This window comes from Bombina bombina, chromosome 12 (assembly GCF_027579735.1).
Source record: "Bombina bombina isolate aBomBom1 chromosome 12, aBomBom1.pri, whole genome shotgun sequence".
Taxonomy (NCBI): domain Eukaryota; kingdom Metazoa; phylum Chordata; class Amphibia; order Anura; family Bombinatoridae; genus Bombina; species Bombina bombina.
The window spans coordinates 144,343,686-144,415,774 of NC_069510.1; the positions used below are offsets into that span (position 1 = coordinate 144,343,686).

Consider the following 72,089-nt stretch of genomic DNA (forward strand, 5'->3'; position numbering starts at 1 on the left):
AAACAGCATACTGGAGACACTGTGGCTGTGAGGGTAGCAGGGGGCACTGTGTTCCGCCTACCTGTTGCCAGGGTACATTTGGATTGGGGAGTGGGCGCTAGACCTGTGAATGTGGGGGTCAAGAAGGACTTACCTGCTGATGTTCTCCTTGGAAATGACTTGGCCCCCCTTGTTTCTGCCTATGCTCCCATGGGTCCCGCTGATGTTAACCCTGTGACTACCCAAGCCCAGTCCCTTCGGGAAGAGGTACATTTTAACCGTGGTGGACTACGCCACTAGGTACCCCGAGGCCATTGCTCTCTCCAACATCCATGAAGAGACGGTAGCTGAAGCCTTAATAAAAATATTTTCCCTGGTAGGGTTCCCCCAGGAGATAATATTGGATAGGGGCACCCAGTTTACCGCAGAGGTGACCCAACAACTAAAGACTGCTCTAACTAATGCGCCTGTACTTGCTACACCTGATCCCACTAAAAGATTTCTTGGTCACACAGACGCTTCGATGTTTGGAGTGGGGGCAGTGCTGAGCCAAGTTGGAGCAGATGGCGGAGAACACCCCGTAGCTTACTTGAGCCGAAAGTTGTTGCCCCGTGAAGTAAGCTACGCCGCCATAGAAAAAGAATGCCTGGCCGTGGTGTGGGCCCTCAAAAAGTTGCAGCTGTACCTGTATGGACAACCTTTTTCCTTACTCACAGATCACAACCCGTTGGTGTGGCTGAACCGTGTGGCCGGGGACAATGCCAGACTGCTGCGCTGGAGTTTGGCGCTGCAGCCCTTCGACTTTACAATCCATTACCGCCCAGGGAAACAAAACGGTAATGCCGACGGGTTGTCCAGACAAACTGAACTTGAAAAGTGATCTGTGAGTACTTCCCCGGACATCCCCAAGCCGATCCGTTGGGATCAGACTGTGTATGCCGGCTTGGTTCTGGGGGAGCATTGTGGCAAACCTAGCCACTTCTGGACTATAATGTAAGAAAGGTTGTCTATAGGCTGTATTGTGTGCTATGTATATGTGACAGACCCTTCGGTCAGAACTAAAGAGTTAACCCTGTTCAGCTTTAAGAAGCTATTCTCTAACGACAAGGTTACTAGCCTCAGCTATTGTGTACTGTCATTAAAGTTAGTGATAAACATTCCATTGTTAAATCATCTCCAGAGAGCAGACACCTAGGTGATAAGAAAAGCAAAGTGTGTCTTGTGTTTAAGTTGTTATCTGCTAAGTAAGGTAATTCTGTTTTAAACCTGAAAACTGGCTGGGTTGTGAGTTGCTGATCCCATATTCAGGACTTTGTTCCCTGGTGTTAACCCTTGGTATCCTGTTGGTACCGTTACAATAAACAAGCATATTCTAGATATGGAGCATATTATATCAACGATAAGTTAATTTAAAAGATGGCGACCAATGCTGATCCTCTCATGAGTGCAATAGAGAGCATGTTGAATAATTCCTATGACCAATTTTGTCCCCAATTGGAGGCAGAGTAAGGAAGTTTACCTGTTGCTCTACCTGTAATATAATCTAAGCAGCAGTATCAGGTGGAAGGCATTTCTAGAGAAGTTATGTCTCCTAAAGTAAATGGTGTCATTTTACTAGAGGAACTTGACTACATGTTAAGCAAACATTCCTCGAACCTAACGTTTCATATCAATGCAACATGGAATAATGCTGCAGAGTATGAGACACAGCAAGATCCTGCACTGACATAGACGGATGAGTCTAGTTTAGAAATGCAGGTGAGGACTGATGATGAGCTTCATAATTCTTTGGTGCCTGCAGTGCCAGTGCGTCATACAAGATCTCTGATGACGAAAGAACAGAGTACACTGATGGACATACATTATATGGTGATATCCCCCAAGCAATCTGGAAGTGGTTATAACCATTATGCATATGTCCGGGTATACTTATTTATGGAAATCAAAGATTTAGGTGTGAATAGTATGTGCTTTATTATGTATATGTGATTGGTACTGAGAGCAGTTAATACTGTATTTCTACAGTTTTACTGTGTTATGTCAGAATGTTCTATGATATATTACAAATCTCCAGAATACAGCAGTTAATTTATTTACTAAGCAAGATTTTAAAGGAGATTTTAACTTTAGGATATTGAATTTAGTAGATTACAGGATTTGATGAGCCATGAGCAAAACAGTGAGGCGTCCCAGAGGTAGAGTTAATAATCCATAAAATTCAACAGGTGAAGCTGTGGGTATGTCACATAAGTTGATGCATTTCGGCTGAATGACGTAGTCTTAGCTCAACCCCATATCATCACACCACTTCATTTAAAACACAAACTTTAATCCTATTGGTTAAAAACAAAGTGACAGAATTTGATATAACTGAATATACACTGTTTGATTCATAATCATCAGTCTATATAGCGCTTTACAGTTAAATTCATTCTGCACAACTCGAGTTTATTAAAAACACAACCCTCATATCATTCCATATCATATTAAATCCCATTCTAGAAAAGTATATGTTTGTCCGCAAAACACCATACACATATTCTATGGATACACACATTCATCTTTATGATGCTCCTAATCAAATCAAATTTATTTATGTATATATGGATCAAAAATATCCAAAATAGTCTTTAGTTTTACATAGCGATAAGGAAGATCTAAATATGTTTGTTATTGTTTGACCTATCCATACTCTCTCTCTGTGTCATCTTAATGTAATATACATAATTATTATATCAATATTATGACTCCCTTAAGGTTAGATGTTAGACATTGCAAATATTATATAGTGAACCATTAATCTTAAGTTTATCCCAACATTAACTATGTTAATCTATAGCTATATACATAAACATATGTATGAATCATTGCCAGAAATGTATATGTTCATATTCAGAGTTTAAACCCTGAGGGGCTCTGGTCTTTAGTCTAAAAATCAAACAGACTTCTTGTTTTGCTAATAAAACGTGCCTGTCACCCCCACAATCACTGATAGCAACATGATTTTATGATAGTCCACCTAAGGCTATCTGCCTGTTTATAATGGCACATTTTAAAGTGTTGTATTAGTGGTGTTGTTAGTGATCCTAACATGATATTAGAAACATGTTTACATATGCGTGACCTGACTTCACGGGTCATCATGCACAAGTATGGAATGTTACACTCCACACAAGTCATTAAATATATTGCATATGTGACTCACATCTTGTGAGAGGTTTCACTTGTTACCACACTGGCAAATGCTTCGCCCGTCCTGACAAACTCGCATGCCTTGCAAGTCAAATTATGACATCTGAATACCCTCTTACAAGTTAACCATGAGCTTTGTCTCTTAGTTATAGGCTTTAAAGGAGTTGAAGACACCATGTTTCCATTGGTTAAACCTCTCTTATAAGCAAACCTACACCCCCTTCTCCACCAAATCAACCAAATCCTCATCAGCTGCAAATACCTTGAAAGGTTTTCTTACAATCTCATATTTGGGAATACTGGTCACTATATGTAGTGATAAAAGTAGCCCTTTTCTGGGGGCATTGTGTGGTACTAGGCTTTTCCTTAGTCAAAAGGTTTTCCCTATTCAACGATGATACTGCATTCTTAATGCCCGTGACCATTGATTTAGAAAACCCTGTGACCTCAATCTCTTTTCCATTAAATCCGCCTGTCTCTCTTAACATGAATTACCTGAGCAATTTGTTTGTATCTTGACAAACTAACTCTTAGCTATGGCTCTAAATACCCATTTGGGATGATTGCTGTTGGCATGTAAGATGGAATTAAGAAGGAGCAAACTTCGCCCCCATTGCTGTTCCACATCTCTGGAGATAAAAGGAGTCACAAAATCTAAAGTAATTGTGAGTTAATAAGAACTCTCTGAATATATTCACAGCTGTCTTTGTCATATAGCAAAGATCTTGTAAGAAAGACCCGTAATGCCTCTAAACCCTTGTCATGTGGGAAAGAAAAATACAAACCGTTGACATCAATCGTAAGCCAAGAGCTATCATCTGACCATTTCTGTTCTTTCAGCAATCCCAATAGCTGTTTAGTGTCCCTTAAGTGGCTGTAATGACATGTGGTTGAGCTAAGACTATGGCACTCAGCTGAAACGCGTCAGCTTGTCATGTGACATACCAACAGCTTCACCTGTTGAATTTTATGTCTGAAGTCAAATAAAGGATTTTTAACTCTACCTAAGGGACATCTCACTGTTTTGCCTTATGGAAGCCACTTACTATAGTCCTGGAGGTGGTTCCTGTTACTAGAGCAGATCGCATTGAAGCTACTACAGCTGACTGCATGTACAGGGAGGGCGTGATTGGGAGGACCCGGCACGGTCATGTGGAATGTCGAGAGTTGGCTTGATGATTAGCAGAGGAAAATGCTCGACACAAGGGAAGGAATGGCCAGCAGAGCTGGGGTGAGCTTATTGTAGCTTGACAGAAACTCAGGTGCGTATACTTTACCCCCTTCGACTGAGCTCTTAACTGGCACATTTTTCTCTTGTAAGGTGTATCCAGTCCACGGATCATCCATTACTTGTGGGATATTCTCATTCCCAACAGGAAGTTGCAAGAGGACACCCACAGCAGAGCTGTAATATAGCTCCTCCCCTAACTGTCATAGCCAGTCATTCTCTTGCAACTCTCAACAAGCTAGGACGTTGTAGGAGAGAGTGGTTAAATATAGCTAGTTTATTTTCTTCAATCAAAAGTTTGTTATTTTTAAATAGTACCGGAGTTGTGCTATTTTATCTCAGGCAGTAAATAGAAGAAGAATCTGCCTGAGGTTTCTATGATCTTAGCAGGTTGTAACTAAGATCCATTGCTGTTCTCACATATGTCTGAGGGGATTACACAGATGAGGTAAAACTTCAGCGAGAGAATGGCGTGCAGTTTATTCTGCTATCAGGTATGTGCAGTTATAATTTTTTCTAGAGATGGAAAACACTAGAAAATGCTGCTGATACCAGATTAATGTAAGTTAAGCCTGAATACAGTGATTTAATAACGACTGGTATCATGCTTACTCCCAGGGGTAATACCTTTATGATATTGCAATATAAAACGTTTGCTGGCATGTTTAATCGTTTGTATATATGCTTTGGTGATAAAACTTTATTGGGGTCTAGTTTTTTCCACATGGCTGGCTTAAATTTAAACTAGAAACAGTTTCCTGAGGCTTTCCACTGTTGTAGTATAAAAGTTACAGTTGATGCAGTTAAAATTACAAACTGTGACATCCAGCTTCCCTCAAAGGCCCTCTGAATGCTATAGGACATCTCTAAAGGGCCCAAAGGCTTTCCAAAGTCGTTTATTGGGGAAGGTAGGGCCACAGCTTGCTGTGGCAGTTGGTTGTGACTGTTAAAAAACGTCTTTAGTTTTTTTGATCCGTTTTTTGAACTAAGGGGTTAATCATCCATTTGCAAGTGGGTGCAATGCTCTGTTAGCCTATTATACACACTGTAAAAATTTCGTTTGATTTACTGCATTTTTTCACTGTTTTTCAAATTCTGACAAAATTTGTTTCTCTTAAAGGCACAGTACCGTTTTTTATATTTGCTTGTTAATTTGATTTAAAGTGTTTTCCAAGCTTGCTAGTCTCATTGCTAGTCTGTATAAACATGTCTGACATAGAAGAAACTCCTTGTTTATTATGTTTAAAAGCCATGGTGGAACCCCCTCTTAGAATGTGTACCAAATGTACTGATTTCATTTTATGCAATAAAGATCATTTTCTGTCTTTAAAATTTTTTATCACCAGAGGAATCTGACGACGGGGAAGTTATGCCGACTAACTTTCCCCACGTGTCAGACCCTTTGACTCCCGCTTAAGGGACTCACGCTCAAATGGCGCCAAGTACATCTAGGGCGCCCATAGCGTTTACTTTACAAGACATGGCGGCAGTCATGGATAATACACTGTCAGCGGTATTAGCCAGACTACCTGAACTTAAAGGTAAGCGAGATAGCTCTGGGGTGAGACAAAATGCAGAGCATACTGACGCTTTAAGAACCATGTCTGATACTGCCTCACAATATGCAGAAGCTGAGGAAAGAGAGCTTCTGTCAGTGGGTGATGTTAATGACTCAGGAAAGATACCTGATTCTAATATTTCTACATTTAAATTTAAGCTTGAACACCTCCGCGTGTTGCTTAGGGAGGTTTTAGCTGCTCTGAATGACTGTGATACCATTGCAGTGCCAGAGAAATTGTGTAGACTGGATAAATACTTTGCAGTGCCGGTGTGTACTGATGTTTTTCCAAATACCTAAAAGGTTTACAGAAATTATTAATAAGGAATGGGATAGACCAGGTGTGCCGTTCTCTTCCCCTCCTATTTTTAGAATTTTTTTTCCAATAGATGCCACCACACGGGACAGACAGTCCCTAAGGTGGAGGGAGCAGTTTCTACTCTAGTAAAGCGTACTACTATCCCTGTCGAGGACAGTTGTGCTTTTTTTTTTAGATCCAATGGATAAAAAATTAGAGGTTACCTTAAGAAAATATTTATTCAACAAGGTTTTATCCTACAGCCCCTTGCATGCATTGCCCCTGTCACTGCTGCTGCGGCGTACTGGTTTGAGTCTCTGGAAGAGGCTTTACAAGTAGCGACTCCATTGGATGACATACTTGGCAAACTTAGAGCACTTAAGCTAGCCAATTCTTTTATTCTGATGCCATTGTTCATTTGACTAAACTAACGGCTAAGAATTCTGGTTTTGCTATACAGGCGCGCAGAGCGCTATGGCTTAGATCATGGTCAGCTGACGTGATTTCAAAATCTAAGCTACTTAACATTCCCTTCAAGGGGCAGACCCTATTCGGGCCTGGTTTGAAGGAGATTATTGCTGATATCACTGGAGGAAAAGGTCATGCCCTTCCTCAGGATAGGTCCAAATCTAGGGCCAAACAGTCTAATTTTCGTGCCTTTCGAAACTTCAAGGCAGGTGCAGCATCATCTTCCTCTAATGCTAAACAAGAGGGAACTTTTGCTCAATCCAAGACGGGCTGGAGACCAATCCAGACCTGGAAAAATAGTAAGCAGGCCAAAAAGCCTGCTGCTGCCTCTAAGACAGCATGAAGGAACGGCCCCCTATCCGGTAACGGATCTAGTAGGGGGCAGACTTTCACTCTTCGCCCAGGCGTGGGCAAGAGATGTTCAGGATCCCTGGGCGTTGGAAATTATATCCCAGGGATATCTCCTGGACTTCAAAGCCCCCCCCCCCCAAAAGGGAGATTTCACCTTTCACAATTATCTGCAAACCAGATAAAGAGAGAGGCATTCTTACACTGTGTACGAGACCTCCTAGTTATGGGAGTGATCCATCCAGTTCCAAAGGAGGAACAGGGACAGGGTTTTTTCTCAAATCTGTCTGTGGTTCCCAAAAAAGAGGGAACCTTCAGACCAATTTTGGATCTAAAGATCTTAAACAAATTCCTCAAAGTTCCATCATTCAAGATGGAAACTATTCGTACCATCCTACCAATGATCCAGGAGGGTCAATATATGACTACAGTGGATCTAAAGGATGCTTATCTTCACATTCCGATACACAAAGATCATCATCGGTTTCTCAGGTTTGCCTTTCTAGACAGGCATTACCAGTTTGTAGCTCTTCCCTTTGGATTAGCTACAGCCCCAAGAATCTTTACAAAGGTTCTAGGGTCGCTTCTGGCGGTCCTAAGGCCGCGGGGCATAGCAGTAGCCCCTTATTTAGACGACATCCTGATACAGGCGTCAAACTTCCAAATTGCCAAGTCTCATACGGACGTAGTACTGGCATTTCTGAGGTCGCATGGGTGGAAAGTGAACGAGGAAAAGAGTTCTCTATCCCCAATCACAAGAGTTTCCTTTCTAGGGACTCTGATAGATTCTGTAGAAATGAAAATTTACCTGACGGAGTCCAGGTTATCAAAGCTTCTAAATTCCTGCCGGGTTCTTCATTCCATTCCGCGCCCTTCGGTGGCTCAGTGTATGGAAGTAATCGGCTTAATGGTAGCGGCAATGGACATAGTGCCGTTTGCACGCTTACATCTCAGACCGCTGCAACTATGCATGCTCAGTCAGTGGAACGGGGATTACACAGATTTGTCCCCTCAACTGAATCTGGACCAAGAGACCAGGGATTCTCTTCTCTGGTATCTATCTCGGGTCCATCTGTCCAAAGGTATGACCTTTCGCAGGCCAGATTGGACAATTGTAACAACAGATGCCAGCCTTCTAGGTTGGGGTGCAGTCTGGAACTCCCTGAAGGCTCAGGGATCGTGGACTCAGGAGGAGTCTCTCCTTCCAATAAATATTCTGGAACTAAGAGCGATATTCAATGCTCTTCAGGCTTGGCCTCAGTTAGCAACTCTGAGGTACATCAGATTTCAGTCAGACAACATCACGACTGTAGCTTACATCAACCATCAAGGGGGTACAAGAAGTTCCCTAGCGATGTTAGAAGTTTCAAAAATAATTCGCTGGGCAGAGATTCACTCTTGCCACCTATCAGCTATCCATATCCCAGGTGTAGAGAACTGGGAGGCGAATTTTCTAAGTCGTCAGACTTTTCATCCGGGAGAGTGGGAACTCCATCCGGAGGTTTTTGCACAACTGATTCATCGTTGGGGCAAACCAGAACTGGATCTCATGGCATCTCGCCAGAACGCCAAGCTTCTGTGTTACGGATCCAGGTCCAGGGATCCCAAGGCGACACTGATAGATGCTCTAGCAGCGCCCTGGTCTTTCAACCTGCCTTATGTGTTTCCACCGTTTCCTCTGCTCCCTCGACTGATTGCCAAGATCAAGCAGGAGAGAGCATCAGTGATTCTGATAGCACCTGCGTGGCCACGCAGGACCTGGTATGCAGATCTAGTGGACATGTCATCCTTTCCACCATGGTCTCTGCCTCTGAGACAGGACCTTCTACTTCAGGGTCTTTTCAACCATCCAAATCTAATTTCTCTGAGGCTGACTGCCTGGAGATTGAACGCTTGATTTTATAAAAGCGTGGCTTCTCCGAGTCAGTTATTGATACCTTAATACAGGCACGAAAGCCTGTCACCAGGAAAATTTAACATAGGATATGGCGTAAATATCTTTATTGGTGTGAATCCAAGGGTTACTCATGGAGTAAGGTCAGGATTCCCAGGATATTATCTTTTCTCCAAGAAGGTTTGGAAAAAGGATTGTCAGCTAGTTCCTTAAAGGGACAGAATTCTGCTCTGTCTATTCTTTTGCACAAGCGTCTGGCAGATGTTCCAGACGTTCAGGCATTTTGTCAGGCTTTAGTTAGAATTAAGCCTGTGTTTAAACCTGTTGCTCCACCATGGAGCTTAAATTTGGTTCTTCAAGGAGTTACGTTTGAACCTCTTCATTCCATAGATATCAAACTTTTATCTTGGAAAGTTCTGTTTTTGGTAGCTATTTCCTCGGCTCGTAGAGTCTCTGAGCTATCTGCCTTATAATGTGATTCTCCTTATCTGATTTTTCATACGGATAAGGTAGTCCTGCGTACCAAACCTGGGTTCTTACCTAAGGTGGTATCTAACAAGAATATCAATCAAGAGATTGTTGTTCCATCCTTGTGTCCTAATCCTTCTTCGAAGAAGGAACGTCTATTACACAATCTGGACGTGGTCCATGCTTTAAAGTTTTACTTACAAGCTACTAAAGATTTTCGTCAAACATCTGCTTTGTTTGTTGTCTACTCTGGACAGAGGAGAGGTCAAAAGGCTTCGGCAACCTCTCTTTCTTTTTGGCTAAGAAGCATAATCCGCTTAGCCTATGAGACTGCTGGACAGCAGCCTCCTGAAAGGATTACAGCTCATTCCACTAGAGCTGTGGCTTTCCACTTGGGCCTTTAAAAATGAGGCTTCTGTTGAACAGATTTGCAAGGCGGCGACTTGGTCTTCGCTTCATACTTTTTCAAAATTTTACAAATTTGATACTTTTGCTTCTTCGGAGGCTATATTTGGGAGAAAGGTTTTACAGGCAGTGGTTCCTTCCATTTAAGTACCTGCCTTGTCCCTCCCTTCATCCGTGTACTTTAGCTTTGGTATTGGTATCCCACAAGTAATGGATTATCCATGGACTGGATACACCTTACAAGAGAAAACACAATTTATGCTTACCTGATAAATTTATTTCTCTTGTGGTGTATCCAGTCCACGGCCCGCCCTGTCATTTTAAGGCAGGTAATTTTTAAATTTAAACTACAGTAACCACTGCACCCTATGGTTCCTCCTTTCTCGGCTTGTTTTCGGTCGAATGACTGGCTATGACAGTTAGGGGAGGAGCTATATTACAGCTCTGCTGTGGGTGTCCTCTTGCAACTTCCTGTTGGGAATGAGAATATCCCACAAGTAATGGATGATCCGTGGACTGGATACACCACAAGAGAAATAAATTTATCAGGTAAGCATAAATTGTGTTTTTATTATTCTAATGGGCACTATTACCCCCTGACAACTGTTTTATATAACAACAGTGGACACAACCGATACAGGACGCTGACTTGTCCTTTCTTTCATCCACTCTTTTGTTAATTATCCCTTGTTTATGGGATTGTTAAACTGACAATTATTTGACTTGACACGGCTTGCACATAATGCTTTCCCCTTTTTTGATGTCGAATATTTTTTATAATCTATGCATTACCTATATATAGCCACATATCAAAAATATAAAGCAGGTGGTGCCGCAATAGTGCAGAATCACTAATGACAAGAGATATCCATACAGTGTTGACAGGGTACTCATCTAGCCAATCACATTGGATTTCTCAGCTGTGCACCATTGGTTACCTGTTGGAATCGCAGACATATTCCCAAGGAGGAACGTAACAGTTTGCCCCTGTGAGCTATCTGAAGGGCTCGGAAGTGTTCAGCAGGCGTGACTTGCACTTTTTAGTGCCTACAAATTTGTGAGTACCCTGTATGTATAGTTCTTGTCATTAGTGATTCTGCATTATTGCGGCGCCTTCTTCTGCTTTATTTTTTTGATACTGTTTCCGTTGCTCATCAGCCTAATTAATCCTGTGGAGTGAGCAGTCGCATCTGTCCCACAATAGGACGTCTTTGATCTTCTGTAAACCGTGACTCTGGTATTTGTTCTTTTTTCAATATTAGCTGTGCTATTTTAGCCTTTATCACACAGAACACTTATATGGTTGTACATTACACGCTGCCTGTAGATCATACGCATTGTTGCACATTATATATATTTTTGGGGCGCTTTATCAATTGTTAGGCGCATCCAGCTCATATATTTATATATAATTTCTAATATAGCCACGTTTGCTTGATATAGCTCTTAGGATTCACATGCGCTTACTCATTTAGATCATTACTGGGCTATATTTTACTGACTGTGTTATTAGTTAACTAGCTTGACTGAAATTTGGTGCCACATTCTCACAACCTAGTGTCTGCGACATCTCACTTGTTATCTACATGAAGCGATTATTCTCATCTCTTTGGATACCTGACTAATGTGCTGATACATCTTACTGGGTGGTATGTTATTCCGCTTAGTCTTATAGTTTATTTGTACTCGCAATATTTCCCACTTAGCATTTCCCAGGGTCCACAAATGGCTCTATAGAGTGTTAAAAGGACACTGAGCCCAAAATTTTTCTTTCGTGATTCAGATAGAGCATGACATTTTAAGCAACTTTCTAATTTACTATTATCAAATTTTCTTCATTCTCTTGGTATCTTTATTTGAAATGCAAGAATGTAAGTTTAGATGCCAGCCCATTTTTGGTGAACAACCTGAGTTGTTTTTGCTGATTGGTGGATAAATTCATCCACCAATAAAAAAAAAAAAAAGTGCTGTCCAGAGTACTGAAACCAAAAAAAAAAGCTTAGATGCCTTCTTTTTCAAATAAAGATAGTTTCCAACCCACTATATCAAGAACAGAAGGCTAGCAGTCCATGAAAAAAGCCCCCCATTCCCCCCCCATTTTTTTTTCTTTATGATTTTTCGAAATCTAGTGTGGCTAAAGAAAAATACCTCAAAATAGATACATGTGCAGTCATCGTGTACCAAATAAAAATATCCATCAGAACAAGCTACCTCTGTGACTGCGGGTACGCAAACATTCACAGAGGCAAAGCTTGAGGAATTTCTCCACCGTCAGAAAAAGCTACCCTATAACTCCACATGCGCTGTCTGAGGTCACAACATTCCAAAGATATTTGTGTTACAGATTTGGAATGTGGTGACATCAAATAGCGCATGCGCTAGGGTAGCTTTTTCTGACAGAGGATAAACATATAGAAATGTATGCAGGTTTTTCATATTTAGGTCTACGTAATCGGGAGAAAATCAATTGGGAAATATTCTTGCACACAAAAGCTCATACCACATGGTAAAGAAAAAGAATAAAGTGCAATACTGAGGAAGACGTCCACACAGCCTATTGCATTTGTTTCTGGAGACTTTGTTAATGTTAGAACATAGACTTTTATTAAGATTTATTTTTTTATGTATATATTACGAAAGACACAAACTACCAAACTTAAGAAAATTTATTTCTAGAAACAGAACAAAAACTGGAGAGGGAAGCAACTTAGCCACTAGAACAGGAAGAGATGCTCTGATTCATAACCAATCACAGGCTTTATTTCCCCTTCACCCATTCCTATCTGATTCTGGGGAAGGCTTCTCTTTCACAAGTATTAACTCTTTCATTCCTAGCGTTACTGACCCATAGCACAAACACACTCCAATTTACTTGTCCTAAAAAACCCTCATCTTAAGTTAAAGAGCTAGTTCTAATTATATTGGAAAACATAAATAATGCATAAGATGAGGGCTAGACTGTTCAGAGCTCATAGCCAGCATTAGCCATTGAATCTGTAGTTGATGTGGATCTCAGGCTTAATTTCACACACGAGGGACAGCACACTCTCCAGGACAGCCTCTCTGTTGTTCTTGTAATTCACCTGGATGATAGACATCTTCTCAAGGGTCTCTTTTTCCACCTCTTCGGAACAACTTCCATGGGATCCCAGTGCCTAAGAAACAAGACAGATCACATGACCCAATGACCTACGCACACAAATAGACACACCTTTAACAGCGTCACAGAGCCACCAGGTCCCTTAGTATGACCTCAGAGTAGACAAGCTAAACATTTACAAAGAACTGGGGGGAAAAGCACAGAAAAATCATTGGTAAAGAAAAGGTTTTTATAATTTAGGAACCACACAGAATACCAAAGACAGGGAAACCTTTATACAATGATTTATGCAAGAACATGAACTCCAGCCCTAAATGATTCTGGACCGATCAAGGGTGAACAAAACAGGACACACAATAGGAGTAGATTTACCATCAACAACCATTAATGGGGAAAGCAGCGGAAAAAAAAAAACAAGAACAAAAAAACAAAAAAACTTTTATGTAGTTATCAGAAGCCGACTCACTGTATAGCCCTCAACAGCCTAATGAATATATATGAGTATAAGGAGCAATTATTATCAACTCTTAAATCACTTATAAAATTGCATGCTCTGAATCTGATAGTAAACTCTGAATCTGATAGTAAACTCTCCCCTATTAAAAAAATAATAATCTGGAATGTTAGTGATATTTTAGTTAAGTTTCATTCATCAGTTGTAATGAAGATGCTAAAATTTACTATTTAATATAGTTATGAAATTCAAATTCCCTGTGCTCCGCCCCCCCCTTCAAATGTCAATTTTTCTGTGAGCTAAAGGTTTGAATTATTATCCAATCATCTCTCTCTCTACAAAATAACAATACACAACCTACTTACCACCGTGCCTTTTAAACTAACCTAAGTGATACAGTTCCAGGTCAACACCTGTGATAGCAATCAGCAGGTGTAGACCCACACTGCCCTCCCAGTGTATGCGACTACCTAATCATACAAACATATTAACTAAACGTGAACACCAAGTGCCCTATCTTAATAAAAGAATCACATAGCAATAATGAATACATAACATTGCTCATAATAGGTTAGAGGAGCAGAAAAGAACATTTTGGGAAACTGTGATATCAGTCCCTGATAAGCCATATGTGCTTTAATCTGTTTACAGCCTATGGGTGGTTGCCATAGCAACCAAAACTAGCAACAATGGCCCCCATTACTGGGAAAGGCTTGATATGGCCAATCAAAGGTACTGCAGCATGAATGAGCGCCTAAAGTGTGCCAATACAGGCTATTTTTGCCAAAGCTCCTAAGTATGTGTCTTAGTAACAAGAACTAACATGAGAACCAAGTGGAAACTTAAAGAAAAAAAAAAAAAGGAGTAAATAAAAAGGATAAGCAGAGAACAAAGACAAAAAAAAAAATCTTTTAGTTCTATGACCCTCCTTATACATGTATTTACACTTAGTATCTGTGTTTGTCTTTGTTCTCTGCTTATCCTGTTTTATTTACTCTTTTTTTTTATTTAAGTTTCCTCTTGGTTCTCGTGTGTATCTCCTGTGAAAGGGCAAATTTCTGGCAACAACAGCCTCTTCTTGGCACTGAGCCTTTGAAAAATGAGTTAAAAGAAGAAAGTACTGCATCACAAGATGTAAAATCATGTATGATAATGGTGTTCGCCTCAGTCTGTATGGCGAAATATAGAACACGCAATTTAAAAGGGACACTGAACCCACATTTTTTCTCTCATGATTCAGATACAGCAGCAATTTTAAGCAACTTTCTAATTTACTCCTATTATCAATTTTTCTTCATTCTCTTGCTATCTTTATTTGAAAAAATAGGCATCTAAGCAAAGGAGCCAGACAATTTTTGGTTCAGGACTCTGGACAGCACTTATTTAAAATTGCATGGTCTATCTTAATAATGAAAGAAAAAATTTGGGTTCAGTGTCCCTTTAAGGATATATTTCAGTTCCCTATCAGCGCAAAGCAATGATAGATAAGAAAGTGTGTATTTGTAGGTCGGGCTGTGAAATTATGCCTACTACTAATGTATATTGGTGCACTCAGGAGCGCGCACGTGCGCCTAGGCGAATGCAGAGTGCGAAAAAGTTTTTCGGATTTGCTCAATTAGGCGCAGATTGCTTTCATAAATATGTGTATGCGTTGTTTAGCCCACAATTACAGGCAAATTGCTTTGATAAATCTACCCCTAAGTGCTCAGGAGAGCACAAAACTAGTCAGGATATTTGCCTGCCACGTACCTTTGTTAAAAAGCAAGTTACAACTGATTCATTATACTCCATTTAAAATATCACTAACATTCGGGATCTGATTTTAAGAAGGGGAGAGTTTACCATCACTTTAACGTTTATTTTCATTTTACTGTCCCTTTAAGGCATGCTATATAATTAATTTTAAAAGGAAATTAATGTATACTGACAAGTTTCGTTAATATTACTTTTCTTTCAAATTAGTTAGTGCAGTGTTTTCACAAAACGAACATCCATGTTCAAAATGTATTGCACCGCTAATTAGACCATTAAGCGAGTACCCCTGCTTGTCTTTCCCACAGTACACTGTGTATATATTGTTTTGCATGTTCCTTTTAATGTATAATAAATGGGCTGCATGCCCCTTAATAAAACAAATGTATATGTCTGATGTTATTCAGCACCTATTTCCAGCTAAATTTAAGATGCAGGCGATTATGTGACCACCAGCCAAGGCAGCATCTGTAGTATGAACGGATTTTTACTTTTTAAACTAATACCTCAAAAACAGTTTTCAAGCAAATTATTAGACAGTCTGACTTTACGAGATAATAAAGTCCCACTTAAGGATCATTATTTTGTCTCAGTCCAGGACCTAAAGGCTCCCTCTCTAACAACCTTTAAAGCACTTTTCCTACTCTATATTATAGCTTCACCCAGATAACAAGTTAAGCGCTAAACCCGGGGGGGGGGGAGATAACGCAAAAAAAATGAGCGGTATCGCACTCTCCATAGCACTGTCATTACAAGTTACAAAAAAAACCTTGTGTTGTGCGATATGGTGCGTTAAGCTCCATGCCACACAAAAGCCAAGTCCTGACTTGACGTGCTCATGCACATTTTCCCCCATAGACATCAATGGAGAAAAAGTGTTTGTTTTTTTCCCTAACACCTGCGATTGCGGAATGGCGATTGCTATAATGCAACCCCCATTGATGTCTATGGAGACAAGAAAGTTATGAAAACACCTAACACCCCAACATAAACCCCTAGTCTAAATACCCCTAATCAGCCACCCCCGACATCACCAACACTAAATAAAGATATTGACCTCTAATCTGCAGCCCTGACATTGCCAAGACTAAATAAACCTATCTATTGGGTTCTTGTAAAGCGGGGCTATTCACCCGTAAGGGTCTCAAGGTGCTGAGGGTTGCAGTTCAGTCGAAGAGCCAGGTCTTGAGGTCCTTTCTGAACTTAGTTAGGGCGGTAGCTTGTCTGAAGTGCAGCGGGAGGGTGTTCCAAGTCTTGGCTGCCAGGTGAGAGAAGGATCTGTCTCCCGCTGTGGTTTTCCTGATGCGGGGGATGACCGCGAGGGCTTGGTTGGCCAATCAAAGTTGTCTGCCGGGGGTGTAGAAGGTAACGCGGTGGTTCAAGTATTCGGGACCGATGTTGTGGAGGGCCTTGAATGCATGGGTGAGAAGCTTGAAGGTTATTCTTTTGTTGATGGGGAGCCAGTGCAGGTCCCGCAGGTGTTTGGTGATGTGGCATTGACGAGGGACGTCAAGGATTAGTTTGGCCGAGGCGTTCTGGATGCGCTGTAGTCTCTTTTGGAGCTTGATGGTGGTGCCGGCGTAGAGTGCATAACCATAGTCCAGTCGGCTGCTGATGAGGGCGTGAGTGACAGTCTTTCTGGTCTCGGTTGGGATCCATTTGAAGATCTTTTGCAGCAGGCGAAGTGTGTGGAAGCATGCAGAAGAGACGGCGTTGATTTGCTGGTCCATGGAGAGCGATGCGTCCAGGATGACGCCTAGATTTTGTGCATGGTCGGTGGGGGTTGGAGGGTGTCCGAGGGCTGTGGGCCACCAGGAGTTATTCCAAGCGGATGTGGTGGGACCGAGGAGGACGACGACTTCGGTCTTGTCTGCGTTCAGCTTTAGGCAGTTGTAGCTCATCCAGGTGGAGACTGCTGTCAGCCCTTCGTGGACGTTTCTCTTGGTGGTGGTGGGGTCACTGGTGAGTGAGATGATTAGCTGGGTGTCGTCGGCGTAGGAGACAATGTTGAGGTTGTGTCGTCGGGCGATGGCGGCGAGAGGGGCCATGTAGATGTTGAATAGGATGGGGCTCAGCGAAGAGCCTTGGGGTACACCGCAGCCGATTTCTGTGGGCTTGGAGGTGAAGGGTGGGAGTCTAACTTTCTGGGTTCTGCCGGTGAGGAAGGAGGTGATCCATTCCAGGGCTTTGTCGCGTATGCCGGCATCGTGTAGTCGGTTGCGGAGGGTGAGGTGGGAGACCGTGTCGAGTGCTGCTGAGAGGTCTAGGAGAATGAGGGCGGCGGTCTCTCCTCGGTCGAGTATGTCATCTGTGGCGGCAAGGAGGGCGGTCTCAGTGCTGTGGTTGCTCCTGAAACCGGATTGGGAGGGGTCCAGGGTGTGGTTGGCTTCAATGTAGTCAACGAGTTGCGCGTTGATGGACTTAGATGACTTTGGCCGCAAAGGGGAGCAAAGAGATTGGGCGGTAGTTCTTCGGATCATTGGGGTCAGCCGTGGGTTTTTTCAGTAGGGGTTTTAATTCTGCGTGCTTCCAATCATCCAGGAAGGTGCCGGTTTCGATGGAGCAGTTGATGGTGCTGCAGAGCTCGGGGACGATGGTGTCACCCGCTTTGTTGAAAGTGTGATGCGGGCATGGGTCTGAGGGTGCTCCGGAGTGGATCGATCTCATGATTCTGATGGTGTCCTCTGTGGTGAGGGGGCTCCAGATGGTCCGTGGGGGGTAGGCGTTGTTGGTTGAGTTCTGGGGCGCGAAGCTGTCAGATGTCGACGATCTTGCGGTGGAAGTACATTGCGAGGTTATCGCAGAGGTCCTGGGAGGGCGGGAAGTCGATGGTGTCGCTGTTGGGATTGGAGAATTCCTTGATGACTGTGAATAGCTCCTTGCTGTTGTGGACATTGGCATTGATTCTATCTTGGATGGCTGTCTTCTTGGTGGTTTTGATGAGGTGGTGGTGGGTAGTGATGGCTTCTTTGTAGGCTGTTTTATTTGAGGGGGTCTTGCTAGATCTCCAGGTCCTTTCCAATCGCCTGCAGTGGTGTTTGGAGTCCTGGAGGGTAGGGGTGAACCAACTAGCCTTGTTGGTGGGTTGGCGGTTGGACGGTTTCTTGAGAGGGGCGAGGGTGTTGGCGCAGTCTGTGAGCCAGTGGTGGAGGTTGCGGGCGGAGGAGTTGGCATCTGTGGAGGAAGCTTAGGGGCACTTGTTCAGGGTGGAGTGCAGTTGGTCTTCGGTGATGTTGTTCCAGTTTCTGGGTGGTGCTGCCGGAGGTGTGTTTGTTGAAGGAAAAGTGTATGCAATGGTGGTCGGTCCAATGGAGTTCGGTGATGTGGTTGACTGAGATGTGGTTGCCTGCAGAGAAGATAGGGTTGAGTGTGTGTCCGGCTAAGTGGGTTGGGGAGTTGACGAGTTGCTTTAGTCCGATGGTTCCAAGGTTTTCTAAGAGGTTGGCAGTGTTGTGGTTGTCTAGGTGGAAGTTGAGGTCACCGAGGAGGATGTAGTCTGTTGAGGGGAGAGCGTGGGGTGCGATGAGGTCGGTGATTGAGTCACAGAAGGCAGGACAAGGTCCGGGAGGTCTGTAGGATGAGGGTGCCACGATATTGACCTCTAATCCGCAGCCCTGACATTGCCAAGACTAAATAAACCTATTAACCCCTAATCCGCCGCTCACCCACATCGCTAACACCTAAATAAAGTTATTAACCCCTAAACCACCACCCCAACACTAAAGTTATTAACCCCTAAACCGCTGCCCCTAAATAAGTTATTAACCCCTAAACCGCCGCCCGGCAGCACAAATACTAAACGAAACCTATTAACCCCTAAACACCCACATTGTGACTACGTAAAATAAACTATTAACCCCTAAACCCAACACCCCCTAACTTTAAATTAAAAACTTACAATATAACTACCTTCAAATAAATTTAAAAAAAAACAAAACAACTTACCTGTGAAATAAAAAAAAATCTAAGCTTAAACTATAAATAAACCTAACACAACTATTTTAACAAAAGAAAAAAAAATTAAAAAAAAAAAAAAGAAAAAACCTAAAATTCCAAAATTTAAAAAATCCTAAAAAAAAAAAAAGAAATTATCTAAAATTACGTAAAATAATTTTTTTTTTTCTAAGATTACAAAAACGAAATTATTCTAAATAAACCTAAATCTAATACCCCTTTAAAAATAAAATAGCCACCCCAAAATAAAAAAAAACCTTACCTAACAAGCTACCAGTAGCCCTCAAAAGGGCCTTTTGTAGGGTATTGCCCTAAAGAAATCAGCTCTTTAAAACCCCCCCAAAATAAAAAAAGATCTAACTAAAATAAACCTAAGCTACCCATTGGCCCTAAAAGGGCATTTGTATGGGCATTGCCCTTAAAGGGACAGTTTACTCATTATTTCTCCTCTTCAATTTGTTCCCAATGATCAACTTTATTTGCTTGCGTTCATTACATTTTGTTTACAAGTATTTCCTTTACCCTTATATTGGCAGTTGAAATAGTTAATTTAGCCTGTGGTATCCTCACCTATTCTGAAAGTTTCTGGCCTAAGGTCCAAGCTATAGATAAGCTGTGTAAATACAGCCAGAAGAAGAAATTACACACCCAGTGGGGTATAGAAGAGATAAGGTAATTAAATGTTAATTTTCCATTGTTCTCTCCAAGTATTGATCTTTGGTTTACGGACAGATAAGATAAAGAAGCAGGTATGTGTACACAATGTGATAAAGTAATGAGATCTGATTATACCTACAGATATAAGATAGACACATGTATATGTACACAGTGCGATACAGTAATGAGATCCGATTATACCTACAGATATGATAGACACATGTATATGTACATAATGTGATACAGTAATGAGATCTGATTATATCTACAGATATAAGATACAGACACATGTATATGTACACAGTGTGATACAGTAATGAGATCTGATTATACCTACATATATAAGATATACACATGTATATGTACACAATGTGATACAGTAATGAGATCTGATTATACCTATAGATATAAGATAGACACATGTATATGTACACAGTGTGATACAGTAATGAGATCTGATTATACCTACAGATATAAGATAGACACATGTATATGTACACAGTGTGATACAGTAATGAGATCTGATTATACCTACCGATATAAGATACAGACACATGTATATGTACACAATGTGATACAGTAATGAGATATGATTATACCTACAGATATAAGATACAGACACATGTATATGTACACAATGTGATACAGTAATGAGATCTGATTATACCTACAGATATGAGATACAGACACATGTATATGTACACAGTGTGATACAGTAATGAGATCTGATTATACCTACAGATATGAGATACAGACACATGTATATGTACACAATGTGATACAGTAATGAGATCTGATTATTCCTACAGATATAATATAAAGACATATGTATACAGTAATGAGATCTGATTATACCTACAGATATAAGATACAGACACATGTATATGTACACAGTGCGATACAGTAATGAGATCCGATTATACCTACAGATATAAGATATAAATACATGTATATGTACACAATGTGATACAGTAATGATATCTGATTATACCTACAGATATAAGATAAAGACATGTATATGTACACAGTGTGATACAGTAATGAGATCTAATTATACCTACAGATATAAGATACAGATACATGTATGTGTACACAATGTGATAAAGTAATGATAAAGTAATAATCTGATCTCATTACTGTATCACATTGTGTACATATACATGTATCTATATCTTATATCTGTAGGTATAATCAGATCTCATTACTGTATCACACTGTGTACATATACATGTGTCTATCTTATATCTGTAGGTATAATCAGATCTCATTACTTTATCACACTGTGTACATATACATGTGTCTTTATCTTATATCTGTAGGTATAATCAGATCTCATTACTGTATCACACTGTGTACATATACATGTGTCTGTATCTTATATCTGTAGGTATAATCAGATCTCATTACTGTATCACACTGTGTACATATACATGTGTCTTTATCTTATATCTGTAGGTATAATCAGATCTCATTACTGTATCACACTGTGTACATATACATGTGTCTGTATCTTATATCTGTAGGTATAATCAGATCTCATTACTGTATCACAGTGTGTACATATACATGTGTCTGTATCTTATATCTGTAGGTATAATCAGATCTCATTACTGTATCACACTGTGTACATATACATGTGTCTGTATCTTATATCTGTAGGTATAATCAGATCTCATTACTGTATCACACTGTGTACATATACATGTGTATTTATCTTATATCTGTAGGTATAATCAGATATCATTACTGTATCACACTGTGTACATATACATGTGTCTGTATCTTATATCTGTAGGTATAATCAGATCTCATTACTGTATCACAATCTGTACATATACATGTGTCTATCTTATATCTGTAGGTATAATCAGATCTCATTACTGTATCACACTGTGTACATATACATGTGTCTGTATCTTATATCTGTAGGTATAATCAGATCTCATTACTGTATCACATTGTGTACATATACATGTGTCTGTATCTTATATCTGTAGGTATAATCAGATCTCATTACTTTATCACATTGTGTACATATACATGTGTCTGTATCTTATATCTGTAGGTATAATCAGATCTCATTACTGTATCACACTGTGTACATATACATGTGTCTTTATCTTATATCTGTAGGTATAATCAGATCTCATTACTGTATCACACTGTGTACATATACATGTGTCTGTATCTTACATCTGTAGGTATAATCAGATCTCATTACTGTATCACACTCTGTACATATACATGTGTCTGTATCTTATATCTGTAGGTATAATCAGATCTCATTACTGTATCACACTGTGTACATATACATGTGTCTTTATCTTATATCTGTAGGTATAATCAGATCTCATTACTGTATCACACTGTGTACATATACATGTGTCTTTATCTTATATCTGTAGGTATAATCAGATCTCATTACTGTATCACACTGTGTACATATACATGTGTCTGTATCTTATATCTGTAGGTATAATCAGATCTCATTACTGTATCACACTGTGTACATATACATGTGTCTTTATCTTATATCTGTAGGTATAATCAGATCTCATTACTGTATCACACTGTGTACATATACATGTGTCTGTATCTTATATCTGTAGGTATAGTCAGATCTCATTACTGTATCATACTGTGTACATATACATGTGTCTTTATCTTATATCTGTAGGTATAATCAGATCTCATTACTGTATCACACTGTGTACATATACATGTGTCTGTATCTTATATCTGTATGTATAATCAGATCTCATTACAGTATCACACTGTGTACATATACATGTGTCTTTATCTTATATCTGTAGGTATAATCAGATCTCATTACTGTATCACAATCTGTACATATACATGTGTCTGTATCTTATATCTGTAGGTATAATCAGATCTCATTACTGTATCACACTGTGTACATATACATGTGTCTGTATCTTATATCTGTAGGTGTAATCAGATCTCATTACTTTATCACACTGTGTACATATACATGTGTCTGTATCTTATATCTGTAGGTATAATCAGATCTCATTACTGTATCACACTGTGTACATATACATGTGTCTTTATCTTATATCTGTAGGTATAATCAGATCTCATTACTGTATCACATTGTGTACATATACATGTGTCTGTATCTTATATCTGTAGGTATAATCAGATCTCATTACTGTATCACATTGTGTACATATACATGTGTCTTTATCTTATATCTGTAGGTATAATCAGCTCTCATTACTGTATCACATTGTGTACATATACATGCTTCTTTATCTTATATCTGTCTGTAAACCAAAGACCAATGCTTGGAGAGAACAATGGAAAATGAAATTTTTATTACCTTATTTCTTCTATAACCCACTGGGAGTGTAATTACTTCTGCTGGCTGTGTTTAGCTCGGACCTTAGGCCATAAACTTTCAGAATAGTCTTGGATATCACAGGCTAAATCAACTATTTATATATTATAACTGCAAATATAAGGGTAAAGGAAATACTTAAACAATAAAGGGACATTAAACACTTTGAGATGGTAATATAAAATTATAAATTGTATATATAAAACAGCTCTGCAATATACTTTCATTATTTATTTTGTCCTCTTTGCCTGTAATTCCATTCTGAAATTGTGAGCTTTTCAGTTCCTGTTAGAAATGGAAGTGCAGAACACTGTTAAATCCAGCACAACCATTGGCTGCACACTCTAGTGACCTATTTATAACTGTCCCTAATTGGCCACAGCAGAGAAAGTAACACAAGTTACAACATGGCAGCTCCCAGTGTTTTATAGACACTAAAACTTTACACTTATTTTGTCACTTTTTAAACAACTAATGAAACTTTAAAAATACATCTACATGTTAGTCATGGACTAATCTTTTCTTTGAATGCATCACTCTATCTAGCATGTATTTAGTGTTTAATGTCCCTTTAATACACTCCAGAAGGTAAAGTGGATCATTTGGAACAAATTAAAAGGGGAGCATTTTTTTGAGTAAACTGTCCCTTTAAAAAGGGCAATCAGCTCTTTTGCTGCCCATTAAAAAAATAAAAAAAGCCCTAATCAAAAAAACAAAACAAAACAAAAAAAAATAAAATAAAAAAAAAAAAAAAAAAATGTACTCACCGTTCCTGAAGTCCGGTCATCCATCTTCTTCCAGGCAGAGCAAAGTCTTCATCCAGAATCCATCTTCATCCATCGCGGGTCCATCTCCTTTCTTCTTGCCGTAGGTGCAGAGCAGTCTTCCTCGCTGGTGGCCCGGGGAGGTCCTCTTCATGTGATTGTCCGCTGCACACTGAAGATTGAATGCAACGTACCTCTTTTATATTGGGGTACCTTGCATTCCTATTGGCTGAAATTTTCAAATCAGCCAATAGGATGAGAGCTACTGAAATCCTATTGGTTGATTTGAAAAGCCAATAGGATTTTAGTAGCTCTCATCCTATTGGCTGATTTAAAAATTTCAGCCAATAGGAATGCAAGGTACCCCAATATAAAAGGGGTACCTTGCATTCAATCTTCAGTGTGTGGCGGACGATCACATGAAGAGGCCCTCCATGTCGCTGAAGACCACTCCGTGCCTCAAGACCGCTCTGCACCTCCAGAGAAGAAGATAGCCCCGTGATGGATGAAGATGGATTCACCTGGATGAAGAATTTGCTTCGATTGAAAGAAGATGGATGTCTGGACTTCAGGAATGGAGAGTATCATTTTTTAGGGGTTAGTGTCAGGGGTTTTTTTTTGTTTTTTTTTTAGATTAGGGTTTTTGTTTTTTAAATGGGCAGCAAAAGAGCTAAATGCCCTTTAAAGGGCAATACCCATACAAATGCCCCTTTAGGGGCTATGGGTAGCTTAGGTGTATTAAAATGAGGTCTTTTATTTTGGGGGTTGTTGTATTGTTAGGGGGGACTTTGTAATTTGTTTTAATAAAAAAGGAGCCGATTTCTTTAGGGCAATGCCCTAACAAAAGGCGCTTTTAAGGGCTATTGGTAGTTTATTTTTAAATTAGGGTTTTTAGTTTTTTTTATTGGGGGGGGGGGGGGGGGCTTTTTTGTTTTTATAGGGGTATTAGATTAGGTTTAATTTTTTTATTTTGGATAATTTTGTTTATTTTTGTAATCTTAGATTTTTTTCTTCTTCTTAATTTTAGACTGTTTTTTGTAATGTTAGTTTTTGTAGTGTTAGGATTTTTTTAATTTTGTAATTTAGTTTTTTTTTATTTTTGGTATATTTTATTTTGTTAAAATAGTTATGTTAGGTTTATTTATAGCTTAAGCTTAGTTTTTTTTTTATTTTACAGGTAAATTTTTATTTATTTGAAGGTAGTTATATTGTAAGTTTAATTTAAAGTTAGCGGGTGTAAGGTTTAGGGGTTAATAGTTTAATGTGGGTGTTTAGCCGTTCAGGGATTAATAGGTTTATTTTGTGTTGGCAATGTGGGGGCGGCAGATTAGAGGTTAATAAGTTTATTTAGGGAGTAGTGATGTGGGGGAGGCGGTTTAGGGGTTAATAGGTTTATTTAGTGTTGGTAATGTGGGGGGGGCAGCAGATTAGGGGTAAATAGGTTTAATATAGTATTTACAATGTGGGGGGCAGTTTAGGAGTTAATAGGTAGTTCATGGGTGTTAGTATACTGTAACATTTTTGTTATGAGTTTTGTGAACCATTTTTGTTTTGCAAAAATGTTAACTACTGGCCTTTGATCCCGGAATGGATTGATATGGTATAGGCTATAACGCTAGCGGAATAGCCGGACCGCACAACCTGTAATCCGGGTAAAATGAATATTCCACACTCAAAAGCCATTTTTTGAGTGTGGAATGTTTTCGTTGTGGTATAAGCTAAAATGCTAGCGTTATAGATGTGCTGCGCAACTTGTAATACGGGTGACCTGACTATTCTGCGTGCAAAGGCCAATTTTTAAGCGGTATAGCCGTACCGCAACACTTGTAATCTAGCTCATAGTCTTTTAAAAAAACGAAAATAAATTCAAGATCATGGGGCACAGCAGGAAAAGGGCGTTAAAAAGTCAGACAGAGCATTGAAGTAACATACTGTGAGAGATAACCAACTTATAAAAAAGGTATGCGTAACAGAATTTTTATAAAATGTGGATTTCAGAGTCACCTTAAAGGAACACTAAAGTCAAATTTAAACTTCCATATTCTGATAAAGTATACAATTTTAAAACAACTTTCTAATTCACTTCCATTCCATCAAAATGTGCAAAGCCATTTTATATGCAAACTTTGAGGCTCCAGCTTCTACTGAGCATGTGCAAGAATTAACAGTGTGCGTATATGCATTTTGTGATTGGCTGGTAGCTGTCACATGATGCTTGAGGAATGAAAATTGAACTAACTGAAATTTGTCAGAAACCCCCCCAAAAACAAAAAAACAAAAACATACTACTCCTTTGAAATTCAGAATAAGTGCATTGACTTTGAATTATGCAATTCTACTGTATTTAAAGGGAAATTAAACCCAACAATTTTCTTTCATGATTCAGATAGAAGAAAATTGTATAATATTTCAAAATTGTATGATCTATTATCAATTTTGCTTCATTCTCTTGGTATCCTTTTTTGAAGGAGTGCCAATGCACTACTGGGAGGTAGCTGAACACATTAATAAGTCAATGATAACGGGTATTTAATTGCAGCAACCAATCAGCAGCTAGCTCATGAGCCTACCTAGGTATGCTTTTCAACAAAAGATACTAAAGGAACAAAGCAAATTAGATAATGGAAGTATGTTCTATCTGAACTAGGAAAGATTGGTTTTCATGTCCCTTTAATCAATATCTCTGATAAAGACAACTTAACCATCACTTGCATTGGAGAGTCAATTCTGAGGGGCACAACCGTTAGTAATTAGAAAGCTTTAATGTGAGTGTATTGCACATGAGCACTGGGAGGTTACTCACAGCAGCTTCCTTGGCCTTGAACTCCTTCTCACGCTGCAGCCGATACTGCTCAATCTCAGCCTGTGCCTCCTCCTTGGCCTGCTTCAGCCTCCGATTCTTCCCTATAATGGTAGGGACCAATGAACACCACAGAGAGAAGAGTAGTAATAGGGAAAACAAAAAACATGGCCATAAATAGGAAGAGAGGGAATGGCCAGGGTATCACATACAGTAAAGGAAGACAGTGGAATAATGTACTATAAATGAGATAATACAGGAAGCTAAGCACATTACAGTAGGAGATTAACAAGGAACAGACAACAGACTGACGTACAACTGCAAGGCTCTCTGTATGATACACACCCCTTGTCACAGTCTATCATATATTCATTGTCACACACAAGAACCCCTAGCACTTCCCAGCTTCTGTCACATGCTGTGCGCTCAAGCAGCCTCCCTGATCTCAGTCATTTGCACATATTGTGCCTGCTCTGAGACTACCTCTGCAACCAGTTTCCCACTGTGGCACATGCCCTGTCACATGTAATGGGCATTCTATCTCAACCAACCGTAGCAGCTCTTGTTTTTCTGTCTTTGGAACGCATATTACCCTCTAAGAACCAAGCAGGTGACTCAGGTTTTCTGTCTCGTGTTCCCCATGTCTCCTGTCTTACACTACTGGTGCCTGTCAGCTGCCCAATAGGCGTCTCATGTTCCTTACACTGTCACACAGTAAGTCTGCTTAATATCAGCCATGGCTCCCTCTCTCTCTGCATCTCTAATACTTCCTGGTCTCTGTCATTTGCTACCTCTGTTTTCTGAGACACTCACCCTCAACATCTCACATTTTACAGTTTACGTTCCATAAATAGTCTTACACATGTGGTCTTGCATACAAATATATTGTCTCACACTAGCAGACGCAGTCTCTCGTACACGGAGTACACAGCCTAAGACCATCATATACAAGCATAGGCAGCCTCACGGTCACATACAGACCCTCATACACACGTACGCAGCCTCACGGTCACATACACCGCCTCACGGTCACATACAGACCCTCACACACACGTACACAGCCTCACGGGCACATACAGACCCTCACACACAGCCTCACGGGCACATACAGACCCTCACACACAGCCTCACGGGCACATACAGACCCTCATAACACAGCCTCACGGTCACATACAGACCCTCATAACACAGCCTCACGGTCACATACAGACCCTCATAACACAGCCTCACGGTCACATACAGACCCTCATAACACAGCCTCACGGTCACATACAGACCCTCATAACACAGCCTCACGGTCACATACAGACCCTCATAACACAGCCTCACGGTCACATACAGACCCTCTAACACAGCCTCACGGTCACATACAGACCCTCATACACAGCCTCACGGTCACATACAGACCCTCATACACAGCCTCACGGTCACATACAGACCCTCATACACAGCCTCACGGTCACATACAGACCCTCACACACAGCCTCACGGTCACATACAGACCCTCATAACACAGCCTCACGGTCACATACAGACCCTCATAACACAGCCTCACGGTCACATACAGACCCTCATAACACAGCCTCACGGTCACATACAGACCCTCATAACACAGCCTCACGGTCACATACAGACCCTCACACACAGCCTCACGGTCACATACAGACCCTCATAACACAGCCTCACGGTCACATACAGACCCTCATAACACAGCCTCACGGTCACATACAGACCCTCATAACACAGCCTCACGGTCACATACAGACCCTCATAACACAGCCTCACGGTCACATACAGACCCTCATAACACAGCCTCACGGGCACATACAGACCCTCATACACAGCCTCACGGGCACATACAGACCCTCATACACAGCCTCACGGGCACATACAGACCCTCATACACAGCCTCACGGTCACATACAGACCCTCATACACAGCCTCACGGTCACATACAGACCCTCACACACAGCCTCACGGTCACACACAGACCCTCATACACAGCCTCACGGTCACATACAGACCCTCATACACAGCCTCACGGTCACACACAGACCCTCATACACAGCCTCACGGGCACATACAGACCATCATACACAGCCTCACGGGCACATACAGACCATCATACACAGCCTCACAGGCAGATACAGACCCTCATACACAGCCTCACAGGCAGATACAGACCCTCATACACAGCCTCACAGGCAGATACAGACCCTCATACACAGCCTCACAGGCAGATACAGACCCTCATACACAGCCTCACAGGCAGATACAGACCCTCATACACAGCCTCACAGGCAGATACAGACCCTCATACACAGCCTCACAGGCAGATACAGACCCTCATACACAGCCTCACAGGCAGATACAGACCCTCATACACAGCCTCACAGGCAGATACAGACCCTCATACACAGCCTCACAGGCAGATACAGACCCTCACACACAGCCTCACAGGCAGATACAGACCCTCACACACAGCCTCACAGGCAGATACAGACCCTCATACACAGCCTCACAGGCAGATACAGACCCTCATACACAGCCTCACAGGCAGATACAGACCCTCATACACAGCCTCACAGGCAGATACAGACCCTCATACACAGCCTCACAGGCAGATACAGACCCTCATACACAGCCTCACAGGCAGATACAGACCCTCACACACAGCCTCACGGTCACACACAGACCCTCATACACAGCCTCACGGTCACACACAGACCCTCATACACAGCCTCACGGTCACACACAGACCCTCATACACAGCCTCACGGTCACATACAGACCCTCATACACAGCCTCACGGTCACATACAGACCCTCACACACAGCCTCACGGTCACATACAGACCCTCATACACAGCCTCAAGGGCACATACAGACCCTCATACACAGCCTCACGGTCACATACAGACCCTCATACACAGCCTCAAGGGCACATACAGACCCTCATACACAGCCTCACAGGCAGATACAGACCCTCATACACAGCCTCAAGGGCACATACAGACCCTCATACACAGCCTCACAGGCAGATACAGACCCTCATACACAGCCTCACGGTCACATACAGACCCTCATACACAGCCTCACAGGCAGATACAGACCCTCATACACAGCCTCACAGGCAGATACAGACCCTCATACACAGCCTCACAGGCAGATACAGACCCTCATACACAGCCTCACGGTCACATACAGACCCTCATACACAGCCTCACAGGCAGATACAGACCCTCATACACAGCCTCACAGGCAGATACAGACCCTCATACACAGCCTCACAGGCAGATACAGACCCTCATACACAGCCTCACGGTCACATACAGACCCTCATACACAGCCTCACAGGCAGATACAGACCCTCATACACAGCCTCACAGGCAGATACAGACCCTCACACACAGCCTCACGGTCACATACAGACCCTCATACACAGCCTCACAGGCAGATACAGACCCTCATACACAGCCTCACAGGCAGATACAGACCCTCATACACAGCCTCACAGGCAGATACAGACCCTCATACACAGCCTCACAGGCAGATACAGACCCTCATACACAGCCTCACAGGCAGATACAGACCCTCATACACAGCCTCACAGGCAGATACAGACCATCAAACACACGTACGCAGCCTCAGGGGCAGATACAGACCCTTATAAACAAACCTGTATACCCCCTTACAGACATATATAGTGTCTCGCTCACACATGTACACAGAGGATACTAACGTTTCCGAGCTTCGCCCACTCTCTCCGCCGCCCGTTTCTCGGCTTGGAGCAGCTGCTGGATACCGGCGGACTGGCTGGCCATGACTGAGTCTGACTAATTGACTTACTGACAGCAGCAACTAGTGATGATCCTCAGCTGATAGGTAGATCAGTATCACGTGACAGCCTAACTTTCCGTTCTAACCTCATAAGCTCCACTTCATCCTGTGATACCAAAAGCGACCAGCTGATCTCTGCGTCATCATTCACGTGACCGAACTGCCCCGCCTATCCATGGTTACCACGTATCCTACAGTGTACTGGCGCTTCCTGTATATGGTGTGTTCAAACTCATTCTGTACAAATCTGTATGCACCCCTTATACCCAGCCAAGTATACCCATAGACTGGCTCATATACACAACTACCCACATATTGTATGCACACATAATCCTATACTCATGGTACATACACAGCCATATACCCACATATTGTATGCACACATACTCCTATACACATGGTACATACACAGCCATATACCTACATATTGTATGCACACATAATCCTATACACATGGTACATACATAGCCATATACCCACATATTGTATGCACACATACTCCTATACACATGGTACATACACAGCCATATACCTACATATTGTATGCACACATAATCCTATACACATGGTACATACACAGCCATATACCCACATATTGTATGCACACATAATCCTATACACATGGTACATACACAGCCATATACCCACATATTGTATGCACACATAATCCTATACACATGGTACATACACAGCTATATACCTACATATTGTATGCACACATACTCCTATACACATGGTACATACACAGCCATATACCCACATATTGTATGCACACATAATCCTATACTCATGGTACATACACAGCCATATACCCACATATTGTATGCACACATAATCCTATACACATGGTACATACACAGCCATATACCCACATATTGTATGCACACATAATCCTATACACATGGTACATACACAGCCATATACCTACATATTGTATGCACACATAATCCTATACACATGGTACATACACAGCTATATACCTACATATTGTATGCACACATAATCCTATACACATGGTACTTACACAGCTATATACCCACATATTGTATGCACACATAATCCTATACTCATGGTACATACACAGCCATATACCCACATATTGTATGCACACATACTCCTATACTCATGGTACATACACAGCCATATACCTACATATTGTATGCACACATAATCCTATACACATGGTACATACACAGCTATATACCCACATATTGTATGCACACATAATCCTATACTCATGGTACATACACAGCTATATACCTACATATTGTATGCACACATAATCCTATACACATGGTACATACACAGCTATATACCTACATATTGTATGCACACATAATCCTATACTCATGGTACATACACAGCCATATACCTACATATTGTATGCACACATAATCCTATACACATGGTACATACACAGCCATATACCCACATATTGTATGCACACATAATCCTATACACATGGTACATACACAGCCATATACCCACATATTGTATGCACACATAATCCTATACACATGGTACATACACAGCCATATACCCACATATTGTATGCACACATAATCCTATACTCATGGTACATACACAGCCATATACCCACATATTGTATGCACACATAATCCTATACACATGGTACATACACAGCCATATACCCACATATTGTATGCACACATACTCCTATACACATGGTACATACACAGCCATATACCTACATATTGTATGCACACATAATCCTATACACATGGTACATACACAGCCATATACCCACATATTGTATGCACACATAATCCTATACACATGGTACATACACAGCCATATACCCACATATTGTATGCACACATACTCCTATACTCATGGTACATACACAGCCATATACCCACATATTGTATGCACACATACTCCTATACACATGGTACATACACAGCTATATACCCACATATTGTATGCACACATAATCCTATACTCATGGTACATACACAGCTATATACCTACATATTGTATGCACACATAATCCTATACACATGGTACATACACAGCTATATACCTACATATTGTATGCACACATAATCCTATACTCATGGTACATACACAGCCATATACCTACATATTGTATGCACACATAATCCTATACACATGGTACATACACAGCCATATACCCACATATTGTATGCACACATAATCCTATACACATGGTACATACACAGCCATATACCCACATATTGTATGCACACATAATCCTATACACATGGTACATACACAGCCATATACCCACATATTGTATGCACACATAATCCTATACTCATGGTACATACACAGCCATATACCCACATATTGTATGCACACATAATCCTATACACATGGTACATACACAGCCATATACCCACATATTGTATGCACACATACTCCTATACACATGGTACATACACAGCCATATACCTACATATTGTATGCACACATAATCCTATACACATGGTACATACACAGCCATATACCCACATATTGTATGCACACATAATCCTATACACATGGTACATACACAGCCATATACCCACATATTGTATGCACACATACTCCTATACACATGGTACATACACAGCCATATACCCACATATTGTATGCACACATAATCCTATACACATGGTACATACACAGCCATATACCTACATATTGTATGCACACATAATCCTATACTCATGGTACATACACAGCCATATACCCACATATTGTATGCACACATAATCCTATACACATGGTACATACACAGCCATATACCCACATATTGTATGCACACATAATCCTATACACATGGTACATACACAGCCATATACCCACATATTGTATGCACACATAATCCTATACACATGGTACATACACAGCTATATACCTACATATTGTATGCACACATACTCCTATACACATGGTACATACACAGCCATATACCTACATATTGTATGCACACATAATCCTATACACATGGTACATACACAGCCATATACCCACATATTGTATGCACACATAATCCTATACACATGGTACATACACAGCCATATACCTACATATTGTATGCACACATAATCCTATACACATGGTACATACACAGCCATATACCCACATATTGTATGCACACATAATCCTATACACATGGTACATACACAGCCATATACCCACATATTGTATGCACACATACTCCTATACACATGGTACATACACAGCCATATACCCACATATTGTATGCACACATACTCCTATACACATGGTACATACACAGCTATATACCTACATATTGTATGCACACATACTCCTATACACATGGTACATACACAGCTATATACCCACATATTGTATGCACACATAATCCTATACACATGGTACCTACACAGCCATATACCTACATATTGTATGCACACATAATCCTATACACATGGTACATACACAGCCATATACCTACATATTGTATGCACACATAATCCTATACACATGGTACATACACAGCCATATACCCACATATTGTATGCACACATAATCCTATACACATGGTACATACACAGCCATATACCTACATATTGTATGCACACATAATCCTATACACATGGTACATACACAGCCATATACCCACATATTGTATGCACACATAATCCCTATACACATGGTACATACACAGCCATACACCTACATATTGTATGCACACATAATCCTATACACATGGTACATACACAGCCATATACCCACATATTGTATGCACACATAATCCTATACACATGGTACATACACAGCCATATACCTACATATTGTATGCACACATAATCCTATACACATGGTACATACACAGCCATATACCCACATATTGTATGCACACATAATCCTATACACATGGTACTTACACAGCCATATACCTACATATTGTATGCACACATAATCCTATACACATGGTACATACACAGCCATATACCCACATATTGTATGCACACATAATCCTATACACATGGTACATACACAGCCATATACCCACATATTGTATGCACACATAATCCTATACACATGGTACATACACAGCCATATACCCACATATTGTATGCACACATAATCCTATACACATGGTACATACACAGCTGTATACCCACATATTGTATGCACACATATATCCCTATACACATGGTACATACACAGCCATATACCCACATATTGTATGCACACATATATCCCTATACACATGGTACATACACAGCCATATACCCACATATTGTATGCACACATAATCCTATACACATGGTACATACACAGCCATATACCCACATATTGTATGCACACATACTCCTATACACATGGTACTTACACAGCCATATACCCACATATTGTATGCACACATACTCCTATACACATGGTACATACACAGCCATATACCCACATATTGTATGCACACATACTCCTATACACATGGTACATACACAGCTATATACCTACATATTGTATGCACACATACTCCTATACACATGGTACATACACAGCTATATACCCACATATTGTATGCACACATAATCCTATACACATGGTACCTACACAGCCATATACCTACATATTGTATGCACACATAATCCTATACACATGGTACATACACAGCCATATACCTACATATTGTATGCACACATAATCCTATACACATGGTACATACACAGCCATATACCCACATATTGTATGCACACATAATCCTATACACATGGTACCTACACAGCCATATACCTACATATTGTATGCACACATAATCCTATACACATGGTACATACACAGCCATATACCCACATATTGTATGCACACATATATCCCTATACACATGGTACATACACAGCCATACACCTACATATTGTATGCACACATAATCCTATACACATGGTACATACACAGCCATATACCCACATATTGTATGCACACATAATCCTATACACATGGTACCTACACAGCCATATACCTACATATTGTATGCACACATAATCCTATACACATGGTACATACACAGCCATATACCCACATATTGTATGCACACATAATCCTATACACATGGTACTTACACAGCCATATACCTACATATTGTATGCACACATAATCCTATACACATGGTACATACACAGCCATATACCCACATATTGTATGCACACATAATCCTATACACATGGTACATACACAGCCATATACCCACATATTGTATGCACACATAATCCTATACACATGGTACATACACAGCCATATACCCACATATTGTATGCACACATAATCCTATACACATGGTACATACACAGCTGTATACCCACATATTGTATGCACACATATATCCCTATACACATGGTACATACACAGCCATATACCCACATATTGTATGCACACATATATCCCTATACACATGGTACATACACAGCCATATACCCACATATTGTATGCACACATAATCCTATACACATGGTACATACACAGCCATATACCCACATATTGTATGCACACATAATCCTATACACATGGTACATACACAGCCATATACCTACATATTGTATGCACACATAATCCTATACACATGGTACATACACAGCCATATACCTACATATTATATGCACACATAATCCTATACACATAGTACATACACAGCCATATACCCACATATTGTATGCACACATAATCCTATACTCATGGTACATACACTGCTATATACCTACATATTGTATGCACACATAATCCTATACACATGGTACATACACTGCTATATACCTACATATTGTATGCACACATAATCCTATACACATGGTACATACACAGCCATATACCCACATATTGTATGCACACATAATCCTATACACATGGTACATACACAGCCATATACCTACATATTGTATGCACACATAATCCTATACACATGGTACATACACAGCCATATACCCACATATTGTATGCACACATATATCCCTATACACATGGTACATACACAGCCATATACCTACATATTGTATGCACACATAATCCTATACACATGGTACATACACAGCCATATACCCACATATTGTATGCACACATAATCCTATACACATGGTACATACACAGCCATATACCCACATATTGTATGCACACATAATCCTATACACATGGTATATACACAGCCATATACCTACATATTGTATGCACACATAATCCTATACACATGGTACCTACACAGCCATATACCTACATATTGTATGCACACATAATCCTATACACATGGTACATACACAGCCATATACCTACATATTGTATGCACACATAATCCTATACACATGGTACATACACAGCCATATACCCACATATTGTATGCACACATAATCCTATACACATGGTACCTACACAGCCATATACCTACATATTGTATGCACACATAATCCTATACACATGGTACATACACAGCCATATACCCACATATTGTATGCACACATATATCCCTATACACATGGTACATACACAGCCATATACCTACATATTGTATGCACACATAATCCTATACACATGGTACATACACAGCCATATACCCACATATTGTATGCACACATAATCCTATACACATGGTACCTACACAGCCATATACCTACATATTGTATGCACACATAATCCTATACGCATGGTACATACACTGCTATATACCTACATATTGTATGCACACATAATCCTATACACATGGTACATACACAGCCATATACCCACATATTGTATGCACACATAATCCTATACACATGGTACATACACAGCCATATACCCACATATTGTATGCACACATAATCCTATACACATGGTACTTACACAGCCATATACCTACATATTGTATGCACACATATTCCTATACACATGGTACATACACAGCCATATACCTACATATTGTATGCACACATAATCCTATACACATGGTACATACACAGCCATATACCCACATATTGTATGCACACATAATCCTATACACATGGTACATACACAGCCATATACCCACATATTGTATGCACACATAATCCTATACACATGGTACATACACAGCTGTATACCCACATATTGTATGCACACATATATCCCTATACACATGGTACATACACAGCCATATACCCACATATTGTATGCACACATATATCCCTATACACATGGTACATACACAGCCATATACCCACATATTGTATGCACACATAATCCTATACACATGGTACATACACAGCTGTATACCCACATATTGTATGCACACATAATCCTATACACATGGTACTTACACAGCCATATACCCACATATTGTATGCACACATAATCCTATACACATGGTACATACACAGCCATATACCTACATATTGTATGCACACATAATCCTATACACATAGTACATACACAGCCATATACCCACATATTGTATGCACACATAATCCTATACACATGGTACATACACAGCCATATACCCACATATTGTATGCACACATAATCCTATACACATGGTACATACACAGCCATATACCTACATATTGTATGCACACATAATCCTATACTCATGGTACATACACAGCCATATACCCACATATTGTATGCACACATAATCCTATACTCATGGTACATACACAGCCATATACCCACATATTGTATGCACACATAATCCTATACACATGGTACATACATAGCCATATACCCACATATTGTATGCACACATAATCCTATACACATAGTACATACACAGCTATATACCTACATATTGTATGCACACATACTCCTATACACATGGTACATACACAGCCATATACCTACATATTGTATGCACACATAATCCTATACACATGGTACATACACAGCCATATACCCACATATTGTATGCACACATAATCCTATACACATGGTACATACACAGCCATATACCTACATATTGTATGCACACATAATCCTATACACATGGTACATACACAGCCATATACCCACATATTGTATGCACACATAATCCTATACACATGGTACATACACAGCCATATACCCACATATTGTATGTACACATACTCCTATACACATGGTACATACACAGCCATATACCCACATATTGTTTGCACACATAATCCTATACACATGGTACATACACAGCTATATACCTACATATTGTATGCACACATACTCCTATACACATGGTACATACACAGCTATATACCCACATATTGTATGCACACATAATCCTATACACATGGTACCTACACAGCCATATACCTACATATTGTATGCACACATAATCCTATACACATGGTACATACACAGCCATATACCTACATATTGTATGCACACATAATCCTATACACATGGTACATACACAGCCATATACCCACATATTGTATGCACACATAATCCTATACACATGGTACCTACACAGCCATATACCTACATATTGTATGCACACATAATCCTATACACATGGTACATACACAGCCATATACCCACATATTGTATGCACACATATATCCCTATACACATGGTACATACACAGCCATATACCTACATATTGTATGCACACATAATCCTATACACATGGTACATACACAGCCATATACCCACATATTGTATGCACACATAATCCTATACACATGGTACCTACACAGCCATATACCTACATATTGTATGCACACATAATCCTATACACATGGTACATACACAGCCATATACCCACATATTGTTTGCACACATAATCCTATACACATGGTACTTACACAGCCATATACCTACATATTGTATGCACACATAATCCTATACACATGGTACATACACAGCCATATACCTACATATTGTATGCACACATAATCCTATACACATGGTACATACACAACCATATACCCACATATTGTATGCACACATAATCCTATACACATGGTACATACACAGCCATATACCCACATATTGTATGCACACATAATCCTATACACATGGTACATACACAGCTGTATACCCACATATTGTATGCACACATATATCCCTATACACATGGTACATACACAGCCATATACCCACATATTGTATGCACACATATATCCCTATACACATGGTACATACACAGCCATATACCCACATATTGTATGCACACATAATCCTATACACATGGTACATACACAGCTGTATACCCACATATTGTATGCACACATAATCCTATACACATGGTACTTACACAGCCATATACCCACATATTGTATGCACAAATAATCCTATACACATGGTACATACACAGCCATATACCTACATATTGTATGCACACATAATCCTATACACATAGTACATACACAGCCATATACCCACATATTGTATGCACACATAATCCTATACACATGGTACATACACAGCCATATACCCACATATTGTATGCACACATAATCCTATACACATGGTACATACACAGCCATATACCTACATATTGTATGCACACATAATCCTATACACATGGTACATACACAGCCATATACCTACATATTGTATGCACACATAATCCTATACACATAGTACATACACAGCCATATACCCACATATTGTATGCACACATAATCCTATACTCATGGTACATACACTGCTATATACCTACATATTGTATGCACACATAATCCTATACACATGGTACATACACTGCTATATACCTACATATTGTATGCACACATAATCCTATACACATGGTACATACACAGCCATATACCCACATATTGTATGCACACATAATCCTATACACATGGTACATACACAGCCATATACCTACATATTGTATGCACACATAATCCTATACACATGGTACATACACAGCCATATACCCACATATTGTATGCACACATATATCCCTATACACATAGTACATACACAGCCATATACCCACATATTGTATGCACACATAATCCTATACACATGGTACATACACAGCCATATACCCACATATTGTATGCACACATAATCCTATACACATGGTACATACACAGCCATATACCTACATATTGTATGCACACATAATCCTATACACATGGTACATACACAGCCATATACCTACATATTGTATGCACACATAATCCTATACACATAGTACATACACAGCCATATACCCACATATTGTATGCACACATAATCCTATACTCATGGTACATACACTGCTATATACCTACATATTGTATGCACACATAATCCTATACACATGGTACATACACTGCTATATACCTACATATTGTATGCACACATAATCCTATACACATGGTACATACACAGCCATATACCCACATATTGTATGCACACATAATCCTATACACATGGTACATACACAGCCATATACCTACATATTGTATGCACACATAATCCTATACACATGGTACATACACAGCCATATACCCACATATTGTATGCACACATATATCCCTATACACATGGTACATACACAGCCATATACCTACATATTGTATGCACACATAATCCTATACACATGGTACATACACAGCCATATACCCACATATTGTACGCACACATAATCCTATACACATGGTACATACACAGCCATATACCTACATATTGTATGCACACATAATCCTATACACATGGTACTTACACAGCCATATACCCACATATTGTATACACACATAATCCTATACACATGGTACATACACAGCCATATACCCACATATTGTATGCACACATAATCCTATACACATAGTACATACACAGCCATATACCCACATATTGTATGCACACATAGTCCTATACACATGGTACATACACAGCCATATACCTACATATTGTATGCACACATAATCCTATACACATGGTACATACACAGCCATATACCTACATATTGTATGCACACATAATCCTATACACATGGTACTTACACAGCCATATACCCACATATTGTATGCACACATAATCCTATACACATGGATGGTACATACACAGCCATATACCCACATATTGTATGCACACATAATCCTATACACATGGTACATACACAGCCATATACCTACATATTGTATGCACACATAATCCTATACACATGGTACATACACAGCCATATACCTACATATTGTATGCACACATAATCCTATACACATGGTACTTACACAGCCATATACCCACATATTGTATGCACACATAATCCTATACACATGGATGGTACATACACAGCCATATACCCACATATTGTATGCACACATAATCCTATACACATGGTACATACACAGCCATATACCCACATATTGTATGCACACATACTCCTATACACATGGTACATACACAGCCATATACCCACATATTGTATGCACACATAATCCTATACACATGGTACATACACAGCTATATACCTACATATTGTATGCACACATAATCCTATACTCATGGTACATACACAGCCATATACCTACATATTGTATGCACACATAATCCTATACTCATGGTACATACACAGCCATATACCCACATATTGTATGCACACATAATCCTATACACATGGTACATACACAGCCATATACCCACATATTGTATGCACACATACTCCTATACACATGGTACATACACAGTTATATACCTACATATTGTATGCACACATAATCCTATACACATGGTACTTACACAGCCATATACCTACATATTGTATGCACACATAATCCTATACACATGGTACTTACACAGCCATATACCCACATATTGTATGCACACATAATCCTATACACATGGTACATACACAGCTGTATACCCACATATTGTATGCACACATAATCCTATACTCATGGTACATACACAGCCATATACCCACATATTGTATGCACACATAATCCTATACACATGGTACATACACAGCCATATACCCACATATTGTATGCACACATACTCCTATACACATGGTACATACACAGTTATATACCTACATATTGTATGCACACATACTCCTATACACATGGTACATACACAGCCATATACCCACATATTGTATGCACACATAATCCTATACACATGGTACATACACAGCCATATACCCACATATTGTATGCACACATAATCCTATACACATGGTACATACACAGCCATATACCCACATATTGTATGCACACATAATCCTATACACATGGTACATACACAGCCATATACCCACATATTGTATGCACACATAATCCTATACTCATGGTACATACACAGCCATATACCTACATATTGTATGCACACATAATCCTATACACATGGTACTTACACAGCCATATACCTACATATTGTATGCACACATATTCCTATACGCATGGTACTTACACTGCTATATACCCACATATTGTATGCACACATAATCCTATGCACATGGTACATACACAGCCATATACCCACATATTGTATGCACACATAATCCTATACACATGGTACATACACAGCCATATACCCACATATTGTATGCACACATAATCCTATACACATGGTACATACACAGCCATATACCCACATATTGTATGCACACATAATCCTATACACATGGTACATACACAGCCATATACCCACATATTGTATGCACACATAATCCTATACACATGGTACATACACAGCCATATACCCACATATTGTATGCACACATAATCCTATACACATGGTACATACACAGCCATATACCTACATATTGTATGCACACATAATCCTATACACATGGTACATACACAGCCATATACCCACATATTGTATGCACACATAATCCTATACACATGGTACATACACAGCCATATACCCACATATTGTATGCACACATAATCCTATACACATGGTACTTACACTGCTATATACCTACATATTGTATGCACACATATATCCCTATACACATGGTACATACACAGCCATATACCCACATATTGTATGCACACATAATCCTATACACATGGTACTTACACAGCCATATACCTACATATTGTATGCACACATAATCCTATACACATGGTACATACACAGCCATATACCCACATATTGTATGCACACATAATCCTATACACATGGTACATACACAGCCATATACCCACATATTGTATGCACACATAATCCTATACACATGGTACATACACAGCCATATACCTACATATTGTATGCACACATAATCATATACTCATGGTACATACACTGCTATATACCTACATATTGTATGCACACATATATCCCTATACACATAGTACATACACAGCCATATACCTACATATTGTATGCACACATAATCCTATACACATGGTACATACACAGCCATATACCCACATATTGTATGCACACATACTCCTATACACATGGTACATACACAGCCATATACCTACATATTGTATGCACACATAATCCTATACACATGGTACATACACAGCCATATACCTACATATTGTATGCACACATAATCCTATACACATGGTACCTACACAGCCATATACCCACATATTGTATGCACACATAATCCTATACACATGGTACATACACAGCCATATACCTACATATTGTATGCACACATAATCCTATACACATGGTACTTACACTGCTATATACCTACATATTGTATGCACACATAATCCTATACACATGGTACATACACAGCCATATACCTACATATTGTATGCACACATAATCCTATACACATGGTACATACACAGCCATATACCTACATATTGTATGCACACATAATCCTATACACATGGTACTTACACTGCTATATACCTACATATTGTATGCACACTGTAGCGGAGGGCAATATTAAAATACTCCCAATAAGGGGGCGGAGTTAACTGCCAGCAGAGGCAGACGTGTCTGAGGAGAGCTCCTGCAACTAATACCCTAAAAGTGTATAATAAAGGGTATTCTTATTTACATTTGGGGGTATTCTGGACATACTCAAGCCTATAACATCAGCTTACTATCCCCCATTTGAAACTTGGGGGCTTTTGGGAAACTTCGGACTACTGGCGCCCCAAGTATACCATTGCTGCCGCTTGCTCCTAATACAGGGCTTCCTACTCGCTCCGGAGGGTCGGGGATCCGCTCCGGAGCAGAAGATCTCCACCACCTCGCCAGCCAAGGGACCGGCTGCTTAGAATTACCTGCGGCTGAAGTCTGAGCCACATAGCTCTCCGTGCCGCCTCACCGGAAGGTTGCCCTTTCTGCGGACCGCTCGCCCGGCCCTGCCGTTAGTCACCTCGGGTGTGACACAGCTTGTCCAGAACTTGTGGGCTCTAACTCGCTGCCCAGACACACCGGGACCATGCGCGCCTTAACGGATTAGGGCGCGAAGATCCGCCATCTTAGTTGCAGCCTTCTCCCTCCGTGGTGGCGCGGCCTGCCTGGGAGGGCTCCCGGAGCCTCACTTACCCAGCCACTTGCGCTATCACCAGTTACCAACCTTCCGGCCCTGTGGCAGACGACCCCTGCTGTGTCCCTGGATTGCTGGGACACAGGAGTAGCTACAAGTACTGCAGCAGTTGTGGTGACAGCCTACGGACCTAATCCACTTCAGACCGGGGCAGGTGAGTTAACCCCATTTTAAACACTTGCAGCCTGGGGGTTACATAAACTGGTCACCTAGCCCTCTTACCCTCCTCCTGCCTCTCCTGAGGACAAAAGTTAAACGGACTACGTATCACTATCTTGCCTGCAGAGCCCCAGGTCCTACCCAGTCTGGCTTTTACAGGCCCACCTACAGCTCCACAAGGCCCATAGGGCTAGAACAGACTTTTTGGCCTTGAGACTTACAACAAAGGTGGTCTGGTATCATCTCAAAGTCATTCTGATCATCCATGGTCGCCCACTAAAAGGCAGGCCCCCATATAACAAAGTATACACAAGAAACACCTGCTCTTATTAACCCAGTGAATCAGCACTTTTTGTTTTCATAATCCCAACATATTCCTTCTGGGGACACTCCTCACCACTGTATAGAATAACAGTTGTATGGACATTACTGGGACTGAACATTAATTTAGTGTCATAGCTGCTGCGTCAGCTCAGGTGTCCTTGAACTTTTTGCACAGGGTGTAGTGTAATTGATTTAACCTGCCTTTTCCTCCTTACAGGTATATGTTTATGGTGCACACTTCACATAGGGCTAGCACAACATCTCATAACAATGACAAATCAGTTTCACTTTATTACTGACATAATCTAACTCTGATACACAGGCCTCATTTCTGATATTACTGTGAAGGATACGGATCTAGATGTGGAATTAGGCAGGAGCTTTTATATCCTGCTTTATTCTTGTATAGACCTAGGCCACACTGTTAGCCCCGATCAGATTTCATACACACTCCTTGCCACACACTCAAGTAAACAAGTCTTGCCAAGTTTACACTTACACATAACACATTAAAAGGCCCCACCATCAAAGCAAAGCCCAGATTTAAATAACCCCATATTGGTATTTACTGCCCGCATTTAGGCTTTAAGGTGCACACTTTATATTAGTCCTGCGCATAGCTGTTGCAAAATTCTGGTACTAATCACATCTATAGGTCATTTCTCAAAATACACCCGCGTGAACAATTCAGGTCAAGATCACGCCTAGGATTTAGGACGCTATAGAGCTCATATTAACCTGCCACCTGGCCTTAGCATTTTCTTTACAAAGGTGCTGCAATAAGCTCTGTGTATCTGATCCGCTACTGTATTGGTTTGACATACACCTAGTTTGTCTTTCTGTATGTCCTTATTGCTCTGTGTTTTTGTGATAGTCCTGTGGGTCCCGCTACACGGGACGGGCTGCATTGGTCCCCCTCGCGCCTCCTCCGCTCCGGCCCAGCTAGTCTGGGTTGGTCACTTCCACTTCCCCTTTCCCTTCCTCTTGGTCGTATCCCCCTTCCTGAGGTGCATGGGGGCTCTTTGGAGCCGTCAACATTGCTGCAGTGTAGTACTATGTGCTAGGTGTTACTCCTTGCGAGGACAGTGCGGGCCCCGCTCTTACAGCATACCATATATTGCTAATGTATTATCCAGGTGTTGAAATTTAACCCTTTTAACCCTGAGTTTAGTCCAGGGCCTTAACGACTTCTCTGTGGGTATGTGGTCAGGGTGGGCCTGGTCTCCACCATACTGACAAACTCCTTGGTCTCCTTTAACCATCAATCATGTCACACTCAGCTAGAAAGAACTCCAAGACCCAAGCGGCCTCGAAGCAGACTGTTCTAGACCATTTCTCTCAACCGTGCAAGAAACCTCCCTCTGTGAGCAAGGACATTAGCGACCCAGAATCTCAAGATGAAGGTTTGCAATCAAGTTCTCAGTCTGTTGCGCATCTTAACCACTACATTACCGAAAGTACTCTCCAGAAACTCCTCGCAGCTCAGACTAAATCTATCACGGCTGAGATTCAGAGAAGTTCGGCTGAACTTAAAAGAGAAATACAAGAAATAGGAGATAGGGTTGATTCCCTCGAACGGCAACAAGACGATCTGGCTAGCGATAACTCAAACCTCCTGGCCTACGCAGAAAATCTGGCCGAACAAATCTCCCAGCTGGAGCTGAAGCTGGCAGATGTGGAGGACAGAGCTAGGAGGAACAATACAGGGAGTGCAGAATTATTAGGCAAGTTGTATTTTTGAGGATTAATTTTATTATTGAACAACAACCATGTTCTCAATGAACCCAAAAAACTCATTAATATCAAAGCTGAATAGTTTTGGAAGTAGTTTTTAGTTTGTTTTTAGTTATAGCTATTTTAGGGGGATATCTGTGTGTGCAGGTGACTATTGCTGTGCATAATTATTAGGCAACTTAACAAAAAACAAATATATACCCATTTCAATTATTTAATTTTACCAGTGAAACCAATATAACATCTCAACATTCACAAATATACATTTCTGACATTCAAAAACAAAACAGTGACCAATATAGCCACCTTTCTTTGCAAGGACACTCAAAAGCCTGCCATCCATGGATTCTGTCAGTGTTTTGATCTGTTCACCATCAACATTGCGTGCAGCAGCAACCACAGCCTCCCAGACCCTGTTCAGAGAGGTGTACTGTTTTCCCTCCTTGTAAATCTCACATTTGATGATGGACCACAGGTTCTCAATGGGGTTCAGATCAGGTGAACAAGGAGGCCATGTCATTAGATTTTCTTCTTTTATACCCTTTCTTGCCAGCCACGCTGTGGAGTACTTGGACGCGTGTGATGGAGCATTGTCCTGCATGAAAATCATGTTTTTCTTGAAGGATGCAGACTTCTTCCTGTACCACTGCTTGAAGAAGGTGTCTTCCAGAAACTGGCAGTAGGACTGGGAGTTGAGCTTGACTCAATCCTCAACCCGAAAAGGCCCCACAAGCTCATCTTTGATGATACCAGCCCAAACCAGTACTCCACCTCCACCTTGCTGGCGTCTGAGTCGGACTGGAGCTCTCTGCCCTTTACCAATCCAGCCACGGGCCCATCCATCTGGCCCATCAAGACTCACTCTCATTTCATCAGTCCATAAAACCTTTGAAAAATCAGTCTTGAGATATTTCTTGGCCCAGTCTTGACGTTTCAGCTTGTGTGTCTTGTTCAGTGGTGGTCGTCTTTCAGCCTTTCTTACCTTGGACATGTCTCTGAGTATTGCACACCTTGTGCTTTTGGGCACTCCAGTGATGTTGCAGCTCTGAAATATGGCCAAACTGGTGGCAAGTGGCATCTTGGCAGCTGCACGCTTGACTTTTCTCAGTTCATGGGCAGTTATTTTGCGTCTTGGTTTTTCCACACGCTTCTTGCGACCCTGTTGACTATTTTGAATGAAACGCTTGATTGTTCGATGATCACGCTTCAGAAGCTTTGCAATTTTAAGAGTGCTGCATCCCTCTGCAAGATATCTCACTATTTTTGACTTTTCTGAGCCTGTCAAGTCCTTCTTTTGACCCATTTTGCCAAAGGAAAGGAAGTTGCCTAATAATTATGCACACCTGATATAGGGTGTTGATGTCATTAGACCACACCCCTTCTCATTACAGAGATGCACATCACCTAATATGCTTAATTGGTAGTAGGCTTTCACGCCTATACAGCTTGGAGTAAGACAACATGCATAAAGAGGATGATGTGGTCAAAATACTCATTTGCCTAATAATTCTGCACTCCCTGTATAAGATTTAGAGGCATACCTGAGACGGTAAACACGGGTGGTTTACAGGAATTTCTCACAGCTTTGTTCACCGCATATTTGGGACCTCTGGAAGGCAACATGCATGCTATGGAGAGGGCCCACAGGGCTCTCCGGCCACGTTCAGTATCATCAGATAAACCGAGAGATGTGGTCGTCTGCTTCCACCACTTTACCTTCAAAGACCGGTTGATGCAGGCAGCATACAACAGACCTACTTTGCCCGATAATCTCAAAGATATCCAACTCTTACCTGACCTCTCCTCACATACCTTGCAACAACGAAAGCTCTATGCTCCAATCACTACTCAGTTGAGGAAAGCAGGGATCAAATATAGGTGGGGATTCCCCACTAAGCTGATTGTGACTAAGGACAATCAAACCCACACAGTCTCTTCACCTTCTATGGGAGGCACTCTACTAGCTAATTGGGGCCTTCAACCTGCCCCCAGCAACCAGCAAGAGTCTCGCTCCAGGTTGAGGGTCACAGCTCCTGAGTGGTCTGTCAAAGAACAAAGACCAAAGCGGTCAAAACCGAACCCCCCTGACCACACCCTGAGGCCTCAAGCCTCACCCACTTGAGATTGTCGGCATGCATTTCAATACCACGGTCCGGTTCATATACTGTGATTTGTTTTCATTTTCAATATTCATTGTAACTAATTTAGGTTAATGTTTAAGTTGATATACATGGTTAATTAGCTATTATGTGATTTTCTTATAGTTGAGCGGGGCTATTTGCACTAGTCCCTCTGTCTTTTAAACAAGGTTAACTCCCCCCCAATTTCTGGTGCCCATTCTAGGGCCCCACATAGGTGGACTACTTCCACTTGCTATCCTCCATCCTCCCCTCCATCCAACCTTTGACCCTACCCTCCTCTCCCTCCCCCCCCCCAGGAATTCTAAATGGCCTCCCTCAGATTCCTCACTCATAATGTCAGAGGCCTCAACATGGTGGGCAAGAGATGCCTTCTATCGCGATCCCTCCGTCACCACGGAGCGGACGTGGCCTTCCTTCAGGAGACGCACCTCCTAGCGGACTCCTCCCCCCCCCCACATTTCCAAGGACTTCCCAGTATTTGAGGCGGCTTCCTTCACAAAGAAAGCTAGAGGGGTAGCCGTCCTAATACACAAAAGAGTGGCTTACGAGCCACTCTTTATATTCAGAGACCCTCAGGCTAGATATCTCATCCTTATATGTAATTTAGATCATGTCACTTACACCCTTGTTTCGGTCTATCTCCCAAACTCACTTCAACCCAGATACCTCAGGAAAGTCCTTCTGCATGTGGAGAAGGTCAAACAAGGCAGAGTTATCCTCGCTGGTGACCTGAACATGGTATGGGATGAGAAGATGGATAGGAAAACAGGCCCCTCTAAGAAACTCCCCTCCAACCACGACCCTACCAGTCGTAGGTTCCGGGAACTTATTTGCCAGTTCACGTATTTTGACATTTGGAGGTCCATACATCCTCTAGACAAAGATTTCACCCACTTCTCCCACCCTAACTCTACACACTCTAGGCTTGACTTCTTTTTTTGCCACCCTACTGACCTAGATCTGGTCCGCTCCGTAAATATTCACCTCACCCCGTGGTCAGATCATGACCTTATCACCTTAGATGTGGAGACTGCCACACCATCTCCTTTCGGAGGTCCCGTTTAGAGAAGAGATCAGGAAAGAGATTTGCTTCACCCTCCAGACCAATGACACCCCAGAAGTTAGTGAGAATACTATCTGGGGGGCATTTAAGGCTACTCTACGAGGCCTTTTCATTCGTAAGCAAACTCATCTCAGGAGACAAGCAGGCCTTTCCCTCTCCCAAGCACATAGCAGACTGCGGGTGCTTGAAACCCAACGGCGGATCTCGGACTCGGTAGCCTACAAATCTGAGGTGGAAGACCTTAGACGGCACATATGCCAATTAGAATTCCGTAAAACACAATCCAATCTCCTCCGTCTGAAACACCTCCTATACTCCAAGGGCAATAAAGCAGATTCTTTACTAGCCAATAAAATCAGGCAGCGTGCAGGTGCCACTCGTATTCATGAAATCAAACAGGGTGGCTGTTCATTCCGACTTCCTTCCCAGATTGGCCAACAGTTTCATAAGTTCTATTCTGAACTTTATAATATAGGCACTACCACGACGCACGGGAAAGCCCCCTCAGAAAACATTGATTCCTTCCTTCACTCCCTTGAGCTTCCCACCCTTGATGACTCACATAAAGAGTGCATCGACTCCCCGATTACGAGCCAGGAGGTTAAATTGGTTATTAAAAAGCTAAAATCTCTTAAAGCCCCTGGTCCTGATGGCTTCACTGCCATTTTCTACAAGACATACCTAGCAGAACTCGCCCCTATGCTTACCAGATTTTTCAATAAGGCTATGTCCACAGGGAAATTGGACAAGGAATTCCTTGACGCCTCCATCATTACCATTCCCAAACCCAATAAAGATCCTACCCTTTGCGCTAATTATCGACCCATTTCACTCATCAATACCGACGTTGAGATCTACGCCAAAATCCTGGCTAATCGGCTAGCAAAATTGCTCCCAACACTTATTGACCCAGACCAGGTCGGGTTCATACCAGGGAGGGAAGGCCCAGATAACACCAGGAGGCTCCTTAACATACTCCTAGAGGCCAAGAGACTGAATAGGCCACTTGCGGTGCTCTCTCTGGATGCCGAGAAGGCCTTTGACCGCGTCAGATGGGAATACCTCTGGCGGGTCTTAGAGAACGTCCAGTTCCCTACACGAATTATTTTGGCAATTAAAGCTTTATATTCCTCCCCGGTGGCCTTGGTGAGAGGACTGGGGTTTGACCCCACTCCTTTCCCTATCTCTAATGGCACCCGTCAGGGTTGCCCTCTTTCCCCGATTCTGTTCGCACTGGCCATGGAGCCTCTGGCTGCGGCCATCAGGACGGATAATGAGATTTCCGGAATCACCCTACACGGTACGGTCCACAAAGTAGCCCTATTTGCAGATGACACTACCCTGTTCTTCTCCAGTCCCTCTCGAGAGATCCCGAGACTCCTGTCCCTCCTAGAGACATTCAGTTCCTTGTCGTACTATAAATTGAATCACTCGAAATCTGAACTATACACCTCTGGGTTTCCCGAGGAGGTCTCCAAAAACTTATGTAAAAAATATAAGTTTATCCCCAGCCTTAAGTACGTATCCCATCTCGGAGTTAAATTATCCAATTCCCTCCCTCAAATTCTTGAGGATAACCTCAAACCACTCTTGACCGAACTAAGGTCCCTGCCCACACGCTGGAACTTCAAATGTGTATCCTGGTTAGGACGCATAGCAGCTCTAAAGATGAGCTACCTCCCTAAACTCACGTATGCACTCCGTTGTCTACCAATAAGAGTTCCCAGAACCCTTTTAGTACAGTTCCAGAGCGCCTGTACCAAATACATTTGGCAGGGTACACCCCCTAGAGTTGCTCATAATGCCCTGCAATACCCTAGAATGCACGGCGGGGTTGCTTCTCCCTCTATTTTTAGGTATGCGGATGCAGCTATGCTCACCCATATCTCTCTGGGGGGTCAAGGACTCAGACAGTAAATGGAGGTCTATTGAGCAAGCCTCCCTACCACATAACCTTACTTTAAGGGACCTAATATGGACGCCACCCCATTGCAGAAGGAAATTGGGCGCCTCTAATCCGATTATACAGGAATGCCTATCTGCCTGGGACCGCCTGAGGCATAACCCCAAGGTAGCCCCTCACCCTTCCCCAATTACCTCTGTAACTGGTCTTCTGTCCGGTTTACCGGACTCCCATCCAAACGCTTGGGCTCGGCTGGGTATTACGAAGGTGGGAGACCTTTGGTCAACCCCGCCACATACAACCTTTCCCCCCTACACCCAACTCAACATAACCCCATCTACACCCTTGTATATGAAATTTGAATACTCCAGAGTTACTAGTTTCTTATCTAGGTGGGGTTTCAAACCATCTCTGCCTCGACAGCTTACCATCTGGGAAGCTAGATGGCAACAGGGGCTCAGACTGGGCAAACCACTGTCCTTACACTATTCCCTTATGGAAGGTGCTGTCCCAGCTGACAAAGCCCATCATATTCTGAAATGGGAACGGAAGTTAGATTTTACGAAACCCTCTCTGGAGTGGCAACGCATGCTCCTTTTTACAAAGAAAACCCTCCATTACATTACCATCCTTGAAACCTACATTAAGGTGCTCACACACTGGTATTATGTCCCTGCTAGGCTTGCGAAAATCTTTCCAGAGGCCTCCCCCATTTGTTGGAGAGACTGCTCGCACATAGGAGATATGATCCACATTTGGTGGAGCTGTCCCAGACTCAAACCTCTCTGGAACAAATGTTTCTCCACATTAACCAGTTTGGGTATCAACCTACCCAGAACTCCCGAGACGGCTCTGTTTCACTTAGGTGTATGTAAATTACCCAAACATTATGGTGCACTTTGTGTTTACCTTCTATCAGCTGTTAAACTTAACATTGCGAGATCCTGGAAAAGATCCCTCCCCCCAGCCTGGTCGGATATTATATCCACTATGGCATACATGTACTCTATGGAAAAGAGTATCTATTATGCCTCGGGTAGGACTGATTTCTTTTTTTTTTTTTTTATATTTTTATTTTTATTGAGGGCAAGAGTGTACAATGTATATAGACATATCATAAGATAATATTTATCAATCTTAACAAAAGTAAATATGTTGAGTTATAGTCCTCATTTTTCTTCCCCCAATATAATATATTTAGGTCACTCTTGGACCTCTTCAAGTGATGTTGATACAGTCTAGGGGAGGTTGTAACACCAAAACAAAAGAAAAACCAGTATCCTACTAAAATAAAAACGTTGCAGACGTGATATAAACCAATTATAATCCGGATACTGAGGCCAGAGCTGAACATATTAAATACTCAAAACGTGTCGACACAAACCGCTAACCGTGGAGCAGTTATAACATATAGTAATAAAACTCACTGTTATAGAGTAGTAGCAAAAAAATTAAACAACACATGTAAACTGTTTTTTTTTAAAATAAGTAATGCGTACTTACAGTCATGAAGTCTAATCTATGGGCTTAATCCGGAGGCATAAGATGAATTTCCTTATTTACAAGATGAGTCAGAAGGTAAAGGGTGATTAACTATAAGTAAGTAGCTATGCTAATAAATTATATATCTATCCCATGGTCCCGGCCGCAGACCACAAGACAAGGCAACCTCAGTGTATCTGCGCCACTATCTAACCAGGCCTACCATATGTGTTAGTGCCCCCCCCCCCTCTGTGTAACTTGAATAATGTTGTGTCCAGGGGTCCCCACTATCTCCCAGGCCACACCACTGTCTGCCTAATATAAATAAGAAGAGGGGCACATTGCTAGACAACTATATATGTATGCCAAATTATAACAGCAGCCGATATAAGTGATTGTGTTATAAGCACCTTAATGGTAATTCTATTTTTCTCCACCCTTCTGTTGTGTATAAGTGACCGTGGTAATTCTATATCCAGAGGGATTAAACTGAACAGCATTTAACAGAACATTGCTACTCGAACAACCCCTGAACCTCATGTGCATATATAACAACATTTCAAGACGGAATAAAACTTTAATGTTTAAGCAATGCCAAGACTAAGATATTTAGCTAAGGTCCCAATATTCTCCATTCTATTTGCTCTGTGCAGCGTTTGCTAGTCCACAGCAATCACCCATGATGGGTGTCCCTTCTTAGATTTAATCTTGATGCGGTCAGTAGCAAGCTGATTTGCCCTCTGCGTTATGTTATGGAAGCCATGACCTGTCACAATGATTTTTGGAAGACCGCCAGAGCTCAAAAAGCTATATAACGCGGGGAACACGGTCCCCCCGGAGCTCCCCCCAGGACTCCAAGGCAAATCCGCTGATACCGGTTTGAGCCCGCTCTGGCTAAGAAGATTTGGTAGCATCAGTCCATGGCCATAGCTGTCCTCCGCGCCTCTTTTGGAACTGTTACTGCTGCGTCTTTTTACTTTCAAGTTTTCTGGCGCCTTTTTGATTTGAGGGCTGCGCTGTAGTGGCGTATCCCTCTGCTTTGGGAGAATACCAGCTTTACTTGGGCTATTCCGATAGAGGCCGTCTATCAACCTGCTTCGACCCGTTAATCTTGGCAGAGGTAATCGGGTGTTATCCAGCTGCAGGGGCTCTCTATTCATCTGCATAATAGGAGCGGTGTCCCTCATGGGCCCCATGTATGGTTCGGATCTCTGACCCATGGTTAGTTGTGTGATCTGCACTGGGTCCGTAGCTTCAGGTATTCTTGATATCAGGAATTGTAGCTCGCTCTCAGACAGTGCCTTCTCAATTAGCGGCTGAAAGAGTTCCTCTAACCTGGCGAGGATTCCGTCTATTCTGTCAAGAAGAGGTTTGCTTTGTGTAGCGGCTGTAGGAAGCAGCATTTTGCTGCGGAGTAGTCCTCTGTCCACTGCAACTTTGTAGGAGATTACAGGCAATGTAGTGTGTCGGCACTAAGCAAAAGTGCAAACGGCTCTGGCCAAACACCCCAGAGAAATCCGGGGGGGAGACGTTGCCTGTAGAATCGCCGTCTCTACAGGCCTCAAAAGTCCTATTCCAGCCCTGAGATCATCAATACAGCAATCGTAATGTGTTTAGCTTGAGTAATCTTGTAAATACACAAATCCAGTCGTGTGAGCTCACGTTGCTGTAATTATTAAGCAATAACCGGCGAATTATAAGCCTTTCACCCGGAGCTCTAGAAATGTAGGACTGATTTCTTTTAACTGATCTGGTCCGATTGGAAAAATAGATTTGATACTCTCTGGCTTCCCACCTTTGACACCTAAATGGCAGTACACCTCTAACCACATAAGCAGTAGATCTGACCTCACTCTTGCACGTCTGAATTAGCCCCCTTTTTAAAGTTATCTCAGCTTATCTTCCTACCCTTGTCCCCTTCCCTCCCCCCCCCCCCTTGACGATATTCTATGTCCTGTTAGGACACTGACTCCCTTTTCATAGAAATTTACTTTATGTCTGTAATGATTACGTAAATGCTATGATGTATTTGTACTTGTTGTACGATTGTCTCGTACAGTTGTTGTATCTATCACTCTGTTATTTTGACAAAAAACAATAAAAACTACAAATTAAAAAAAAAATAAAAAAAAAAAATACTCCCAATAATCGGACGAAACACAGTTTGGGAGTCAATAACTCACGACCCCGCCAGTTTTCAGGTTTAAAACAGAATGACATTTATTAAAAAGGCTATGCCTAGTATTTATGCAGATCTGACCCCAGCTGGGGGGTTGAAAGAATCTTGCACATTAGATAGAGAGCAAACGCCCTTTGACATGCCACAATAGAATTACCTTACTTAGCAGATAACAACTTAAACACAAGACACACTTGGCTTTTCTTATCACCTAGGCGTCTGCTCTCTGGAGGTGATTAAACAATGGAATGTTTATCACTAACTTTAATGACAGTACACAATAGCTGAGGCTAGTAACCTTGTCGTTAGAGAATAGCTTCTTAAAGCTGAACACAGTTAACTCTTTAGTTCTGACCAAAGGGTCTGTCACATATACATAGCACACAATACAGCCTATAGACAACCTTTCTTACATTATAGTCCAGAAGATGCTAGGTTTGCCACAATGCCCCCTCAGAACCAAGCCGGCATACACAGTCTGATCCCAACGGATCGGCTTGGGGATGTCCGGGGAAGTACTCACAGATCACTTTTCAAGTTCAGTTTGTCTGAATAACCCGTCGGCGTTACCGTTTTGTTTCCCTGGGCGGTAATGGATTGTAAAGTCGAAGGGCTGCAGCGCCAAACTCCAGCGCAGCAACCTGGCATTGTCCCCGGCCACACGGTTCAGCCACACCAACGGGTTGTGATCTGTGAGTAAGGAAAAAGGTTGTCCATACAGGTACGGCTGCAACTTTTTGAGGGCCCACACCACGGCCAGGCATTCTTTTTCGATGGCGGCGTAGCTTACTTCACGGGCAACAACTTTCGGCTCAAGTAAGCTACGGGGTGTTCTCCGCCATCTGCTCCAACTTTGCTCAGCACTGCCCCCCCTGTGGAACACTCCGGCAGACCCGGCTTGACCCTTTGGTGGGTCAACCTGGGGATGACCGGACTAGGAGGTGGTAGGCATGTCAGTTTGCCAGGACAATCCATCTGTATTCCCGTTATGAGAGAGAATTCCTGCCCGTATAAATAAGGGTTCAACTTCTTCAGTGCCCAGACCAGGGCTAAATAGTCCTTCAAAATCTCATCAGCTTCTTTACGAGTTTTTTTTGTACCTGCTCTTTATAGGTATCCACAATCCCTTCATACTGACATAGGGTGCCCTTGAGTTGCTGCACCTCACTATGAGCCAGCGTCAGCTTTTCCTCCAGTGTCACTAAGTTTGTCTTTAATGTTTCATGTTCCACTCTCAAGCTGGTGTTTTCTGCAGTCTGTCGGTGCAGTTTGTCTAGCAGAGATTCCCGTTCTAAACGTGCTTTTTCCTCTGCACTCCTCTTCTCTCCCGCTAGCACTGTTACATGATTATTTAACGTGACCATTTCATCCTCTACGTGACTTTTCTCCTGCATCAGCGCATTGTAACGGGACTTCCACGTATCAATAGCGGATAGAGATTTACTGAGCTCAGCGTCCTGGGGCTTAGCAGCAGGTGGGTCAGTCTCTGCTGCACGGATCTGGGCACGGGTAGTCACAGGGTTAACATCAGCGGGACCCATGGGAGCATAGGCAGAAACAAGGGGGGCCAAGTTATTTCCAAGGAGAACATCAGCAGGTAAGTCCTTCTTGACCCCCACATTCACAGGTCTAGCGCCCACTCCCCAATCCAAATGTACCCTGGCAACAGGTAGGCGGAACACAGTGCCCCCTGCTATCCTCACAGCCACAGTGTCTCCAGTGTGCTGTTTCTCAGACACCAAGTTCTTTTGAAGCAAGGTCATGGTAGCACCAGTATCCCGTAGACCACTGACCTCCTTCCCATTCACTTTAACCAGTTGCCGGTTATTCCGGTGGGCAGCTTGCACGGGGTCTGCTTCATGTAGGCTGCCCCAGCATTCTGGCGCCTCTACGTAGCGGGCCGCAGGCTGAGGATTACTTGGGATTCCGCCGGAGGGTCTTCTCCAGGACTGTGCTTGGTTCGCTGCGTTTAGGGGACACTCTGGTCTTTTGTGCCCTAGTTGCTTACATCCAAAGCACCGAATAGGTTGTGAGTAGCCCCGCGAATTGAACCGGGCTCTCTGAGGGTAGTTCGTGGCCTGGACCGACATCACCTCATGCAGAATTCCCAGGGGTTCCTCGGCTTGGGTGCTCAACATCTCATGAGCGGCTGGCTCCATTTGGTAATGGTGAGCAGCCGCCCTTGGGGCCAGGTTCTGTCTGACCTGGTTCCAAGCTTGTCTGCTACGATTTTGGGTGCACTCACGTGCCATATGTCCCCACTGCTTGCAGGTGTGGCATTGTATATTCGCCCGTCCGTTGTATCGTGAGGGGGGTGGTGGATTCCCTGGGGCTGGGCGAAAAGGTGTCGCTGTGGGGTTGTTAGGCTGTAGAGGACTGGGTTGTCCCGTGGGTCGAGCGTACGTCTTAGGCAGTAGTCCATGGTGCCTCCTGGCATCAAAATGCTGGTCTGCTAATCTGGCTGCTTCGGTTAAGGTGAGGGGTTTTTGATCTCTCACCCATTCTTGGGCTTCTGGGGACAAGCCGTTAAAGAATTGCTCCAACAGCATCAGTTGTTGCAATTCTTCCATGGTGGTAGCTTGGCTGGCCTGTATCCACCCCTGAGATGCTTGATCCAGCTTGTGGGCCCACTCTGCATGGGAATCTCTTTCTGGCTTGCGCAGGCCTCTAAACTTGCGCCGGTATGCCTCTGGGGTAATGGCATATCTTTCCAAGATCGCTCTCTTCACTTTAGCGTAATCCTTGCTGTCCTCCCTGGGTACAGCGCGATACGCTTCCGCTGCCCTACCGGCTAGCTTGCCTGCTAGCACCGGCACCCATACGGACTGCTCCAAATCATGTAACTCGCACAGTCTCTCAAAATCCTGTAAATATCCATCGATCTCATCCTTCTCCTCACAAAACATTTTAAAGGCATGGTATGGGATTTTGGGTCTTACTGGGTTGCTGAGTGCTTCCGAAATGGATTCTGCTCGGGAGGATGTATATGGTACTTACACAGCCATATACCCACATATTGTATGCACACATAATCCTATACACATGGTACTTACACAGCCATATACCCACATATTGTATGCACACATAATCCTATACACATGGTACATACACAGCCATATACCTACATATTGTATGCACACATAATCCTATACACATGGTACATACACAGCCATATACCCACATATTGTATGCACACATAATCCTATACACATGGTACTTACACAGCCATATACCTACATATTGTATGCACACATACTCCTATACACATGGTACATACACAGCCATATACCTACATATTGTATGCGCACATAATCCTATACACATGGTACTTACACAGCCATATACCTACATATTGTATGCACACATAATCCTATACACATGGTACTTACACAGCCATATACCCACATATTGTATGCACACATAATCCTATACACATGGTATTTACACAGCCATATACCCACATATTGTATGCACACATAATCCTATACACATGGTACATACACAGCCATATACCTACATATTGTATGCACACATACTCCTATACACATGGTACATACACAGCCATATACCCACATATTGTATGCACACATACTCCTATACACATGGTACATAACCAGCCATATACCTACATATTGTATGCACACATACTCCTATACACATGGTACATACACAGCCATATACCTACATATTGTATGCACACATAATCCTATACACATGGTACATACACAGCCATATACCCACATATTGTATGCACACATAATCCTATACACATGGTACTTACACAGCTATATACCTACATATTATATGCATATTATATGCACACATAATCCTATACCCACATATTGTATGCACACATAATCCTATACACATGGTACATACACAGCTATATACCTACATATTATATGCACACATAATCCTATACACATGGTACATACACAGACTCCTATGTACCCACATATTGTATGCACACATAATCCTATATACATGGTACATACACAGCTATATACCTACATATTACAGGGAGTGCAGAATTATTAGGTAAATTAGTATTTTGACCACATCATCCTCTTTATGCATGTTGTCTTACTCCAAGCTGTATAGGCTCGAAAGCCTACTACCAATTAAGCATATTAGGTGATGTGCATCTCTGTAATGAGAAGGGGTGTGGTCTAATGACATCAACACCCTATATCAGGTGTGCATAATTATTAGGCAACTTCCTTTCCTTTGGCAAAATGGGTCAAAAGAAGGACTTGACAGGCTCAGAAAAGTCAAAGATAGTGAGATATCTTGCAGAGGGATGCAGCACTCTTAAAATGGCAAAGCTTCTGAAGCGTGATCATCGAACAATCAAGCGTTTCATTCAAAATAGTCAACAGGGTCGCAAGAAGCGTGTGGAAAAACCAAGGCGCAAAATAACTGCCCATGAACTGAGAAAAGTCAAGCGTGCAGCTGCCAAGATGCCACTTGCCACCAGTTTGGCCATATTTCAGAGCTGCAACATCACTGGAGTGCCCAAAAGCACAAGGTGTGCAATACTCAGAGACATGGCCAAGGTAAGAAAGGCTAAAAGACGACCACCACTGAACAAGACACACAAGCTGAAACGTCAAGACTGGGCAAAGAAATATCTCAAGACTGATTTTTCTAAGGTTTTATGGACTGATGAAATGAGAGTGAGTCTTGATGGGCCAGATGGATGGGCCCGTGGCTGGATTGGTAAAGGGCAGAGAGCTCCAGTCCGACTCAGACGCCAGCAAGGTGGAGGTGGAGTACTGGTTTGGGCTGGTATCATCAAAGATGAGCTTGTGGGGCCTTTCGGGTTGAGGATGGAGTCAAGCTCAACTCCCAGTCCTACTGCCAGTTTCTGGAAGACACCTTCTTCAAGCAGTGGTACAGGAAGAAGTCTGCATCCTTCAAGAAAAACATGATTTTCATGCAGGACAATGCTCCATCACACGCGTCCAAGTACTCCACAGCGTGGCTGGCAAGAAAGGGTATAAAAGAAGAAAATCTAATGACATGGCCTCCTTGTTCACCTGATCTGAACCCCATTGAGAACCTGTGGTCCATCATCAAATGTGAGATTTACAAGGAGGGAAAATAGTACACCTCTCTGAACAGTGTCTGGGAGGCTGTGGTTGCTGCTGCACGCAATGTTGATGGTGAACAGATCAAAACACTGACAGAATCCATGGATGGCAGGCTTTTGAGTGTCCTTGCAAAGAAAGGTGGCTATATTGGTCACTGATTTGTTTTTGTTTTGTTTTTGAATGTCAGAAATGTATATTTGTGAATGTTGAGATGTTATATTGGTTTCACTGGTAAAAATAAATAATTGAAATGGGTATATATTTGTTTTTTGTTAAGTTGCCTAATAATTATGCACAGTAATAGTCACCTGCACACACAGATATCCCCCTAAAATAGCTAAAACTAAAAACAAACTAAAAACTACTTCCAAAAATATTCAGCTTTGATATTAATGAGTTTTTTGGGTTCATTGAGAACATGGTTGTTGTTCAATAATAAAATTAATCCTCAAAAATACAACTTGCCTAATAATTCTGCACTCCCTGTATATGCACACATAATCCTATACACATGGTACATACACAGCCATATACCTACATATATGCACACATATTCCTATACACATGGTACATACACAGCCATATACCCACATATTGTATGCACACATACTCCTATACACATGGTACATACACAGCCATATACCCACATATTGTATGCACACATAATCCTATACACATGGTACATACACAGCCATATACCCACATATTGTATGCACACATAATCCTATACACATGGTACATACACAGCCATATACCCACATATTGTATGCACACATACTCCTATACACATGGTACATACACAGCCGTATACCACATATTGTATGCACAGATAATCCTATACTCATGGTACATACACAGCCGTATACCCACATATTGTATGCACACATACTCTTATACACATGGTACATACACAGCCGTATACCCACATATTGTATGCACACATACTCCTATACACATGGTACATACACAGCCGTATACCTACATATTGTATGCACACATAATCCTATACACATGGTACATACACAGCCGTATACCCACATATTGTATGCACACATAATCCTATACACATGGTACATACACAGCCATATACCCACATATTGTATGCACACATAATCCTATACACATGGTACATACACAGCCATATACCCACATATTGTATGGACACATAATCCTATACACATGGTACATACACAGCCATATACCCACATATTGTATGCACACATAATCCTATACTCATGGTACATACATAGCCATATACCCACATATTGTATGCACACATAATCCTATACTCATGGTACATACACAGCCATATACCCACATATTGTATGCACACATAATCCTATACACATGGTACACACACAGCCATATACCCACATATTGTATGCACACATAATCCTATACACATGGTACATACACAGCTATATACCTACATATTGTATGCACACATAATCCTATACACATGGTACTTACACAGCCATATACCTACATATTGTATGCACACATACTCCTATACACATGGTACATACACAGCCATATACCTACATATTGTATGCACACATAATCCTATACTCATGGTACATACACAGCCATATACCTACATATTGTATGCACACATAATCCTATACACATGGTACATACACAGCCATATACCTACATATTGTATGCACACATAATCCTATACACATGGTACATACACAGCCATATACCTACATATTGTATGCACACATAATCCTATACACATGGTACATACACAGCCATATACCCACATATTGTATGCACACATAATCCTATACACATGGTACATACACAGCCATATACCTACATATTGTATGCACACATAATCCTATACACATGGTACATACACAGCCATATACCTACATATTGTATGCACACATAATCCTATACACATGGTACTTACACAGCCATATACCTACATATTGTATGCACACATAATCCTATACACATGGTACATACACAGCCATATACCTACATATTGTATGCACACATAATCATATACTCATGGTACATACACAGCCATATACCTACATATTGTATGCACACATAATCCTATACACATGGTACATACACAGCTGTATACCCACATATTGTATGCACACATATATCCCTATACACATGGTACATACACAGCCGTATACCCACATATTGTATGCACACATATATCCCTATACACATGGTACATACACAGCCATATACCCACATATTGTATGCACACATATATCCCTATACACATGGTACATACACAGCCATATACCCACATATTGTATGCACACATAATCCTATACACATGGTACTTACACAGCCATATACCCACATATTGTATGCACACATAATCCTATACACATGGATGGTACATACACAGCCATATACCCACATATTGTATGCACACATAATCCTATACACATGGTACATACACAGCCATATACCCACATATTGTATGCACACATACTCCTATACACATGGTACATACACAGCCATATACCTACATATTGTATGCACACATAATCCTATACACATGGTACATACACAGCCGTATACCCACATATTGTATGCACACATAATCCTATACACATGGTACATACACAGCCATATACCCACATATTGTATGCACACATAATCCTATACACATGGTACATACACAGCCATATACCCACATATTGTATGGACACATAATCCTATACACATGGTACATACACAGCCATATACCCACATATTGTATGCACACATAATCCTATACTCATGGTACATACATAGCCATATACCCACGTATTTTATGCACACATAATCCTATACTCATGGTACATACACAGCCATATACCCACATATTGTATGCACACATAATCCTATACACATGGATGGTACATACACAGCCATATACCCACATATTGTATGCACACATAATCCTATACACATGGTACATACACAGCCATATACCCACATATTGTATGCACACATACTCCTATACACATGGTACATACACAGCCATATACCCACATATTGTATGCACACATACTCCTATACACATGGTACATACACAGCCATATACCCACATATTGTATGCACACATAATCCTATACACATGGTACATACACAGCCATATACCTACATATTGTATGCACACATAATCCTATACTCATGGTACATACACAGCCATATACCCACATATTGTATGCACACATAATCCTATACACATGGTACATACACAGCCATATACCCACATATTGTATGCACACATATATCCCTATACACATGGTACATACACAGCCATATACCCACATATTGTATGCACACATATATCCCTATACACATAACAAACACACTGATTCTGGACTATTTGTCAGATACTTGTAACGTATTAAAACATATGATTCATATATATTGTATTTATTTAGTTTAAATAATAAAAAGGGACGTCTCCCTTGCAATAAAATATTTATACAAAAAAATAAAAAATATATAAAAAATTATTTTAAGATTTACCACCTTAGAAGGAACAGAGATTAATATAAAATGATATAATACTGAGTCCCAATTGGATCTTATATTTAAAGGGACAGTCTACAACAGAATTTTTATTGTTTTAAAAGATAGATAATCCCTTTATTACCCATTTCCCAGTTTTGCATAACCAACACAGTTATAATAATATACTTTTAACCTCTGTGATTATCTTGTATCTAAGCTTCTGCAAACTGCCCCTTTTTTCAGTTCTTTTGACAGACTTGCAGTCTAGCCAATCAGTGCCTGCTCCCAGCTAACTTCTCGTGCACGAGCACAGTGTTATCTATATGAAATGTAGAAACGTGAACTAACACCCTCTAGTGGTGAAAAACTGTTAAAATGCAATCTGAAAGAGGTGGGCTTCAAGGTCTAAGAAATTAGCATATGAACCTCCTAGGTTAAGCTTTCAACTAAGAATACCAAGAGAACAAAGCAAAATTGGTGATAAAAGTAAATTGGAAAATTGTTTAAAATTACATGCTCTATCTGAATCATGAAAGTTTATTTTGGCCTAGACTGACCCTTTAAAGAAATCTTGTCTTTAGACGTAATTCCTGTATTTGTATCCAACCAAAGATGCTGTATAATATTCCAGTGTTGTAGAGTGTTGCAACAATTAATCCAATCTTAGCAGCGTAAAAAACGTATCAGTGTGGCCCTGATAGTCATATATACAAGTTACTTCTTCAAAGTTCATGCCGTTAAAACGCGTTTCATGCTAATAGCTCACGTATAGAAACTGCTCTGCAGATAGAGCACCGGACAACACACTGTAGCAAATTCAACAGTATAAACTGTGTATCGTATTACCCTGATACAAGATAAAAGATAAATACAAGTCTCTTCGTCATATATATGACCTCTTTAAAAGTTCATACTGTATAGTACGCTTTGTGAAAAATGCTCTGCAGATTGTTAGATTGAGCAATGGTTAAAACAAACACTCGCCTTCTGGAGACAGTCCGGCGCAAGCTCACTCACGCCTCTCTCTAAGGGTGAGTGAGCTTGCTCCGGACTGTCTCCAGAAGGCGAGTGTTTGTTTTAACCGTTGCTCAATCTAACAATCTGCAGAGCATTTTTTACTTAGAAAATTCAGTGAGTTCTGCCCCTTTGAAGTCAGCACTCTAGTCTCTCTCCAAAGTAGAGAATGTTTGATTATCTGGCCCATAGAAATAATGACGCTCTCTGGGAAACTGAAGCTGACAGTTTTTCAGTTTCAATTTAAAATGCTGGCTTTAGACAACACCCAGCATCACTGACCATATTGGCGATGTAAAGTAAAGGATTCCTGGAATATAACTGCTTTCTGCCTAACCACTAGTACCCCTAAACCGATGTACCCCAGAATCACAAACTAGCACTTCACTAATAAACATCTAAACCGCCACATACCCACCGCAATTTGCTAACTATTAACCCCTATGCCGCCACATTCCCACTGCTAGTATCTAACTGTTAACCCCTATGCCGCCACATACCCACCGCAAGTACTATCCTATTAACCCCTATACCCCCACATACCCACTGCAAGAATCTAACTATAAACCCCTATGCTGCCACATACCCACTGCAATAAACTATTAACCCCTATGTCTATAACTATTAACCCCTATGTCTATAACTATTAATCCCTATGCCTCCATATACCCACCGCACGTACTATGCTATTAACCCCTATGCCGCCACATACCATAAACGCAAACTAACCTAACATCTAACCCTCTAAACTAAACCCCCTAAGTTAAAATTAAAATCTAATTAAAAAAAATTAAACCTAAACCGCCACAACCCCAAATGCAATCTTCACTGTACCTAACACCTAACCCCCCTCTAAACTAAACCCCCCACTAAATTACCACACCAAAAAAAAATCGAAGTTACAAAAAAAAAGTATAAAAAACTACAGTATCCATTCTACCAAACACTACATGCCCCATAAAAAAAAAAAACTAACACTAAAAAAAATTACAATAGCCATTAACCCCTTCACTACAGGGACTTTCATAGAAAAACTTTTAGCATTTTTGCTATCACTCCATTTAAACAGAAATAGAGCCTTGTTTTTTTTATTAGGTGACAGGGGTACACTGTGTCAACACGCAGGCCGCACGCTATACCTGTTAAACAATACAGACATTGACTGTATCATACATTCATTTAACTTTGACAACACATACTGACTTATTGTCTTTAGGATACCTTTCATTGATTTCCCTGCACACTCACGTTTGGATACAGTGTATAGGATTCATTATTGTCTAGTTCCTATTAATACTAATATTAATGTTTTCGTTTTAGCGCTGGTGCTTTTTCTTGATTCAATAAAATTGTTTTTTTATTAACCTGTCAAAACTGTCACGCCGCTCCGCTTCCTTTCCTGTGGCCATTGCCACGGACGCAGTCGTCTCTTTCCTGTTGCTGGGGTGGTTGCTATGGACGCGGCGGTGCTCTGGCGTACTTGCTGCAATGTCATCCCTCTGAGCCTCCTGGAGCTTTTCCTTGGCACAAACCTGGGGCTATGTAAGTACCTCTGTCCTCTACTTACATTGCCCAAGTATAGGTGTTGCTTTTTGTGCTCCTGGTTGCTGTGTACTCTATTACTGGATTGCTAAAACATTACTGAAGTCTGCCTGTCTGACTACTCTGCTTGTTTAACCATTGAAGTGCTGGATAGCCATAACGTTGTACTGTGCTTGCTTAACCCCTAAAGTACTGGATTGTTATACTGTTGCTGAACTCTGCCTGTCTCACCACTCTGCCTGCTTAACCCCTGAACTGTTGGATTGCTATACTGGTACCGAACTCTGCCTGACCATTCTATTGGTTTATCCCTGAACTGTTATATTACTGGATTTCCTTTTGTTGCTGACTCCTGCCTGTTCCTGGTCCTTCTATTGGTTTACCCCTGAACTGCCTTTCTACTGGATTCCCTTCCTGTTGCCACTAAAGACTACCCTGCCTACTGTAAGTACTGCTTACCTCATTTTACAAAACTTTCTCTGCTCTGGGATATTTCCTATCATTCCACTTGACTACTGGCCAAGTTTGGTCTGATAGAGGAATATCCCACGAGCATTACAAAAACTATTTATATATTTTTAAGTAGACAACCCAAGGTATTGATCTAGGCCCATTTTGGTATATTTCATGCCACCATTTCAACGCAAAATGCAATCAAATAAAGAAATTGTTAACTTTTCAACAAACGTTGGGTTTCTCATTGAAATTATTTAGATACCGCTTGTGCAATCATGACACAAATGGTTGTAAAAGCTTCTCTAGTATCCCCTTGTTCTGAAATAGCAGACATATATGGCTTTGCCATTGTTTTTTGGTAATTAGAAGGCCGCTAATTTTAGCTGTGCACCACCCTAATATTATTCTTGGCAGTAAAGGGGTTAATCAGGTAGCTTGCAAGGTTAATTTTAGCTTAAGTGTAGAGATTACCCTCCTACCTGACACCTCACACACCCTGATCCCTCCTAAACAGCTCTCTTTCCTCCCTCATATCATGACGTATATATACGTCCAAATGGGTTAAGGATTTAAACACAATAATAACTGTTGCATGCAAGTGAAAAGGGCTTTATCTCAACTCTTTGCAGCACGTTGGAAGTAGCGAGCGTATTACAAGTTGAAAGTAAAATGTGAGTGCAATTGCGATTTACGTTCTTCTGGTTAACACTACCTCCGAGCTTTGGTTAACTGTTATGCTCAAATAAAAAGTTGCACATATGTATTTACGTATTTAAATGTGCATATATATATTTACAGACATATATACACATATAAACACATAAATACCTATATAGACACATATATATATATATATATATATATATATATATATATATAAGTGCATTGGAGCGCGTTGCATTCAAGTAGTTGAAAACATGTAAAACCATATTTATGCAATATTCATATTTAATAAAGATATATATTTTATTTTTATTTAAAAAAAATATTTTTTTATTGAGAAAACAAAAATTCACAATACAGGTACCACAATTGGACAAGAAAAGAAAGGATAAAATTGTCCGTTACATTTTGAGTGCAATAAACAGATGGTCTTGATACAGCAAATACATTCTTTTGTTGGTTTAAAGTAAACATATTACAAAAGGACCATATGAAGAATAATCTGAGGAGGATTATATTATTGTGGGATACCTGTAAAGGTTCTCAAATTTTAACTTTTTATAAACAATATTAACAAAATATACTAATTAAACCTTAAAGGGACGCTGAACCCAATTTTTTTCTTTCGTGATTCAGATAGAGCATGCAATTTTAAGCAACTTTCTAATTTGCTCCTATTATCAATTTTTCTTCGTTCTCTTGCTATATTTATTTGAAAAAGAAGGCATCTAAGCTTTTTTTTATTCAGAACTCTGGAAAGCACTTTTCTATTGGTGGATGAATATATCCACCAATTAGCAAGGACAACCCAGATTGTTCACCAAAAATGGGCCAGCATCTAAACTTACATTCTTGCATTTCAAATAAAGATACCAAGCGAATGAAGAATATTTGATAATAGGAGTAAACTAGAAATTTGCTTAAAATTTCATTCTCTATCTGAATCACAAAAGAAAAAAATTGGGTTCAGTGTCCCCTTAAACTAATCAACAGCAACAATATAGACATTAGTTGAATAACTATGCATCATAGGTGAGGAAGGTCTTGAAGATGTGGCTTAAATAAAGGATTCAATAAGTATTTTTTCTGGGTTGTGATTCATGTTAAGGGAGTTAGGGTTTGTGTACAGCACCGTCCATTCTCCTCCAAAAGCAGCTGACAACATTACTTCATGGTGTGTGAAGGGTATAAGTATCTGTCGCTGTTTTTCAGGGGAGAGGGTGTCTAGGAAGGGTTTACATTTTTTTAGGAAAGTGTGTAGTCTGTGCTTGGTGTCTAGCATGACATTCTGTTCGATAAACAGATGTCTGTAAAGTAAACGTTTAAATTGTGTCAAAGTTGGAGGGGCTTTGGAACACTATAAAATTAGGATACATTGTCTAGCAATTATGGTAAACAGAGCTAGTAAGGGTTGAAGCTTGTTCTTGGTCCAAATAAAAAAATAAATGTTGGTGATATATTGAATCTCCACCTTCAAGGTTATTCTAAGCCAGTACTGTAGATGACCCCAACAGTTTTTGGTTATAGTATATAGTATATAACTTGTATAACTTATGAGGGTTTTTGTGTAGGCCAATTCCTAGATTTGGATACTTCCACAAAGGGGTAGGACATAGGGTTAGGGGTATGCCGGTGAAGCCATATTATTTCTGATTTTTTGTTGTTGATTTTATAACCTGTAAAATTACCAAATAGCTCCAGATTGTCCAGAATTATAGGTACATAGGTCTGGGGGTTGTCGACAAATAAGAGCATGTCGTCCGCGTACAATGCAAGTTTGTGGACACTGTCTCAAATTGACACTCCCAGGAAGATCTGTCTAAGCTTAACAGCTAATGGTTCTAGTGCCTGGTCAAAGATTAAGGGTGATAGTGGCATCCCTGTCTGGTGCCTCTTTCTAGGGTAAAATCTGAAGAGAAAAGGCTGTTAACAGATATGCGAGCCGAGAGAGTTGCGTAAATTTTGCAAAGTGCATCTATAAAGGGTCCCTTAAAGTTAAATCGTCCAAGTGCATCAAAAAGATAAGGTCATTCAAGCCGGTCGAAGGCCTTCTCTGCGTCAAGGGATAAGAGAAACCCTTCCGTGAGTACATCTTTAGAGCCTGTCCTATCTCTCTCCCAATAGTGATTTATAATATGCAGTACACGTCTTAGATTGGTCACAGACGTACGTTGGAATACAAAGCCCGTTTGATTGGGGTGTAATAAGGTGGGTAAAATAATTTTTAAACTGTTAGCTAGGATTTTGGTGAAGAGAGATAGGACTCCGGAGTAAATTATCTCTGCCGGGTTTAGGAATTAGGGTTATATGCGCTGAGGAGAATGCAATGGAGGGGGGGATTCTCTTCCTGAAGGAGACCATTGTAAAGGTTAGTCAGAACTGGGGCTATTTGGGGCTTTAAAATCCGGTAGAACTCAGTCGGGAGTCCATCAGGACCCGCCACCTTCCCTATTGCTAAAGACTTAATAGTGTATTCTAGTTCTCCTATGGATATAGGTGCATTCAAGGAGTCTAAGTGTTCACTAGTGATTTGCGGCAGCGCAATAGATTGCCAGAAGGTTTTCAGTATTTCGGGTGCTCAACATATTTCAGAAGCCTTTTCTTTTTTCCTCTCCGCCATTTTAATCTCTTATTTGGGGTGATTAACATGCCCTTTTACGCCTTACTACGCGATTGGTTTATGTGCCATGTTTAATTTTGCCTGGCGATGAAACATTGCAAGTGGTGATTGCAGGTTCACTACTTGCGAACCTGTCTGCCTGCAGGGATGGTAAATTTACCCCAATACATTGTTATGTTAACATTATTTCACTTTTTAATAATATCAGCAAATTAAACTAGCTGGTTATGCCAAAAATACAAATTCAATCTTCACACATCAAATGGTTTATATATTTTCCCTTCTCACAGGGCACTAATGGGGCACTTGCAGTATGACGACCACATATATTGTAAGTATTACTACCTAAAATAGTGTTTCACTAAGAAGTTATCCATTTTGATATTAGACGTACAAATTACGATCGTGATCATTATAACGTGAATTCAAAACTTATGGCTACCTAGATCATTTGCAAGTTGTTAAAATGAGCATTATGGTATCTCTACTGTTATAGCACCTCCATTTTAGTGACCTTATCGTGTTTGTGCCACAGAAAAATATCTATGTGCAAGTTGTTAATGTTGATACTCCTTACAGAAATGCAGGCGAGGTAATAAAGAGGTTTTTGTTGCTCTTTGTAATACGTTACCTAGCAACACAACCTCATCTGCTACAAAAGAAGCAGATTCTATAAAAATAACTGTTTTAAAAATATAAAAAAATTATCCAGTGACTTGCACCCATATATCTGTAAATAAAAAGCGCATGCATATACACTAAAAGATACTAAGATGTACACCCAAACCATTACTGGACCCCAGTATAGTAAATGGTACTGTCTAGTCGGAAAAATCACCTGGGATCTATGCCGTCCTATATAATAATATAATGTTCAACATAATTATAATTAATTGTTAATTTATATATTTAATTTGCATACTTTATAAGATTTTTTTTTTTTTTAAGATTTTAAAACATCATTTATTTTTATTATTATCCATATATACTTAAGTATTATATCATTTGAATTGTATATAAAAATGCTATTATTCAATAGATTCCTAACTTTAAAAAATATGTAAAGCAGTAATTTTTATTATGATTTATCTATATATACTTAAAGGGATAGTAACTTTTTTATTTTTATATATATATAAATTGTGCAGTATGTATGCAACTGTATAGAGTAATATCAGGCTTAATTAAAAAAACAACAACTTTAAACTATATTATTAGGCAGCCCCCCCCCTATCATGCTCTAGAATCTAGCATGGAATCGTGCTTCAATGAGGTGGACTGATTATGTGGACTCTGATTGCACAGCCTGTGATACGTTAAAAAAACAAAACAAAAAAACACAGTGCTTGAAAGGAGGGCTATGAAGAATACATCATAGGACTTTTTTG

At 40.9% G+C, this 72,089-nt stretch overlaps 1 protein-coding gene across 1 annotated transcript; it reads right to left on the reverse strand.

The window, feature by feature from the left end:
• Window positions 1-12,486: 12,486 nt before the first annotated feature.
• ATP6V1G1 (ATPase H+ transporting V1 subunit G1) lies at window positions 12,487-30,622 on the reverse strand. Its single transcript, XM_053696199.1, has 3 exons — window positions 30,422-30,622; window positions 26,684-26,784; window positions 12,487-12,993 (listed from the first exon to the last, which is right to left on the reverse strand). The coding sequence occupies exons 1-3, from the start codon at window positions 30,501-30,503 to the stop codon at window positions 12,820-12,822; spliced, it is 357 nt and encodes a 118-aa protein (XP_053552174.1). The 5' UTR covers window positions 30,504-30,622; the 3' UTR covers window positions 12,487-12,819.
• Between the last annotated feature and the right edge of the window lie 41,467 nt (window positions 30,623-72,089).

Bases quoted from the DNA above. Each gene is read 5' to 3' on its own strand.
- ATP6V1G1 (XM_053696199.1), bottom strand. From the start codon at position 30,503: ATGGCCAGCCAGTCCGCCGGTATCCAGCAGCTGCTCCAAGCCGAGAAA. The intron at 26,785-30,421 runs GTTAGTATCCTC...CTACCATTATAG, and splicing joins AGTGGGCGAAGCTCGGAAAC to GGAAGAATCGGAGGCTGAAG. The intron at 12,994-26,683 runs GTGAGTAACCTC...CTTGTTTCTTAG, and splicing joins TCAAGGCCAAGGAAGCTGCT to GCACTGGGATCCCATGGAAG.